Source organism: Copadichromis virginalis, linkage group LG6, assembly GCF_057382275.1.
Source record: "Copadichromis virginalis isolate Kocher_CV1m ecotype Utaka linkage group LG6, C_Virginalis_male_GT1.1, whole genome shotgun sequence".
In the NCBI taxonomy this organism is placed as follows: Eukaryota; Metazoa; Chordata; class Actinopteri; order Cichliformes; family Cichlidae; genus Copadichromis; species Copadichromis virginalis.
Window position 1 is genome coordinate 41,449,903 of NC_140623.1, and position 72,089 is coordinate 41,521,991.

Below are 72,089 nucleotides of genomic sequence, written 5' to 3' on the forward strand. Positions count from 1 at the left end.
ACTTCTCCCGCTTCTTATCTGGCGCGGATGTGGTCAGAAGACGAGGAGCCGCTCGCCACAGAAATCCAAGTTCCGTCCGCGTCCACTTCAAGACGGAAGCGACGTTCACGTCGCCGTCGCTCATCGCTACGGCATGTGTCGCCCTCCACTGAGCTACACGAGGAAGCTGTGGGGGGCATGGACTCCGACCTCGAGGGGCGGCAGCGCGCCGCATGCGCGCAACTGCAGGAGGAGCTACGGGAGGAGCCATGGCTCGCTCCTCACTACGGTGAGATCTTCCGCGGGACATGCCTAGCCCTTGGGGGCCCCCGGAGTTGCCTGGAGCTCCCGCCTGCCGCCCCGCCAACACTCGCCGCCTCAGCCTCTGCGACGCCGCAAGAGGCTCCACTTTCCACGTCAACGGGACCCACGGCCAAGAAGAAACGGCGTTCGCGTCGCCACCGCATCGCCCGACGCTCGGAGGTTAGTGACGATGTTTTGTGTCCACCTAATCGCTCTGGATGTACTGAGAGCGAGGGGCTCGGAGGGACAATAAATGTCTCAGAGATGAAGACCCCGTGTACCGGTACTGTTAACTCTGTCACCCCCCCAGGCACCGTGTCACAGTCTGTTTTCTCGGAGGCCAGTGAAGAAGCTGTCTTTCCCGTGCCTCTGGCTACTGATATTGAAGGTGTTACTCTCGTGCCTACGTTTTGTATTGACAATAAAGCTAAGTTTTCTGGTGTTGGGCATGCTGTTTTTGGGGACGCCACACTGCCCTCACAGTACTGTGAACCTGACACTGCCAAACCGGCCATAGGCACTTCGGTTTTGGGGATCAACCCGTGCGATGTTCTGTTAAACCCTGTTATTATGAGTGTGCAGGCTGAGGGGGAGGTTAGGGAGATAGAGGATAGAGAAGACGCTGCACACCCAGGACATGCGTCTTTCGCTAAGGAGGCTTCTTTTAAGACTGTTACGGCATCTGGAGCCTTTTCGAAGACTGTGTCTCAGCCCCTGCTATCCATTGACTATAAATCACGTGAGAAAACATCTGATCTGACTAGTAATAAGACTGTATTCCCTTTGACTAGCACCCACCTTTTGGGGTCTTTTTTCCCTGTTCCCAAGCCGAATAATGAATGTTCTGCTTATGTAACTAGCCCAGCGCAAGAAGGAACGTCTGGTGTTGATCGGGAAATTGTATGTTATGTTCCGGCGCTAATCGGGCCCCAGGTTCCTCACTCTGCTGATGATTTGACCAGAGTGAGTGCTTTGGGGTCCGACATCAGCAACCGCTCTTCTGCACCAGTCCGCCGGGGCTGGACGAGTATTAAGGGCCTGCCGGGTTTTCCTATGTCTGTGAATGGCATTGTGATTTCTGTTAATGCTAAAGTGAAGGTCTGTTTATGTTGTGCTTTCCCCTTATCTAATGACAAGGCTGTATTTTGTGTTTCCAAGACTGTCGGGGGGGGGGCGCCATGCTAATCATCACAAACCAGCTAGCCCTTTAACCGCACCCCTGGGCCAGGGCCTTTTGACTGCAGTTAATGAACTGGCCGATCTAAGGACAATTCAGCCGGATTGCTCAGAGCCAGTCCACTATGTTTTCTATGCCACGCCAAGTCCATGTGCATCCCACTCACTAGCTTTCTACAGCCGCCTAGTGTGTGGGGCTGAACCCCTCCTTAACTCAGTCTCGCCAACAGGGCTCTTAGACTCCAGTAAGTGTAGTTGTCTCCCATGTGACTGCCAAATTATTGTGTTCAAATCATCTGCACCTAGTCCTGGTTGTGTTATGTGGGTTTATGCATCGAGTCTTGGCCTTAAGAGTCATGCTTCCTGGGACAACATAACTGTCACTTGTGTCACTGAGCCACCTTGCTTCTGGTCTGAAATATTGTTTGAATCGCGCTCCAAGACAGGAGGAGTGTTTAGCTCCCCAAGAAGGGCAACTAAGGACAATTCGGACTGTGTTAAGGACTTAGAGACATCAAGGTCCTTGTCTGTCGTTGCTCCTCTGCTTACATCTGCCAAGGACAGTGTCCGGAGCTTCGTGCTCACTCCCAGGGTGGCTGTGGCGTTACCTGACCTCTCACCTGCGTCTGATCTCCAGGTAGAGGCAGTGGACACCCAGCCAGCACCTGAGCTAGCTCCCACCACCAGGGTCAGGGCAGCCGGAGGTCAGCCATATCCTGCGTTTACACCCCAGGCGGGAATGGCTGCCGTCCGGTTTGTTCCTACACCCAGGTGGGTTCCCAAAGTTATGCCAGCCAGTACACAGCTGAGCTCCGCACCCAGCCTCGGCGCTCAGGTGGGAGCGGTTGTCGCTCTGCAGGCGCCTGCACCGGCTCATGTTTCCATTGGAGGCTCAAGAGAGTCATCGCCACCACGACAGCCTCCTGCTCTGCTCCCTGTCCAGGTGGCAGCCCTGCTCCCGGTCCAGCCAGGGGCCTCCTTAACTGTTCACCCTGCGCCTGCTGCTGGATGCCCGGGTGTGCCTATCCGGCATCCTGCAGCATCCACACCACTTCACGTCATGCCAGCTGGAGGGCCCGAGGAGCCCCTCCGGCCTCATGTCTCGTCAGCTGGAGGGTCCGAGGGGCCCGTTCAGCCTCATGTCTCCGCTGGAGGGTCCGAGGGGCCCGTTCAGCCTCATGTCTCCGCTGGAGGGTCCGAGGGGCCCGTTCAGCCTCATGTCTCAGCTGGAGGGCCCGAGGGGCCCGTCCAGCAACCTGCCACGTCTGCTGGAGGGCCCGAGGAGCCCGTCCAGCACCATGCCACGTCTGCTGGGGGGCCCGAGGAGCCCGTCCAGCACCATGCCACGTCGGCTGGGGGGCCCGAGCCGCCCATCCAGCCACCTTCTGCGTCGTCTGCTGCAGCCTCAGAGTCGTCGTCTGCTGCAGCCTCAGAGTCGTCGTCTGCAGCAGCCTCAGAGTCGTCGTCTGCTGCAGCCTCAGAGTCGTCGTCGGCTGCAGCCTCAGAGCCGGCGTCTTCGTCTGGTCCGGCCTCATCGGAGTCGTCAGCCTCGTCTGGTCCGGCCTCATCGGAGTCTTCAGCCTCGTCTGGTCCTGTGTCCACCGGGCCTCGGCCAGTGCGCCTGACACTGCTCCGTCGCCGCTGCCTTCCGCGCGGCCGGCCCCCTGAACTGCTCCGTCGTCTCCTTCGCCGCCGCCGCTGCCTTCTGCGTGGCCGGCCTCCTGAACTGCTCCGTCGCCTTCATCGCCGCCGCTGCCTTCTGCGCGGCCGGCCTCCGGACCGGCTCTGTCACCTGTGCCGCCCGCCTGGTCGGCCCCCCGACCATGTGACCCGTGTACTCTTGTGCCTGTGGGCTCTGGGTCGGCCCCCTGAACTTTGTTTGGACTTTGGTCTTGTGCTCCTGTGTGTTCTGTTGTTCGTTTTGTTTCCTGTTCTGGTCCCTCCGTCCTGGTCCCCCGCCTCCCGCCCTGGGTGGGGTTTTTCTGTTTTTGTTTGGTTTCTCGGTTTTGGGCTGTCGGGAGCCAGCCCTTGAGGGGGGGGTATTGTCATGGTCCTGGGTCATGCGACCCAGTGTTTTGTGTTTTAGCCTATTTTGATGTTTATTCTTTGTTTAGGGTCACTAAGGCAGTCCAGCCATTTGTACATATTACCCGTGTATTAAGTCTCCCTTGCCCTTCGTGTGTTTATGTCTGCGTGTCTTATATTGTCAAGTCCATGCTGTCGGTTATGTCATCTCCCCTGTACTACGTCTCCCCGGTTCATGTGTCTTGTCTAATCTCCATGTTTCCTGTTTTACTTTGAAAGTCTGTATTCACGGTCAGTGTATTCAGTTTCACTCCTTCTGTCCTGTCGTTAAGTTCATGTGTGTCAGCTGTGTTCCCATGTGTGGCCACTTCCCCTGATCATCCCTCATGTGTATTTAGTCTCTGTGTTTCATACAGTCTGTCTCGCGTCGTCTGTGTTACCACCTCCTGTGTTCTGTACCTCCAGCCATAGTCTTTCCTTAGTTTTGTCCAGTTTAGGTTTTCTGTTGAGTACTACACGTATGCTGCCCTCATTCTGTTTTTGTTCTTTTCATCAGCCATAATAAAAGGCTCGTTTTGTTGGAATCCACTCCTGCATCCTCGTTTGTGTTCGCACCTGGGTCCACCACACACCCTTCCGCACGGTCTGCCTCCGCAGACCGTGACATGCGGTGTACACAGTGATTAATAATAGATGCCAAGGGTACAGTTAGGGGGGGTTGATCCCTCTTTCCTCTCTCCGAGTACACGTGTGCGTGTGTGCGTGTGTGTGTGCGTGTGTGCGCGCAAATCCCATCCTATCTACTTTTCATATCACTAAATAAATGAGAAAACAAAACATTATTTTTCTATGAGTGAGCCCCCTTAAAAAGCAGCATAAAAACAGCACTTTTTTTCCTCCTCATTTCTTTTAATGAATAATTGAAGCAGCTCTCTTCACTCAAACAGAGGATGAATTCGAAATAAAGCCCAAGTACCTTTTTATATTGTTGAAATCTGCTCATAAATGGAGCAATTTCTGCACGCAAACACCGCCATCCTCGGCTCTCTGAGTTGATTATATTTGCCTCTTCCTGCGTTTTGTCATCTTTATTGTTGCTTGTCTCCTTTTGTATCACTTATACTGTAACCATATGTTCACAATGGCAGCTTGAAAGTTAAACATTTAGAGTTTCTCATTTTCAGTGTATTTTCAGTGTCAGTGTGGAAAAAAAAAAACACTATTCAGTGACGCCTTTTATAAAAAAAACAACAACAAAAAAACCCCCAAAGGCATCGAACTTGGCCGTGGTTGGATTAATCTCAGCAAAATTAACTAATCTGATTATTTAACGCAGCTGTCGACGTTAGTGAAGGGCAGGATGTGAGCATCAGCAATATCTGACCTACCAGCAGCTCTAATGCTCATTTTCATTAGATCACACGTGAGCTTGGGACTTAATCAGTTTTAAGTCATAGTCACCTTTATAGCTCTCCTGGTAAAGGTAAATCCAATTTTTGTTCTCAACCCTCTCCTAAGTACCATTCAGACAAAACCACTCCCTTCTTATCGACTGCTTCATCACTGCAACATTTCTGACGAATACAGAGGCCAGTGATTTCAACCACCAGGGAAAGTTATGAAATTCCTGTTTTCTCACAGGCAAAATGAAACAAACAAACAAACTCTATAATAAAATAGCTTAAATAAAGTAGAATAGTTCCACAGTATGACAAGGATTTAGGGAAACACTGAAGGTGAAACTAATTTTTGGAGTCTGCTCTTTTAAATTTTTAATAAGTTGTTTTACAATCAAGACACATGATGAAAAAAATTAAAGCAACAAAAAAACGTAAACAAGAAAAATGAAATTCTAATCAGTTTGAATAAACACCAGCATAATTAAAAGCTTTACACTGTGTAAAAAGCATGAAAATTATTATTTATTTATAGCAACAATGCAAAAAAGGACATAAAATGGTAAAGTTCTTTACAACTTCAGTGATTGTTACATACATCCCCACTAAAATGTCTCGACGTATCCTGGGTTGGGGAAACCTGCAGCTGCTGTCATCTTTGACAGCTTTACAATAGCTTAGTGCAGGGCCGGGGTCCTGCAGGTTTTAGATGTGTCCTTGATCCAACACGGCTGATTCAAATGGCTAAATGACCTCCTCAATGTGTCTTGAAGTTCTCCAGAAGCCTGGTAATGAACTAATCATTTGATTTAGGTGTGTGATATCTAAAACCTGTAGGACACCGATCATGAGGCCTGGAGTTCTACACCTGTGCACTAAGCTATTAACCTAAGATGCTAACATTTGTTTGTTGGTTCAAACTTGGGGAAAATGCAAATGACAGCTAAGAGTTTATTAGATAAACTAAGATATGCGGTGCCAGTAAATGGATCAACCATAATTCAACAGTAGTTTAATCATTGATCAGTATGTTTTCAAATCATGGACTGTACTGAATACAACAAAGCAAAATAACTTCTTCAGATTCTTCTTTTGTTTGAACAGCAGTTAAAAATTTGCGTAGTTCCCTTTAGTGTGAAAGGAAATACTGTGTTGTAGAGATTACTAAACAGAGAGATAGATTTATACTAAAGTAGTTACACAGAAAAGCTTCAATACATCATCTTAGGTCATTTTGTTCATTTTTATTTTATGAAATTTAAAGGGTTAAATTTAGGGTTATACAAAAGAATGCAACAACCCCGGTTTGCTAAGTTCTCAAACAGAACTGACTTTTAACTGATGCAACTGTTTTTAAGTTAGCACATTCCAAAGTTTGCAGTGCTGAAAGCAGTTTAATATCGGCTGCGTAGCAACATTGCTGCTTGAAGTTTAGCAATATTTCTTTTCTTTGCATTTAAAACAAATTGCCTGGGTGGCCTATAAGGTTGCATACTCGCCTTCATCGACCTCTACCTACATCTTTTCACCTTACGTGCAGTATTGTGACTTCCTGGCAGGGAGCAGATGAAATTTACTTCACGGCTCAGTACAGCTTATGACATGCAGCGTTAGAGGGCATTGGTAAGTCTTGTTTTCAACCAGAGTTTGTGCCAAATGCATTCTTTATAATCCCACACAAATATGGGTATGTTTTCCTGGATGTGTTCCTGCAGAAGCCTCATTGTCGGTAGATCTGAAGGCCTCTGGATGGTGCTGGAGGGAAACTGGTGGCGGTGGTGGTGCTGGAGTGGAGGGGTACTGTTTCTTGTTTTGTACACTGCTTATCAGAGTGCTGCACAGTGAGCAGATGCTGAACTGAGATTATTTCTCCAGGCTAGTTTCGTTGAACGCAATTACATGTCAGCATTCCCAAATTAGGTTTTTCAGCAGCACGACATGTTTGGAGGAGAGAGAGTGCAAAACCTGATGCTCATCCTTTTTTCCGTCCTCCGTCCTCGGATGGTCGACCACTGTGGGGAGTTGATTGAAAGTTGGAAAAAACATCTAACTCTGTTCCTGAGATTGCTCATAAAATTCTCCCGAAAATAATGAGGCACAGAGAGAAGAAAGCGTCGTCCTCGGAGACTCTTCTCTGAGTGGTAAAAATCATTTTTATTACTCCTGATAATGGAGAGAATTCAAATGAAGGAAAACTTTTTGATAATTGATTGTGTGGTCATTAGATGAGACATAACATGGGATGAGCCTCCAGCATCCAACTCCAGACAGTTACTGAACACATGGTGTCGGTCCCACGAGAGTCCTCAGATCTGTCTGCTCATTTAAATGGGCCGCTCTGAAAGGAAGCGTTTCATGAATCCTTTACATCTACCTGGGCGTGCTCAGTCCTGCCATCCGTGTGCTGTGTTTGAGTGAAAACGACGACTCCGGCAACCCGACTCCAGACTGCTAATGCTGCCACTGATAATTGGACTTAAGGTTCCTTCTTATTATGTGCTTGTCAAACAGCAATCTAACACTTTGCCATCTGTTTGTGTTAGTGTTAATCATATCTGTTCTCCTCTGTTATTGTTCCAGATGGTTTCTATAATTGCATTGTTCCTTCTGCAGATGTTTTATGGTACGCTTTCGGAGCACAGCCAGCCTCGGGTTGATAAAGCACTGGATCGGTTAATGGGAAAATAACCATTTTTCCAGGCAGGTTCCAAGTTTTCGTCACTAGTCACACAAACAGTGTAATTACCACTAATGGGCTGGGATAACCAGCGGATGAGCATTGCTCCAAGATCTAAATTTAGGCAGTGGCTGAGCTCACCACGGTGTGAAAAAATGAATCACTTGGCACTCACTGGGCAGAATGTGGAAAGAGATCCAAATGTACATTATGCAGGGGCTTCTCATTATTTTGGATGGATGGAGGAATGCATATACTACAGCTGCAGCGGTAGCAGCTGGAACAAAGGAAGCAGAAGTTTCAGTTCCAGGGATTAAGTTCTTGCAGAGGTTCTCTTGCTGCTCTGTTTGTTTTACAATATATCAAGTGGCTGGAAATATCCAGAGCATGCTAAATGAAACCGTTTGCAACCCTATTGTTGCCATACTTTGTAAAAGATTTGCAATTAATTTGAAGAGTCACATAACCTTTAAGGCTTATGAGTAAAGTGCGAGACAGTGGCTGTATAGACTGCCTGTGCCGTGAGATGCTGAACCCATGCCTATTTTCCCTAATCGCCTGTGTGAGCAAAACACTGCTGATTCAATCTGCATTTGACAAATGTTGCTGACTAGAAGAGGACAGCTCTGGCATCCTACATAGCAATTTTGAAAACGGTCCCATTTCCCTCCGCCATTGTCTGCATGGCAATAGTGTCTGCGATGAACTGGAATCACATTATCCTGCTGATACCTGGGCATCAGCTGCGCCGTCGGAGACACCGCCGTTGTGAAATGAGGGTCACAGAGACTCCCCCAGCCTCTGATTCATCTACTCAAATGGGGCAAAGGTCACATTATGATTCGAGCTCATCAGCAGAGCTTCCCCAGCCAGCCAATCAGTAGGGAAATTATGACAGGAAAAGGTGTGGAACAGGTGTAAGGAGATGGGGAAATATCAGTTACCACTTTTAAAGTATAGAGTGTACATATCTCAATTATTATTCATTGTTCATATTGAGTAACTTTTTTCCCAGCTTACTGTGAAAATCCAGTCACTGAGCTCAACTGAGGCCAAACTGTCTGCACTGAAAGTTTGCATTCAGCACATTTCTCATTATTTAATGACAACAGAATTATAGTCATTATTGTCCCACTCACATAGCGGGCCGTGACAAAAGAAAGCAGCAATATAATGCTAATCTTACAGTGAAAAGGCCATCTCGTGTTAGGAATCTCATTTCCTTTGTGCTCCCTGAATCAACTCCTGAGTCTTTTTAATTAAATCATGTATAATTCAGGACCTTACCGCACCTCGTATTTGGCCCAAGTGCTGTAGTCTGCATTACATGACATACAAAGGTGGGTGTAAATGCCTAAGCAGCAAATACAGTTTATAATTCACTTTTGTTCATAGCAAAAGTCATATGCTTTAATATTGTATAGACCCTAAAATATTGGGGCATCAACTAGCAGATTATCTGTGATGGTTGGTGACACTGGGGAGAAAGAACTCCCTTTTTTTTTTTTTTTTAACAGGAAGAGACCTTCGGCAGAACCAGGATCAGCCATCTATCATGACAAGATGGGGGAGAAAACATGAACAACAGATAGGAAAGAGCCGGAGCAGGTAAAGGGGAGTGGATAGAGGGGAGGAGAAGATCTCAATGCATCATGGGAAGTCCTCTAATGCCCACAGCCTACATAGCATGGGTCCCTTATCTTGCCCTAACCATGAATGTTATCAAACAAAGCCAAACTGAGGGCTGGTTCCACAGTAGGAGGCCTGATAGTTGAAGGCTCCGCCCCTATTCTACTTTCAGAAAATCACAAAACCACCAGCAAGCCTGCAGTCTGAGAGCAAAGTGCTCTGATAGGAAGATATGAGGTGTTAAGATATGATGGTGTCTCAGGACTTTGTGAGTGGAAGGATTTTAACTTGAACTCTTGATTGAAGAGAAAGCAAAGTGGGAACAGAATGGTGTCTTTTTCCAGTCCCTGGCTCTCGCTGAAGGCTCGTCTTTTTTTAACAAAAGCCTGAAAATTAGTAAATACAACTGTACAGCCTAGAAATAACACATTTGTGAAGTTGTTTTTCAACAGGATGTTTCTTTTAGCAATTAGGTGGAGGCAGGTCAATACAGTCCTAGAAGCAAGTGAGTTAACTCTGACTCTAAGTCACTACTTAGTGTTAGAATTAGGTCACATTTACCCCTTCATATTGAACTTGGCCAAATGAATGAGGCCAAAATGCAAAACAGAGAGCTTATTTAAAGGGTAACAAGTTCTAGTTTCTGAAAATATACCTGTTTAGGATATGGATACATGCAGCCTGGTTATAACTGACCTCAGTGTTGATCAGAGTAGTACTGGAAGACAAAGTGATGCCATCTAAGAGCAAGAGTGTAGTTAGGCCCCATATTTGCAGCTTGATCTCCAGTTAATGCCCTTTTGTAAAAACCGCTGGTGTTGCTCAGTTAGGCTGACGGTCGTCTTTGGTATCTGTGCTTTGACACACCAAGTCCTTGAAGTAGTGAGAGAGATCTGTCACTCCCAGCTCATCATTTGTTAGCTAAAGGTTGCTGTTAAAACCCCAGATGAGTAGTTTTTGAGTTTTCATCCTGATCAGCGAGTCAAAACTAAACTAAAAAACAAGTGAAAAACGTAACAATCCAACCAGGACCTCACCACATACACCACCACCCCTCCAACCTCCAAATAAAGAGTTTGTAGGTCTCTAAAACGGAACTGTTATAACTCTGTCGAGGACGCTGTCAGAGAGCTGAGGCCACGGGCACCTTCGATGTAATGGTGAGACACAGCAGGCATGGGACATATCACGTTAAGTGCACGTTAGTGTTTCTACAACATGCACGAGCTTTAGTTTTGCTTGAATTTAGAAGTCGAGAAATACATCCAGGCCTTAAAGACATTTCCTTACTAATGAAGACACAAACGTCTCGAGGATGAACAAAGCTGACATTGAGAAGGTAGGCTCAGGCCTTGTTGTAAACTGTCCAGTCACAGGCACAGATGCAACAAAAGGCAGCTTACAACATGCAGGGGGAAAAATACTGTATAATCTCCACCCACATGTGAACACACTGTACTCTTCCAGTGCAGAGGAAGCAGTGTGCTTCCAGCACTTCCATCTCAACTTTTCAGACCTTATAACACAATGTGGTGCAATCTTCCTGCAGGGTAAGAAAAAAAGGAGGCAGTGAATAATAGCCAGGAGAAGCTTACATGAGATACAGTGACACATGGGCTAATCAGAGTGGGCCGAGGAAGGACAGTAAAATGAAGCGATGCAATGAGGAGCTGAATATCCGCAACGGTTCAGGGCACATGGAATGGAAAATAACTAATCACTGGCATCATAATAGCCCCCCTGGAAAGGGTGTTTTGTCTCCATTTTGAGCAAAGTAGGCGATTTAAGGGGAGATTTAAAACTCATGCAATGTGCTGTATTATCTATAAGTTACTGCAAGGAAACGCAGGAGAGAAGAGCAGGGATACAAGCCAAGGACTCCTATCTTTATGGAAACAAAGTGAATCTGTTATAAACGTCATTAGAGACAGTTTGGGAATTTCAGGTTCTCTCTGTGGCCACATTTTCTCAGCTTCTCCTTTAGAGGTGCTTTTTTTTTAACCTCGCTTTATTTTTTACCGACTCAGCTTTTTGGTTTCAACAGCTCAATGACCTGCTGTATTTGCCTTTTTCCACCAATAAGAGCAAAACGTGCTTACAGTACAGTTTTTGAAATCACTTTATCGTGCACTGCTTCAAGAAATGTCGATACAATTGTTGTCAAAGTAATTTTGTAACATGCCTGTTTGGCTCTGGAACAAGCGAGAGCGAACTAACGCGAGGCTATGAAATGAAAGATATTGTTTTCATTTTTTAATAAAGTTTTTCTTATTTCTCTTCTCCTGCTGGGGGAACATCATTCTTAGTGAACATGGCTTAAGAGGTGAATTTGGGGTCAGGTTGGTTTTATTCAATGACAATTTTCAACCACTGCCCCACAATATTTGCCATATTCTTGTACTTAATGAATTATTAGTCACAATTACAAATCAGTCCATATTAGTCTTAAATTCGAGCCATTCTTTCCAGATCAGCCGTTATGAGAAAGCATATTATCCATGTCTGAACCTAGATAAGTGTCAGCCTGAAGGCTTCAGAGGTTAATCCATTGAGCTCTATATTCTTATCTTCATATGAATGACACTTTAAAATAATCCTTATTTATCTCACAATGGCCCTTGGAGATTCCCTCAGTTTTTCCACCAGCATTTAGGCACACCTCCTTCTGATTGGCTGCCCCTCATAAAGCTCTGTTTCAAACAGCAGGTGTGTGTCCTCTATCACTGACATCATACCCAAATGAGTAAAAACAACTGTCTGAACCTGAAAGGACTGTCCAAAGCCACAACACAACTGAATGCAGAAGTGCCAAACCTGTAGTTCTTCTAACGTCCACTGGAGGCTGGCTCCAAAATCGAGTCAATCTTCATAGGCCCCTGTAAGAAAATGCCCAACTTTACAGCAGAAATACACATATTTTTATGTTTCGTTCATCCATTTGCGCATTGGAGTTACGCATGTGGCCACTTTTGGCGGTCTGACACTTGTATAGTTCCTAACTGTGTTCTAACTGGACCTTTTGTTGGTGGCTTTTAGAGGATTTTACTGAGAAATAATATATTATTGTAAGCTATAGATGATCCAAAAATTTGTGCTTCAGTCTTGGTGAGTGAAATTCTAATAGCCCTTTTCCACTAGTACCTACACATGTCTGCTTGAGTCGTCTCAGTTTTTAGGGCTTTCCATTAGCTGGTAGTACCTGCTACCGGGTACTTTTTAGTACCTGCTTGGCTGCGGTTCCAAGCGCTCTGAAACAATGCAAAAATGTGACACCAACAGACTCCATGACACCGATTGGCTTGCCAGTGGCAGCTTGATGAGTTTCTCAAATTTTCTCAAGAAAATCATGAATGCCATTTTTGAGACCCGGCAATGAAGAAAATGGCTACACAAAAAACACCACCGTGGTACCTGTCTACACAGTTCACAGTTCACCTCCAAGCTAACAAGTTAGCTAACAAAGAATAGCACATAAGAATATAATTAGTTTTCTTTTGTTAGTTTGATTTCACACAATATCAGGGATACAGAGAGGCTCCAAAAGAGGTTTGTTACAGTGGCTCAATCTATGGCTATATATATATATATATATAAAATTACTCACAACATGAACATCCTGAACAGTGGGCTGTCGTATTCAGGCTTCTCCCCTGACTTGGTCCAGTAAGACTAGTAAACAAGACCGAAAACAGTAGGGGAGACCGGGGATAGTTGTAACATTTTTGACATTTCTGTCTGTAAATTGAAGCTCTTTTAAGGTAGTGGATTCAAAATGTAATGCAAAGTATCTACATGTCTCAGCTATTAAATAGTGCAGCTATTTTCTCTGCAGCACAATTACCCATTGCATGGTATGGCCTCAAACACAAAGAGTGAAATGTTACAATTAACCCCATAGTCTGGGTTAGTTGTAACATATCCTGGGGTGAAATGTAACACAATGAAATAAGGGTACTAACAAAACATTAACATATAATCTTTGTTTATTCAACACATGAATGCACTTAGAGCCATTTATGTAGCTATTTGTGTGTGTGACAGAATGCAGAAATCTAGCTTTTGAACATATTCCAACCCCCCAAAAAGACAAGTTATGGAATTTTCTGCAACTGAATATTTCATTAATTTTGGTTGGTCTTCCTCGAGGTTGGCCTCATTGGCTCAGTGGGCATTATAACCTACAACTCTTGCACCAATTTTGAACATAACAATGAAGCTGGAAAAATGTAGTTGTTCACCAGCATCGCAATTCCATTACTTTTTATCATGGCTTACCTTGGTGTGGTTTGCTTCAGAAAGATGAGGAAATCTGTTTCTTGCACCCATCCTGATTTATTTCCACTACCAGTACTTCCTACTGGTCCATCTCTGACACAGTGGTCTGCATAATGTATGTGTGGGAACACAAACAGTGGAGGAATTGTGTTGCCAATGGCATTAACCGCATGTACAAATGAAACCAGTGAACCTCTCTCTGCTGATGTCGTTGCCCCAACTTGTTTAATATAAGTTAAAGTAATAGTGCGGTAAGTTGTAACATCTGCATTATTGTTACAACTAACCCAGACTGTTGCAGCCATGAACTAGCTAACATTACAGGCAACGGCTAAAACATTAGCACTAAAGACCTACACAGAATATATCCCCATAGACATACAAATAACACAATTTAAGTTTGATGAGTTTAACTGAAAAGCAAATAATGCTATTAGAAATTGAAATAAAGTAGAAAAACTTACTTTTTGCCATACAAATTACTTTTTTTCGTGTTAAATTGTCTGTGTTTGACAAAATGTGCTGATTTTTCACATGTGATAGCAGAACTGAGTTGGGCATGCACAGGATGAGTCACATCATTTGAAACTTAGCCCTGATTGGAGAAATTAGAAGTGTTACAACTGACTCACGTTACAACTATCCCCGGTCTCCCCTACTGCTGATAACTCCCACTCAGCCTATATTTGATAAACCAGGCTGTGGCAGTGATCACGCAGTACAGCCGGTTCTCATGGTGGTCAGGTATACGTCAGGAGGACCAAGACGCCAGCTGCTTCTCTGGTTCTGTATCATCAGCGAAGAGCGAGACAGAGAACAGGTTTGTAAGGAAAACAAAACAAGACGTGGACTGACATCCTGCAGTCACGCGTGACAAGGTTGAACTGAAAAGAGTTGTGCAGCAACAGCAACAAAGTGATGAAGCCAAGGTCATTTAATCACAGCAGAAAAAAAACCTTCGATGATTCAGATAAATTATAAAATTTATGTGCAGATTTTTACCATGTGGAACAGCTGGCTACATGATCAGAAACTTTTAGTTTTAAATTTCCCACATATCTGAAACATGAAACTTTTGTTTACAAGAAGCCAATCAGCCAAAAGAGACCGCAATATAAACACAAACACTCGTCATCTTTGCTTGTTGAGAGCTTCATGTGAACCAAACTATATGTTAGGCTATATTATATATGTCTCTGATACTGATGTGATTCTCCATCTGTTCATAAAGCCACGTAATTGTTTGAATAAATTCTCCTAAACATGATTTGATTTTGGAGGAATTATGAGACTCATTTTACACTTACATGGACTATTTTCCTACCCTTTATTGATTGTTGCTAAGCAGCTGAAGTACTTCACCTTTGGGATATTGTCAAAAACATGAGTTGTTGACCCTCCATTCATTTGTGGGAGAAGTGGCAATCAGATTAGTACTGACAAGGCGGGAGAGGCTGAATGTTTTAATGACAGAATATGGATTTTTTTTCCAAATGAGTTCACATAAATCAGCACAGTTTGTCAAAGGCTTTCTTGTCCTTACTATGACAATATTTCCGTGTAGGCTAAAAGCACGCAGGTAGAGACAGCTTTGTAGTCTGGACAGCTCAGGAGGCTTTTATTCACATACTGAGAGCTTTCATACCGCGTATGAGTGAGTGGGTTTTATTGCACATTGAAAGAGACTCTGCTATTGAGTGTGCGAGCAGAAATTATAATGGCTTGTTTATACTTCATCATGCATGAAATATTTTTTTTAGATTCTAGCCTCAAATCCTCTGACACCTCAGGTCTTCACTACAGCTTCTTCAGCTTCCCCTATTAGCAGGCCCGGATATAGAGACATTTTCTTAGGGTGGCATGGAAATCAAATGCAAAATCACAGCCATTTTTTTTTTACACATAGGCAGGTGTTACATTCTGTAATATGTATTATATATGGTCAAAATACATCAAATGCAATAAGTATATACGTAGTTTATTTAAACATTGTCTGTATTGCTTTAGCCCAAATAGTTAAACATTTTAGTTAAAATCAAAATTCACATTTTTTAATGTATGTTTTGTATAGCCTATATAATAAATAAGCATGTAGCCCAATAAGTATAAACTCCAGAAAGCTGCACAACATGAAGATGATCAGATAGAAATACAACAAAACATGACTACACTACACAGTAACTACAGACTCCAATATTCAGAAGTAAAGCATAGCATGTGTTTTTTTTAATTATCATAATATCGAGGCGTCCGTCGACTCCAGATGGTTAATAACACTCACCTTCAATCCATTTCCAGAGTGTAACAACCAACCACCTGTGATCAAATCTGAAATGTTCATGGTGTTGATTCAAAATGTGCTCTGGCACAATCATAGGCATCGGTTGCTACTGACAACAAGAATTGAAGCCATTTGTGGGCTGAACCATTTCTTTATATCAACATTGTCATATGCAAAATTAGGGTGGCACATTCCACCACAGTAGATCCGCCCCTGCTCATTAGGGACACCTCACAGCATGACTCAGCTGCTATCAGAGTCGGCAGTTCTACAGATGGAAGGCATCTTTAACTTTTTAACAGCCAGTGGAGTGACATTTATATCAAGGACATGGTTCAGATTTTCCACTAAACAGGTGTGATGCTTTGGCTCACTCTCTAGTGCTCTGCCTCGAAGAATAATGGTTACTAAGCAGTCCACTCACTGCAAACACATTATATTGTGCTCTCTCTGGTTAGCTGTAGCAGCAGCAAACAAAAAGTGGATTTATGAGGTGAAACTTTTGACATAGAAAAAAAGGCCTGCCTTCTGACACATTTCAGTCATGTGATCATGAGAAAATGTCTCTGAGCTCTAATTGCACAGCGATTATTGGTCCAGCACTAATCTGGGAACAGGCCTGTGAGTGCCTTCGACAGGTAGCAGGAGAGAAGTGATCCTCGCAGGTGTTCAAAGGAGGAAAAGGAGGAGATCATCAGGAATCCAGACAGAGAACGACAGAAAGGAATAAGATAACAACAGGTGTGTGTGTCAGCACACGCTCCTTAAACAGACTGCTGTCCTTGTAAAAACATTTAATATCACATACTTTACAGCTGTAAATTAAGCTGGATTTATATCAGATGTCAACCTCAAATATGGCTCATATTTGATATAACAAGTTTACACAAGTGTGCTGATTCTTACCCCAATTGACCCCAAACAGCAGCAGGTTACAAGATCTCTCAGTTATACACGAGAACTGCTCTACTGCTGAAAGAAGTACGAATATTTTACTGTAGATGAATTGATGTAAACTCACCTTTACATGTTTTACGTTAGCAAACAAAAACAAGTGCAACAGATTTGGAGAACAAAACAAATATCACGTACTTACTTCATTTTCTAGTATAATTATAACAACTTTCACTCATTTTCATGATTTTCCTCTAAACTGTTTTAATCCTTTTCTCATACCCAGGCTCTTAGTGAGACTGCTGGCTTGTGGCTGATTATATTTGTTGTTACAAATGTTTTCTCGCTTCTTCCTACTTTGGCAGACCGTCACCAACGTTGAGGAGCTGTGTGGTTTTCATGGATCAAATATGACCCAGAGCTCCCTTTTCTCAGGCTAATATGAATGATGTTGGGTAAATGCCAGCTGTCACACACAGAAAGATGCTGTATGAAGTTGGCTGATCAGCTGTTTGAAAAGCTTGTCATGCGCTGCAAATGCCAAATAAGAGAATTCCTTGAACAGCAACTGGCCACCACCAGGAAAACAAGGTTGGCAGGCTTAAGAAATGTCACAAATATGGGGAAATTTCTTGTTTGCTTTCTACAATAACTGCTAATACAAGGAAGCTTAGCGAGCCAGCTGTGACTTAGATAAGCACCTGACACTCGTAGCTTCATTACGCCCACATCAATTTTGTTCTCATTATGGTGATTATGGTACACAGTATATATATTCACTGGTCTTCCAGTTGTTGGATGGATGACCCTGCCATGCTGCAGTTTGCTTAATGGCCAAGAGTATCAGCAATAGTTTTCAGAGGTTATGCAGAGCTCCTTTAAACTCCCTATTCATAAGGAAGGAGACGGTGATTCAACTACCTGAGAGGATGAAATGTTGTCAGGTTTCTAAATTAGATTATTAGCAGTGTGTATCATTAGCTTACTCAAACATGGAGGCTTATTATAAGGCAGCTGGACCATTCGAAAAGTGTGAGACTCGGTCAGACCTCATTAGTAGGAGCATACGGGAGGCAGACCTGCATATCAGTGCAGTTATTAAGTTTTAGTGTATATGCCCAGCATGATCTCTACACCACAATACAGGCTCAGTGTAATGAATATGCAAGACCAAAAATAAACTGGGTCATTTTTGGCTCATAAACTTTATTTAGTATTTCTTTAATTTGCAAAATAGAAAATGTCCCATCACACCTTTTACTCTATATGGTACATGAATCATTAGGAGTCAAAGTCTAGTACAGTTGTTGAGTCAACACTGTAAATATATCTGCCATCACCATGTGTAAGTCAGTTCAGGAGAGACAGGCTTGGCTCAAGACAATGCAGCAGGAGGAAAAGCTTTATTGCTTCAAGAAGCCTGGAGAACTATTCCTGAAGATTGCTTAAATAAATCATAGAAAGGTTGCCTAAGAACCTTTAGGTTGCTTTTCATGTGTTGAAGAATAGAGGTGGCCATACCAAATATTGACTTTCAAGCTAGTTAGAACTGCACAAACTTTGTTTTTGCCTTCTGCAAAAGTTGATTCTGTTCATCTGGACGTAGCGTTTTCAGTGGGAGAAACGTTTCGTCACTCATCCAGGTGACGTCTTCAGTCTCAGCTGACTGCAGGTTTCCCCAATCGTATAAACAGTACATTTGCATAATGACTGAAACCAGCCCACTGAAGGAACAATGGGCTGGGAGGTCAGGTCCTTCATCATGATTATGCAAATTCTCGGTACACATGAACTTGTAAAATAGCTTGTCAATATTCAAATGATGATTTGCATATTAATGATCAAGAAACTGACATCACATCTACTGTTATACAAATGTACTGTTTATAAGATTGGGGAAACCTGCAGTCAGCTAAGACTGAAGAAGTCACTTGGATGAAGACATTACATCCAGTTGAACAGAATAAACTCTTTTGGTATTTCCTTACCTGGATGATTGAGCATGCATCAAGACAATTCCACGCTTGCTTCTACATGTCTAATCTATTAAACATTAGATTTCTCTCTTCTAAGTCCCAGTTAGTAATTTATTTAATAATTAATGAACATATTTCTTTACTCTGCCTTAAATAGATCATGTTACAGCACATTGTACATTATGTTAGTTTAAATTAATCAACAGCCTCAAGATATACTAACTGAGTTTGAAGCACAGGCTGTGGAGGAGTGGCAGCAACCTTTTACTCTGGCTTATTAATCAAAGATCGAGAAAAAGTTTTAATTTGAAAGCCTAACTCTTAACCTTGTACACCTTAATTGAAATTTGGAAATGCTATCTCACTTATTTAGCAGGCTTTCATTTAGTCTAGAAAAATAATTTTGTTGCTGTATTAAAAACAGATTCTATAAAGCTCGGACATCTTACTATTTATCAGTGATTGAAGACAATGAGAATAACCCTTCAGCACTGCAGCCAAGTATTCCTTTAGCCCTAACGAGTGATGAGGGACTTAATTAATGACTTAATGAATGAAAAAAATATTTCCATCACAGACTCATCATTATGTACTACTACTTACTCCAAACCATCAACATGTCTATGGAACCTCATTCCTACAATCCTGCTCAAAGAGGACCTACCATCTGTGAATTCTTTGATCTTAAATAGGATCAGTCTATTTCTAAAAATGGGTTATGTACCATAGACTTTTTGGTGGCAGTTATTAAACCATTACTTAAAAAGCTGACCCTTGACCCAGTTATCTTTGCTAATTGTAGCAAAGATAACTGTCCATTTCAAAAATTCTTAAAAGATTAGTTGTAAAACAGCCAACTGATCATCTGCAGAGGAACGTTTTATTTGAACAGTTTCAGTCTGCATTCAAAATTCATATCATTTCACGTAATAGACTCTAATTTGTGCATGTAAAGGAGAGTCTTCTTCACACAGGTTAATTGCAGGGTTCCACTGGATTCTACGTTGAGACCACTTCTGTTTATATTACACATGCTTCCCTTAGGCAACATCATTTTCACTGATATGCAGATGACGCTCAGCTTTATCTATCAATGAAGTCCGATAATAAAGTCAGAAAACCACACCAATTATTTAGACTGCAGGAGTGTCTTAAAGACAAAAAGACCTGGGTGGCCTCTAGTTTCCTGCTTCTAAATTCAGATATAGTTGAGGTTATTGTACTCTGCCTTGAAAATCTTACTCTGGATGGCATCACCTTGGCCTCCAGTAGCACTGTGAGGAATGTTGAAGTCATTTTTAACCAGAAAATATCCTTCAGCGTGCATCTTAAATAAATATATAAGGCTGTTTACTTGCACTTATGCAGTATTTCTGAGAAACATCCTGTCTCAGAGTGATGCTGACACATTAACCTACTTTGTCAAATTGTTCCAAAATGCTAAAAGGATCCAAAATGCTGCAGCAAGAGTACTGACAGGGACTAGAAACAGAGAACATACTTCTCCCATATTAGCTCCTTTTACTGGCTCCCTGTTGAATCCAGAAGTGAGCTTTAAGTAGTTCTTCTCTTTAATAATCAGGAACCTTCTGTAGAAGCAGCTTTTGAATCAGGGAGAACAGACACCCTCTTTTTTAAGATTAGTGTCTTTTATCCTGTCTTGCAGCTTGCTGCAGGGGATGGCTGTCCCTCCCTGAGCCTGGTTCTCATTGAGGTTTCTTAGTATTAAAAGGGAGTTTTTCTTTCCCACTGTCACCAAGTACTCAAAATGGGCCATCTGATTGTTGGGATTTTTTTTGACTCTTGTAGAGTCTTTACCTTACAATATAAAGAGAAATGAGGTGACGTGTTTTGACACTATATAAATGAAACTGAACTGGCTCAATACTTTTGCACACTACTTGATGCATACTTTGTTGTATATAACTCGAGATGTATAATTACTCGATATAATTCTGCATATTAATTGCTTTGTAAGTTGAAAGATGAATAATTTAACAATACTTGAACACAAAAAAATAAATAAACAAAAACATTCTCCCCATGTCAAACTCTAGACATGTATTATTACAACGATAAGCAAAACACATTTTGCAGTGTTCGTGGAAGTGGACTAAATCTTTTCATTTAAATCAGTTCTACTGATTTTAGAGTTCAATGTAAGACATTTTGCATCTTTCTTGGCGCAGCAGAGGCAAAAACTGTGAATAACATGATAAAAATAAAGTCATCATCACTTTACAGCAGGTCAAAGAAATCGCACAAAGAATCTCACAAAACAGATAAAAAACGAGAGCCTTCCTGCTCACACTGAAGTGGGAGAAAAGAGAGAGTGCCATACTCTCTGGTCCTGTATAATCCCTGTCCCCTGATCCTCATGGGGTGCTGTTAGTTAGCTGTATTACTGTCAGCTTAACTCTGACAGGAACGAAGAGAATGACATACAGCCTGAGAGTAAAGGCATTTGGGAAGCAAAATGGAACTCCCATTACTACCTGCAGTGCTAAACTGGCAGACATTTCCAGAGCGATCATTGCCGAGGTGCATAGCCTGCAGAATATGGCATGAGGTGCTTCGATGTCAGATATTTTGCAGAAGCGCTTTGATGATGCCCAAGGCTGTGGCGCTGTCAAGAACCCCAGGGGAGCCAGACAGAGGTGGGAAGCTTTCCCGAAAGGTCGGAAATTGAAGGGGAACCACTTTCAAGGTCCCGAAAAAAAAACTGGTATAGAGTGAGGCAGGGTGGAGCACAGGGCATTCATTCTGCAGTGCAACAAATGTGACATGGATAAGTCTTCAGCTTCAGAGCTTTTTTTATAGCAAAATTGATGCTGCTGGGTTTGAATTGTGACATGGATGAAATGGCTGATAGTAAAGTTTAGATTACTTTGCAATCTTATATTAAATGAATTACCCAGAATAACATCTCCATATCCTGAATATCCATCTTCAGGGCATTTTGAGTAGGTGGCACAGGAGCTTGTTTGAGAATCAGAAATGCCTGTCCCCGGATCATTTCTTTCTGCTAAGTATGAGGGGCCTTATGAGGTACGCGAACAAGTAAGAGAAACTGATTATATAATCAGCACGCCGAATCGAAGGCGCAAAACCCGTGTTTGCCATATAAACATGTTAAAGTTATACCACTCCTGACCCCAACCAAAACCCACAGGGAGCTGTGCTCCTGTGGCCGTCTTCAGTCACTCATGTTACGACCCCCTCTGCTAGGCGTCAGGGGAGGAGTAACATACACAAGCCCCCCCCACAAAACTGAGTGAAGTAAAAGGTTTTAATGTCAAACTTTAAACAGAAAACCGACAGGGCTGTTCAACAGACCACTGGACATATAATTATTACATAAAGAACAAACAAAACAGTCAGGCGTAAAAGCTAAGGGTTAACTAAAGCAGGATGGCGGCACACAAAATATAAGCTAAGGGTAACTATGGTAAATGGCCTGTATTTATATAGCGCTTTACTAGTCCCTAAGGACCCCAAAGCGCTTTACATATCCAGTCATCCACCCATTCACGCACACATTCACACACTGGTGATGGCAGCTACATTGTAACCACAGCCACCCTGGGGCGCACTGACAGAGGCGAGGCTGCCGGACACTGGCGCCACCGGGGCCTTTGACCACCACCAGTAGGCAACGGGTGAAGTGTCTTGACCAAGGACACAACGACCGAGACTGTCCAAGCCGGGGCTCGAACCGGCAACCTTCCGATTACAAGGCGACCTCCCAACTCTTGAGCCACGATCGCCCCCGTATGACGATATATGGTTCACTTTCTTTCTTTTAATCCCATTTACCAACACACCTGTTCATTCCTTCTTTGCTTTCTTTGCTTTCATCCACGTTCAGCTGATCATTCCACATGATTTATAGGATGCTTCTACTTGTAAAGACTGAGTAAGAAGGCTATTAATGTCACTCTTTTCTCTCCGCTGGAACAATGAGACTCTCTTGCCAGTGATATTTGAATCCCCAAAGTGGGCATAGCTTGGTGTACAGTTGGTGCAGCACTGCACACATTTTCTTGTTGCAAAACTAAAAAAAAGGACTGCAGAGTTGAGAAAGTGATCTCCTGCTCAATGTTTCGTATTAAAATACAGTTTTACTTTTATTATCTGCTGCTCTCTGTGGTCAGGTTTCCTTTCACAGCAGCAGCCTCACCTTTTAATGCAGGAACAAAGTTCGAGCTTCAGGAATCAATGCACCTGTCATTCACAGCTATGGTCAGATCAGCAGAAAGGTCAAGAAGCCCCAAAACATCGATTCTACCTATAAACCATGCAAGCCTGAGAATACCAGCCAGCCTTCATGAATCCAGAACGTGTCGAGCCCAGTGTGGCATTTCTTTGTGGGGGACAGGGGGCTCGACTATTCATCGCTTGTCATCTTTACGATTCTGTCGGTTAATAATAAAAATGGTTGCTGTGGAAACACAGCCAAACAGTTTTCTGCCATTTACCCACACATAAGATTTATTACTATAATGAACCCTAAATGGCACGAATTCAACATGAGCATCCATCTTTCATTAAGTTATGGCTATGCTAAATGAACTAGCTAGGGGCAGTTCGAATTTTCAACTAGGCCTGCATTGTATTATCGTAATTAAATGTATTTCCATAAGGCACGGAGCTCGTTTCCTCGTGATTGGAAGAAATTAATCATGAGTTTTATTAATGACCTAGCAGCTGGGGTCAAAGCATGTGTGTTTCTCAGTTTTAAAAGCAATGGGAGCATTTCGTTGTCTGGTTTGTGCGTTTCTTCCAATGCGACACGTTTGTTCCCATACATACGGTGAGGACAAGGTAATGCACCAGGCTCATGTTTTATTTCCTTGGTGCCTATGCTGTCAAATACATGCTACACTAAAATACACATCTATTTCCTGCTGTAGATTATAACTGTTGAAGGCTTCCCTGGTGGCCATTATTCATCCAAGAAGATCAACATTACACTGGTGCAATCAAAGATAACAGAACAAAGATTCAGATCTGACTCAGTCGGTGGCCAGATGAGAATGCTTGCAGCTCAGAGGCTTCCTGCTCTGAATCCAATTATATTTGCGTGTGCGCGTGTGTGTGTCTTAGACAAACGAACAGCACACCGGAGAGCAGGACGGTGGAGGAAACATGACTGGAGAGAACAGCAGCATGTAAAGCTGCAGCATCATCTAATTCCTAAAGGTCATGCTGGAGGGAGTCGGTACACAACGTCTCCTCCATCACAGAGATCCTGCGCAGAAACATTCCTCATAACAGAGCAGACATCACACTGTCATACAACATATATAATAAAACCTCTTTGTTTGTTAAACTTATTAACAAGCTCATGTGAGAGTTTAGTTATCAACACATTCTTAGCTGCATGGTGGCGTGGCAAAAGGAAATGGGTGGAGCTAAAAAGAAATATGAGAGATAAAAGAGAGATAAAAGATGCTCCTCCTGCTAATGAAAGTACAGTTTTCGGTGGAGATGGGGTTAACACTTTTGCCTTACATGCGAAAGATTCCCATATTGGGACCGGGGTGAGACACAAACGCAGCCTCACAGGCGAACGTGCTCCATGGATCCAGCTGCTGTAGGGATGCCGTGGAGAATAGCAGACTTTTGCCTTTAATATCGCAGATGGTTTTTTTCCAGTTTTAAAATCTGTTGCATTTTCATGTCCCTTTTTGATGCTTCTTTATAATCAAAACTATTTTGTGCTCTTTTTGTATGTGTCAGAATGCTAAACAGTAATCTAACAGGATGCAGCAGCTAGCAAAAGTGTTTTAGCACTATGAAAGTATCTCAATAATAAATCCAATGATATTTGTGCAACTGAGAAAATCTGGGACATTAAATTCTTCAAATTAGTTGTTTGGTCTGATCAAGAGTACAACAGATAAAGAGAAACACTTTACGGTCTCGTGGTAACAGAAATGTCAACGTGTTTATGAAAGCCTGAACCTAAAACGTGCTTTTGACTTGGCTCTCAAGTTTTCTGCTCTTTTTGAATTTGGTTTCCAAACGTTTATGACAGATAGAGATGCTGCGCGAGCGATGATGGCTGCTGTCCAACTGCTAGAGTTCAAAGAGGGAATTTGGCAAATTATACTAAAGAGCATCATCAGGTAAAATTCAAATTCATACCAAAAAATGCATCTTTCTTTTTTTCTTTTGCACCTTTTTGTCTATGAAAACTTTACAACAATACCGCAAAACCCTCATTTAACTTACACTTACAGCAGTAACAAAACAAAAAGCAGTAATGCCGGGATGACTTTATGCTGAAGACTGCCAACGTCATTGATAAACGCAGGCGTGATCATAAGACAAGGATGAGAAGTATAAAATATAGCTGTAAACATTATTGTTTGGTAACCCCTTTATGGCCACCGTGACCCTATTTTGTGCACATTTGAGCAAATTTCAATTTTTTACAGACACTTCTGACCTGATGTAATTATATTCCTTGGAGGTTAAATTACGTAGTTGTGGTGGAGTGTTAGACAAGCCTGGACATATGAAGCTGTTGTGTTTGTTGTGACTTTTTATTGCGACATCTTAATTAGCCACCACTGTTAGCATTCTTTGATCCTGTACTTGACCTCTTTAACCAACGTGATTCAACATGCTCAATCATGCTAATCAGTTCAAGATGGCGAGTGAATAATATTATGCTCTTCTTCACCTGTGGTTGGTTTTTTGTGTTAATTAATAGTATTAGTCACCAGGTTGTATCTTCTGTTATTGACAGGTTTAAACTAAGATCAATGCTTCAGTGAGTTGAGTTTTTGTGTGTAAGCTTATTTGTGTTCTATCTAACTTAGTACTGTTTTTTTTGGCAGGTGTGAGTCTGCTATGACCAGCACTTAATGGTAGCCAATGCAAGCAAATGTCAGCAAACAGTATTTCTGTGTGACAGCACTGAGTCAGCACTGCACTTCAGGACTTCTGTGACATTTTAGCATGTGACAGTAAAAATATTTTATCGAAAGTAAAACCAGAGGGAAACCAACAGGAGAACCCTTTGTTGTCTTTTAGCTCAAGGATGCTGAATGATGATGTCATAGCGACTGACATGTGGAAATGTGGGTTCACATACTACACAGACTGTTACTAAAAGTTAGTGATGTCAATGTGCTATTTAATTTTGCTCACGCTAGCCATGATTTACTGGCAGGGACTATATTTCCTTGTGGATGCGCACAAGCAAAAAACACAAGGACTAGTTGTTGTTACTACAGAGAGTTTTGGACTATAGAGAGTGCTTTTGTCTGCTTGAAGCATACATGCACAGTTGGTGTCCTTTTAATCTTCTCTCTGTGCAGAGCATGCAGACTTCTGCATAAAGCCTTGTATTCACCCGTGAGGAAACAACTTGCTGAAAGCTGGCACAGTCACATGGCAGTTTATGAAACTGTTACGACTATTAATCTATTGATTTTCTGGACACAAATTATACCATTTTTTTCATGTTCTGGGGAATATTAATCCGACTGTTCTTATAAGTACTGATTTGTGTCCAGGCAGATGTTGTGAATATTTGAGAGGTCGGAGGTATTTGAGAGGCTCTTGTCCAGAGCTGTGAACAAGAACCACGGCTCTGTCACAAACTACAGTCTGAGTCTCTCATAGGAAAAAACTTTGTGTTTTAATCATCAGTCATAACTACTGGATTAGGTTTGGTCAATGAAACCTACTCGGTTAAAGCAATGAAGTCTACTCAGTTTATACTAATGAAATAAACACAAATATACAGACCAGTTCTTCATGACTATGTCGTGTTTTGCTACAGGATCAGTGTTACCAAGTGGAAGTCTGTAGACTTATTGATGTACACTACTGTAGTACAAACATGTAACACTGAAGTTCCTGATGGTACCAGTGTGACTGTGGCAGAATCGTATTATTACCTATAATATAGTGCAGAAGGATTAGAGGTGTCTGAGATAAGTGTGGTCAGACATGCCTTGTTTATCCCAGAGGTCAGAGGAAAATGGCCAGACCGCTTCGAGCTGATAGGTAGGGCTGGGCGATATGGCCTAAAATTCATATCGCGATATAATTTGAAGCATGTGCGGTAACGATATATATTGCGATATATTCTTTTCTTCTGTATAACGTATTTTCCACACTATAAGGCACACTTAAAATCCTTTAATTTTCTCAAAAATCGAGAGTGTGCCTTATGTATGAATTCTGGTTGTTCTTACTGTGGCGACCGTGGCATAGGGGGTTGGGAAGCGTATCTGTAACCGGAAGGTTGCCGGTTCGAGCCCTGGGCTCTCTGTCCTGGTCGTTGTGTCCTTGGGCAAGACACTTTACCCTACCGCCTACTGGTGTTGGCCAGAGGGGCCGATGGCGCGAAATGGCAGCCTCGCTTCTGTCAGTCTGCCCCAGGGCAGCTGTAGCTACAACCGTAGCGCCCAAAAGCACAAGGTGTGCAATACTCAGAGACATGGCCAAGGTAAGAAAGGCTGAAAGACGACCACCACTGAACAAGACACACAAGCTGAAACGTCAAGACTGGGCCAAGAAATATCTCAAGACTGGTTTTTCTAAGGTTTTATGGACTGATGAAATGAGAGTGAGTCTTGATGGGCCAGATGGATGGGCCCGTGGCTGGATTGGTAAAGGGCAGAGAGCTCCAGTCCGACTCAGACGCCAGCAAGGTGGAGGTGGAGTACTGGTTTGGGCTGGTATCATCAAAGATGAGCTTGTGGGGCCTTTTCGGGTTGAGGATGGAGTCAAGCTCAACTCCCAGTCCTACTGCCAGTTTCTGGAAGACACCTTCTTCAAGCAGTGGTACAGGAAGAAGTCTGCATCCTTCAAGAAAAACATGATTATCATGCAGGACATTGCTCCATCACACGCGTCCAAGTACTCCACAGCGTGGCTGGCAAGAAAAGGTATAAAAGAAGAAAAACTAATGACATGGCCTCCTTGTTCACCTGATCTGAACCCCATTCAGAACCTGTGGTCCATCATCAAATGTGAGATTTACAAGGAGGGAAAACAGTACACCTCTCTGAACAGTGTCTGGGAGGCTGTGGTTGCTGCTGCACGCAATGTTGATGGTGAACAGATCAAAACACTGACAGAATCCATGGATGGCAGGCTTTTGAGTGTCCTTGCAAAGAAAGGTGGCTATATTGGTTGCTGATTTGTTTTTGAATGTCAGAAATGTATATTTGTGAATGTGGAGATGCACACACAGATATCCCACTAAAATAGCTAAAACTAAAAACAAACTAAAAACTACTTCCAAAAACATTCAGCTTTGATATTAATGAGTTCTTTGGGTTCATTGAGAACATGGTTGTTGTTCAATAATAAAATTATTCCTCAAAAATACAACTTGCCTAATAATTCTGCACTCCCTGTACTGCAACAACATGGAAATAGAACAGCTACGAGAGAATTCAGCATTAATGAATCAATGTTACGGAAGTGGAGGAAGCGCAGTTTTTGGCTTTCCCCATATGTGGTTCATCTCTTTGCTATGACTGTCGCCCGGCATAATTTGCAGATAGCCGCTGCGATGCTTTCGACCAAAACAGGCGCAGCTTGATGACATCATCAACATGCGCTATCTCGATAGAGCAATATAGTCAAAAATCTCTATCGTTGGCCAAATTTATATCGTTTATATCGCCCACCCCTACTGATAGGTAGGCAACATTAACTCAAATAACTGCTTGATGCTGCCAAAGTATGCAGAAGAGCATCTCTGAAGACATAACATGTAAAACCTTGAAACAGATGAACTAACTGGGCCTACAATTCACACAAGTGTTGCCTGCTCTGATGAGGCTGGATTTTTGCAGCAACATTTGGATGGTAGAATCAGAATGTGTTGTTAACAACATGAATACGTGGATCCATCCTGCCTTGTATCAACAGTTCAGGCTGCTGGGAGTGTAATGATGTACAGTAGGGGATGTTTTCTTGGCACACTTTATTGCCAACTGAGCACCCTTTAAACACTCCAGCCTACCTCAGTATTGTTGCTTCTGATGGCGGCTTCCAGCAGGGTAATGTACCATGACACAAAGCTCGAATCATCTCAAACTGGTTTCTTGAACATAATAGTGACTTTCACTGTACTCAAATGGGCTCCACAGTCACAGTCATTCTCAGTCCAGTAAATTATTATTTGGATGTTTTGGGACCAGGGATTCACATCATGGATGTGCAGTCGACAAACGTGCCGAGGTTGTGTGATATTATTTGTCAATACGGACAAAAATCTTTTTGAAATCTTGCCAAAAAGAATTTTGGCAGCTCTAAAGATAAAAGGGGGTTTGAGACTGTACTGACAATGTGTACCTAAAAAAAGTGGCTGGTGAATATATCAGACTCTTGATTGAAGTCCCTGAATTTTAATAAAAAGTCTACAAAAGATGCTAAAGGATGTGTTATGGAAAATGTATGATCCATGCATACCGATGCATTTTAGTGGAGCTCCATATATGGAAGTATAAGTATAACACTAAATTGTTATCAAGGTAACAGCTGGGAATTCAAATGTTTTACTTGACTAAAAGTCCTAAAAATAAGCTGAATTAGCTTTTTGATGTCATGTTTGATCACAAAGACTAAACCTGGAGTAAAAATTGTTATTAAATGACAGATAATACCAATACTACTGCTACTAATAATACATAATTTTTCCTCACAACAGTTTGAGGGTAAAACGCTTTAAGTCATTCATCAGCTGATTCAATAGTGAAAAATCATAATATGCTTTACTAAGATTGTGGCAGCGTGTGATCCAATTAGTGTGTCAAATATGACGGGGGTATTAAAGAACACTCCTGGCCATATGGAAACTAGATCTGCATCAGTGCCTGATGGAAATGAGCATGTTTAATGCTCCTGCTATGCGATACCATCTGTATATTCTGATTAGACAAACATAATCAGAATTTGATTAGGAACTCTGTCCACAGCCGGGGTCCTTGTTAACCAGGGTGTTAAATAAAGACGAACATTCACGTCCGTCACTCTTTTGAAGCCATCGTGATTCAGAAATGTAGATGTACTTTTCAACTCTGTAAAAACGCTCCGTCCCGTTTCAAAGAGAGAATTACATAACATCCCTCCAGGACGTTACACACTGTGCTATTGTCCAGAACGTTAGCAGACCATGAAATGAATACGCCGTGATAAATTATTCATTATTCCAGCCCCTTTTTATCCATCACATCTCAAAGGAAACCTTGTTGACAATGCAGAACTGGACGGTCCGTGGCTGTGCTCGTTTGTTTTACTTTGAACACCAGCGTTAACAAGCTGAACGTGACATGTTAGATTAATTATGCTGTACAGCAAATGACCCCCAGGGCTGCGGGTGTCATATCATACCTCTCGCTATGTCCCCAGGCCTTGAGATCCAGGCGCTGCTTTACCTGAGAGAGACGAAACCAGATTACTGCCCTCAGGCTGTCTTTGCTTCATCTCTCCACTTTGCAATAACAAAGCCCAAAAGTGTGGGAGGTCACATAACTGATGTCTGTTTTATGGAAGACGGTGCTGCAAAGACTTGTACCTCTAATGCAGAACTAACTCACAATGTCAGTTAAAGTTTAAGTTGTGGGGATTTGTGCTACTTTCCCTTTTTCTCCAAAGGGAGAAAAACTCCTGAATATTTTTTTAAGTAATGCTAGGAGCGTAGCTCAAGGGATAGCAGTGCTGGATGGGTTGGTCCGACGCTCAGGAAGGAGGAATATTTCAGAGTACGACTTGGTGCAGATTTTAATGGTCTACAAAGGATTGATGTTAAATAATGCAGTAATCCAGTGTAGCCTTATTTTTCGGTTAAATAACGAGACTCAACTTAGAAAATGTTTGCCTCTTTGCATAAAGAAAGAAAACTTCTGCATTTTATCTCAAAACAAAATCATAAGTGTTGGATTGAACATATATTTTCATGGTGTTGTTTTTTCTTTAAAAATATATAATGTATTGTAAAAGCTCGACTCATTAGCTTGTTACAGGCAGCACTGTAGCACAATGTCTTAGTTTAAAGATTTATCCTTATTTTCTGTGTATCTTTCATTAGACATGTTTAAATGGACACAAGTAGCCATATTCAAAGCCTGATGAATAAAAATGCTTCATATAAACATAGTAATTGGAAGATTCTCACCCAATCACGCTCCATTATATCAAATTTTCCTTCCATTTTTCTTCCAGTCGTTATACAAACTGTTCACATCTGTATGCATGTATGTTTGCACATATTAGAATTAATTATTCTGTTTAAACGCCTGATGCATGAACGCACATCATAATCGGATTACCTTATTTAGGGTCAATTTCAATTTCAATTTTATTTATACAGCGCCAAATCACAACAACAGTCGCCTCAAGGCACTTTATATTGTAAAGTAGACCCTAAAATAATACATACAGAGAAAAACCCAACAATCATATGACCCCCTATGATCAAGCACTTTGGTGACAGTGGGAAGTCACCACCACTAATTTTAATCACGCTGAAGAGTTTTTACACTACTGCTTTGTTAACATGAAGGAGTGGCATAAATGAACAATTTCGCATTTGGAGGATATCTTGAATGAACAGTCCATGCCTGATGGATTCTTGTCTCTTCATCATCAAAATCATCGGGAAATTTTCTCTGTCTGCATGTCCTGTTCGCAGACATAATACCTCTTGAACTTCCTCAGTTTTAGCAGAACTCACTCAGACTCAACGTTAAACTGGTTCAGTTTTGGAGATCCGGTGTCAACAGTCACCAGTCCACCATGGACCATGGCACCAGTAAGCCATTAAAAGCCATTTTTTAAAAACACACCTTTTTTCCAAGTTGTCTTAAGAGTAGTACCAGAGTCAGCTTGTAGTCAGTTTTAGTTAGTTAGTTATTCTTCTGTACGTTGTTCATTTTATTTATTGTCTATTTTATTCATGTTTAATATTTACTGATTCATTTTTATCTTTTTTCATTTATTTTATTGTTATTTAACTTTCTTTGTCTGTTTAATGTATGTCTTTTAACTTTTATCACTGTTTTTTACTGGAAAGCACTTTGGTCAACCATGTTGTTAAAGTGCTCTATGAATAAAGTTGGATTGGATCAGCATGTGACTCAAACAGCAACTTAACCCTAAGCACACGTTTTATCTTTCCAGTTCTTCTGTTGTAAGATTACACATTCACAAAAACCTCTAACCACAAACCCTACATGGGTTACCAGGGTTACCAGTGACCTGGTGGTTGTTAAGAGGCTAATCTCACATTAGCTCAGTTGGGAAAATAAATATTTTCTGCTTTTAGCTTTCATGTAAATTTCCTAAAATGCTTATGAAATACATTCTGCATGCAAAGAAGGTCTTTGTGTTATGTCTTGAGGTTGTTCTCCCTGTGCAGGGAGAATGAAGAAGATGATCAATTACAGACTCTGTGGAGAATCCGTCCACTGCGCAGCATGAGATCTTATCTCGTGTTGAATCACATGTGCTGGGAAGTGGATGAAGTCTCCGGCTGGAGCAACGATCAAACAGAATAGGCTTTAGACATTACATATAATCATGAAAAGAAATCACAAAGTGAGAAAGCTTCTCCTTCTTTTGCAATTCTGTATCAAACTCTTCTTAACCCTGAAACTGCTTCAAAGGAAATATAATACATGAGAGTGCAAGACATGACTTTTATAATTTTCACTGTCTGAAGTCAATCTGTCCTTTAAACCCAAATAAACTCTTTAGGTGTTACAGTAAACATGAACGAGAACAGTCGGTTATCTTTATTTGATTTGTCGACTGAGCAAATCAAAATGTGAATTTCCCCATCTGCCGTGGAGATAAATGAATTTCAGTGCAGTGCACAACTTCCAACGATGCATTGACTTGTGTGACGTCGGGTTTTAATTTAAAAAAAAAAGAAAAAAAAAAAGGCAATGGTGTCTTCATTCGTCCCTCGCGTAAAAATCAAATTAGGTTTATGACAGACATTGTATGCTTCATCTTTGTCCTCTGCCAAAACACAGCCCTCTTTCGTTACAACAACAGTAGATAATTACAGGTTTGTTCTCCAAATCAAATTTTCTGGGGAGAGTGTATAATAGGATCAGAAAAGGCTGACATAGCAGATCCCTGTGGACTCTCTGATAAGATTTTACACTGTAGTGTGTAGAGGACAAAACCCCCATGTTGTCTTGATTGCACACAGCAGCTTGAGCAGGAGCTTCTTTTTGGTCTTTTTCGTCTGGACAGCACAATGCCCTGGACACTCTTCTTTTAAAATAGTGGCTTTAGCTCTTACCGATCAGCTCGGTTTAGTATTAGAACACAATTAATGTAGCCAAAGATACCTGTGGGAGCGTTCACAGTCTGTCTGACCTTGGCTGAAAAAGTGACCCTAAAAGCACCAACATGAAAGTCCTAACTGTGATCACAGTCAGTATGGCTGTCCACTTAATAGGCTCCTGGGGAGTTGTTAATGTGTTGGCTGGTAAATAACTACTGAAAGGTCCTGGATTTTCGTTCCAGTAGTTCCCTTTCTCTTACCAGCCTCAAGAAAAAAAAAAAACTTCAGAGGATTAAGAGGGCTTTTTATTCACAAATCTTAGATTTTTCTTCTTGCTTATAAACTCTAAAAGGCCCACAACTGGGAATTTGATTGAACTAACAGCTGCTTTTATGCTGCAAATAAAGACGGCGCATACGACGATGGACAAACCGGTGGTCCAGACTCCATTATCATTCAAGGATATCTTACAGAACAGCATTTTTAGCCAAGACAAAGTCATCATAAAGTCCATACCAAGGTTGTCCTAAAGTCACTTTTGCTCAACAGTCACTGCCAGCCTTAGCAAACAAAATGTCTTATCCCAGCCTCATCTGAATGACATGGAGATAATTATCGAGGTGGGCCTCATCGGAATTCATTAGAAGCCCCTTTCTCTATGAGACAATGTGACTATTATGTCAAAATCCCTGTCAGCTATTTTTATCATATCTGCCGCAGATCTAGTTGTCAGTGAATTCATAGGGAGGTAATTACCTCACGCTCAGGAAGAAAGGGTGGAGACGGCCAGACGGAGGGAGGGGAGGCTTGGCGCAAACCAACACCCCAGGGTTGTCTGACTAGGGGAGCAGGAAGACAGTTAAAATGTATGAGATAAAAATCAGGGAGACAAGGAAATTTATGACTGCTGTGTCACCCCAAAGAGAGCTGTTGTGGAAAGCTAAATGTCAGCAGAGGCTATGAGTTTGATTAACCTCATTTCCAAGAACAAAATTGAAGGGAAACTGTGAGCAGTTGCAATTCAGGTGTTACACTTTTTAGCCCTGAATTGCGTATTCACTATATGTTTTTGTCACTTTTGTCACTGGGGATCACACGGCTCAGTCTGTTCCCCAGTTACCACCTCTGATCTACAAGGCAGTGGACTGAATGGTGTTTAGACTTAATGTTAGAGACTGGGTGATAGGGTGGCTCGATCATTCAGATGAGACTTGGAATAAAGCTGGTGTTCTCCCACATTGTTAGAAGCTAATTGAGGGAGCTCAGTCATCTGATTAGGATGCCTCCTGACCTCAGTAATCACTTTGCTGCTGAGTTTGGGCCTCGGTTACTCATTCTGGGTCATGCTGAATAAAACATTACGTTAGCCAATTTCAGTTTCAGAAAGGAAGATTATGCACAGTATCGGCTATAGTGAGTCTTAAATCACAAGTCCTTAGCCAGTGAGTGTGCACTCACAGTTCATCACATTTCCAAACATCAAAATGGTCACAGTCTTGAGCTTGTTTAAGGTTCCAAAATGTTCCAGGTAAAAAAGTAGTTTCATTATTTTGTGCTTTTGCATTGTGAGAAAAAAAAAATCAACCATCTGTTTTTTTTGGGTTTTCTTCTTGGCCTTGTCCACACTTCAGTTGATGTCCCACAGAAAAACTGCTTTTTGGAGTTCTGTGAAAGTTTCACAAACCTTTAAAGTCAGCATAAATACAGTAATTATTTACTCGCACTTCAAGTTGTCAGTAGTTTAACATGTCTCCTCTATAACTGTGCCCTGTGAGGAAAAGGCTTTTTTTTTTCGCAACATGACTTTTAGCTTCGGGTGATCAATGGAAAAAAAACTTGTGAGGAAGGCTGAAAGTGGCACAGTGTGTTTGCATATGATGCTGCAGTCCACGTCCTTATGCACTTATAAAATGCCAGTCAATCAAATCATTTCTCAGTGGCACATACTGATTTTTATTGGCACAAACGCCACTGCTATATTAAATATATTATAGACATATCGCATATGCACTATAAAAGACAGGTGTTGTTATTTTTCCTTACACCACTGTTGGTTTACAGAATCAAAATTAGAAACATCTCATCTCAGACTGGTGCTGAAAAACAAGACTCTAGTTAATGTTGGTCAGACTATTACAGTTCCTTATTGGGTTGTTCCAGTAAGGAGAAGAAGTGTTAGTAGTTTTTATCTGCAGATAAAAAACAAAAACAAAACAAAAACTCAAAGAAATTACATTTCCCACCCAAGCACTGATTTGCACAGTCAAGAACATAAAACATCTGGAAAACAAACTGTGGAAATAAAGAAATTATTTTACTGCTACAATTTATCCTTTATCATTAACATTGCATTAAAACTGTTTATTACAGCTACTGGTATCAGATTAACATTTTATTACAGGTGCAGCTATAATCATTGTACACACACATTGCATGTTGTGCTCATTAAGAATTGATGCTCAGTCTATTGAAGGTTTCAAGCTTCGTTTGGCGTGATGTCCCGACGAGCTATTGTGTAAGTGACTTGGAGCAATGGAAGGCTAAACAGCATTCACGCTTACAGACATATGATTTAAACATAGGCCAGGCCGAAGGCCAGGAATTCATTTAGCTTCTAACTGCATTTGCCTAGTAACAAGTGACAGAAGAAGAGTCAAGAAAGTGTAAAGTCCCCACTAGAATGAGTTTAATTACCATGTATGGAAGAATGTGCTAGAAAGAGGAACGTCTCTGTCTATTTTAGCTATTTTTAATTGATCATTTACTGTAACTGATGCATATTATGTTCATTTGTGATGCACAAGGGGTTGAACCCTGACATGAATAAAATCATTCTGAAATGAGCTGTTTGGCGAAGATCTATGCTGATGTGTTGCAGTGTACAGCTTCCCACACGTGTGCTCAATAAAATCATCGTTTGACTGAACTCTTCTGGGCCAGTGTTGGTTTGTTCAATATTTTGAATCGGAACAAAACTTAGTCTAAATATTAATACAAGACAAACATTTCAAAGAACTATTTGCAGTTCTAATGTCAGGGCTCTGTGTGCGGACAGGCGGAGATGAGGATCCAAATGCAGGACTTGGAGATGGAATTGTAACTGAAAACCTCAGCTTTATTGCGGTCACGAAACAAAAACAGAAACAGATATCAAACCGTGAAAACACAAATTGGAACACAGGCAATTCTGAGGGTACGACGCGACACTAAACAAAGGCAAACACAGGGCTTATGTACACAGGGGAGTAATCAGGGAATGGAAAACAGGAGGGAGACACAGCTGGGAGAGATTAGGGCTAACGAGACAGGGGAGCAGTAAAACTGCATCACACATGAACATAAACCTTCAAAGTAAAACAGGAAACAAGACACACTTTACTAAGACACGGACTTGACAGAGAGAGACAGACTTGACGCTGAACTAAACCTACAATAATAATAATAATAATAATAATAATAATAATAATAATAATAATAATAATCAAACCAGTATCACTAAATAATCAGAATAGAAATCATAATCTAGAGAAATACCAAAAACATAAGAAACTGAAAATGCTGGGTCAGAATGACCCAGAACCGTGACATCGAATTTATCCTGAATGAACTGACATGAACAAGCAAACAGAGTTACAGTTTTAGTTGTTTTGGTCAGAAAAAAACTAAACAAAACAGATTTCACTGTTCTCTAGTGTGTCCCTATGTTGGAAAGCAAAGAAATGTAACTTTACAACCTAAAAAGCATGTTGGGCAATGCAGTCTCCATTCTTACCACTTGCTCCACACTGCCTGTTATGCATACCTCCTCCTTCCCATTTCCACCTAATTTAGCTTGCCTAGGGCGTTTCTATTGAAGTCTCCATCAGCCATCAGCTCATTCTGCTTAACCACGGTCAGTGTACAGACTCCAGGGGGGTCCTGTCACTATCTTTCTCCACCATGCCTCTCATCAGAGTCTAACTGCCAAAGTTCTTCAGTTTTGCAAAAAACAGATAGATAATATAGATAGATGGATAATTTCAGATTTGACTACTGTTCTGACTTAATGAATGTATAAATACAGCAGTAAAATATGTGTTTTTCATTAATTTCTGAATAGCCCAGCTTATAAGTTGACATCGAGTGACTGACATTAAAGGAAGAAAATGCTTGATTTCGAGCATCCATAGATCTTTTGACCATCTTGTGCTCAGCGCAAAAGCAGTGGATTGGACACATAAATGGGTGATAAGACGTCATAATGCTCTTATATTAGTGACTTCACTAAATGTAAACAAATTGCTGTTAATCTTATACCAGGTGATTTTATTCAGACACTCACTGTATTTTAAGAATCCAAAATCAGCTTAACTCTCAAGTTAATTGGGGAATAATATTATGTAAGTATTAGATATTAAGCGTCTTTTGGGTCCAAATGTTCCTTCAAGTCCCTACTGAACACCCACACTGAAACCTTAATCAGTTGGAGACTGTCAAACTATGAGGTTTTTAAAAATTTGCTTAAAGAGGTGCAAAAAAAAAAAAAAAAGAGGAAAAACGATCAGACCTGAGTTAAAATAAACTGTACAAAGAACTGTGACCAATAACTTCTCATTTGTTTTTAGCTTCTTCCAGTATAAACATTCTGCAGCCACAGTCGTGTTGTACAGATTTTTTAAGGCTTTCATTACAGGGCACAGCAACGGATGGAGCAGAAATAATGGTCTTTACACCAGCCAAGCAGCAGCCTGCTGCAGATCTGCTCATTTTCATAACGTGGAAGAGAAAGAATTGGTTATCCTGGCTTATTTCATCACATCCCCTCCATCACCAGTCAGGTGAGACAGCATTTTAATTAACCTGAGTGACATCAAATGATCACATTTATCATGTAGACATTCACCATGCGCCCAAGGGCTGTTTGAGACAGAACGGGGGGGCTCTTTACTGTTGTGTCTTAATGTGGAGGGAAAATAAGCTGATGTTTATTACTTAGCATTTATTTTAATACATAAAACAAGCCTGTGGAGTATTTTGCCCGACCAGACTTTTTAGCTGATTGCACTGGCACATCCATATCATTAAGATGCACATAATTATGATCACATGGTCCCCTTGGGATCATGTAATATTTACACAGGCTACCCACATGTAGCAATCTCATTCACAAGAGTGCCGTGACCTCTGATATATTGCACCACAGCACATGAAAAAGCTTAATCGATAGGATTATAGATTATATTTTAAGTCCCAATGCATGTGTTTATTTCATTAACCCTTTTCAGAATAATCATAAAAAGCCTGAGCTGCATGTTCCCCGCGATATCTCACGCACATTCAAAGCGTCTCTCTCTGGCTCAGTGCCAGGTAAAATACTACCCGGACCAGGAGAAGGCCACCCGATGTTAATTTAGTGCAGAGACCGGCCTGGCAGGCGCACTGTTGGGGAGATTGATGATGTTGCTGTGTTTAATTACTTTTATTTGTGTTTTTGGCACGAGGATGTCTTTGAAGAGTTTTTTTCCTCCCCCTTTCAGCTCATCAGAGAAAACCAATCACGATGACAATAATTTACAGACCCAAGTTTCATCTTGTCTCCATCTTTTAACTACTTTTCATCTGAGAGTTAAGAAATGCAAAAGTCTTTGGAGTATGCAGTAGAGCCAGAACAATAGCTCGAGTGACCTTCTGATACAGACAGAGGATACAGTTTTTAGGGATGGGAATTACATTATCGATATCGCTTATCGATTGTTTTAGGTTTTCGTTGGCTCACGTTCATGCAAATGTATGCTGCAGGTCAAATGTTTGTGCATGTTTGTTGAGGTAGTTCCTTCTTTGTTGTGATCAGCATTGGAGCTATTACTCAAAAAAGTAATTATTAAATATATTACATAGAACACTTTATGCAGTACGTTAGTTAAATACTCTGTAGAAGAGCCGAAACACAGTTTAACAATATAAACCTAAGGCTACAGCCACACACCCCACAAAACAAATCCCTAATCAGGACACACATCTCTAAGATCTTTCTCTTAGTACAGGGTGGGCCATTTATATGGATACACCGTAATAACATGGGAATGGTTAGTGATATTAAGGTCCTGTTTGTGGCACATTAGTATATGTGAAGGGACAAACTCCTCAAGATGGGTGGTGACCATGGTGACCATTTAGAAGTCGGCCATCTTGGATACAACTTTTGTTTTTTCAATAGGAAGAGGGCCATGTGACACATCAAACTTATTGGTAATGTCACAAGAAAAACAATGGTGTGCTTGGTTTCAACGTAACTTTATTCGTTCATGAGTTACTCACAAGTTTCTGACCACTTATAAAATGTGTTCAATGTGCTGCCCATTGTGTTGGATTGTCAATGCAAACCTCTTCTCCCACTCTTCACACACTGATAGCAACACCGCAGGAGAAATGCCAGCACAGGCATCCAGTATCCGTAGTTTCAGGTGCCGCACATCTCGTATCTTCACACCATAGGCAATTGCCTTCAGATGACCCCAAAGATAAAAGTCTAAGGGGGTCAGATCGGGAGACCTTGGGGGCCATTCAACTGGCCCACGATGATCAATCCACTTTCCAGGAAACTGTTCATCTAGGAATGCTCGGACCTGGCACCCATAATGTGGTGGTGCACCATCTTGCTGGAAAAACTCAGGGAACATGCCAGCTTCAGTGCATAAAGAGGGAAACACATCATCATGTAGCAATTTCAAATATCCAGTGGCCTTGAGGTTTCCATTGATGAAGAATGGACCCACTATCGTTGTACCCCATATACCACACCAAACCATCACTTTTGTTGTTCCAACAGTCTTGGAGGGATCCATCCAATGAGGGTTAGTGTCAGACCAATAGCGGTGGTTTTGTTTGTTAACTTCACCATTCACATAAAAGTTTGCCTCATCACTGAACAAAATCTTCTGCGTGAACTGAGGGTCCTGTTACAATTTTTGTTTTGCCCATTCTGCAAATTCTGTGCGCGGATCTGGGTCATCCTCATTGAGATGCTGCAGTAGCTGGAGTTTGTAAGGGTGCCATTTGTGAGTAGCTAATATTGCTCCTGACTGCTTTAGGAACTCGAACAGGCAGAAAGGGAGGCTGCAGCCTGACTGCTCATCTGTTTGTTACCTGTTGAAGTTCACAGTCCGGCTGCTGGTCTCAGCATTAACTCAGCTTTAACTCTGGGTTCTTAGCTAGCTTAGCGTTAGAATGCTGTCTTGTCTTATGTTAGCAGCATAATGTGGCTGTTTCTGTCTTGGATGCAGTTTTCCACATTACCTCATCCAATTTATAAATATTAATGTCCATATCCATGTTCTAGACTGAGGCGCTTTTCTCCCTTTCTGACAGGCGAACTGAATTTACGTGATTGTAGTGTGAGTGCAAGAACCGATAAGCAGGATCGATAGGCAGGCTGTCATGATCCTGGGTCTGCTGACCCAGCGTTTTGTGTTTAGTTTATGTAGCCTTCAGGTTTCCTAAGTTCATCATAATCATGCCTAGGTGTTTCTAGTTATTTTCCCCTCGTGTTTCCACTATGTTAAGTCTCCCCTGCTTTTCATGTATTTCATGTCTGTGGCTTATGTTGTCAGTTCAGGTTGTCATGTCTATATCTCACTGTGTTTCCTGTTTTATTGTGAAGAGGTCTGGTGTGTCTGTGTTCATCATGTTCAGTTACTCTCCCCCTGTGACGTAATTATGTTCATGTGTCAGCTGGGTTCCCCAGGTGCTGCCACTTCCCTCATTATCCTCCTGTGTCCATTTAGTCTGTGTGCTCTCAGCCATTCTTTGTCAGGTCGTCCGTTGTATTCACCCGTTGTATTCGTCCGTTGTTTCCTATGTCTCCGCTCCAAGTATCCCTGTCAGTTTGTTATGTTTAGAGTTTTCTATGTTTTGTTTTAGTTCACCCAGTTTAGGTCATTGTTTAGTTTTCATCGATTCCCTATTATTTTGTACCCTCGTTTCTTGCCTTAATAAACGGCTTGTTTTGTTATTCACATCTCATTTCGGTCTGCGCTTGAGTCCTTCCCTGCAACATACGGTCTGCCCTAGCCAGACCGTGACACAGGCAGACTAAAAACAGTAGGAACTGGACTACTGGGAACTGGTTTTCTACAAGAACTGGTTTTCTATTCTTATCTCTAACAGTTTTTGTACCATTTGGAGAGCTGGTGAAGAAAAGCTCAGCAGCTAATGAGCTCAGTGCTCACAACACTAAAGACACCTTTAAACCTTTGGGGAATTGCCTGGAGGTCTATAAAGTCGACACTTTTGAGCATCTATTATCAGCAACTTTATTTAACTACATAGTTTGCATTTATAAGCAAAATGTAAACCCTTAATAAACAGTTTATAACACACTATAAAACAGATATGAAGGTGTTAATATCTTAGCCATCATAAAATCTAAGACACCAATGGCAGATGTGCAGTCATTTGTGGCAATATGATTTTAAACACAAACATTTGCAGTATACAGAACAAAAGACACTGTAGAACACAGGTGTCGAACTCCAGGCCTGGAGGGCCGGTGTCCTGCAGGTTTTAGATGTGTCCTTGAGCCAACACAGCTGATTTAAATGGCTAAATTACCTCCTCAACATGTCTTGAAGTTCTCCAGAGGCCAAACTAATCATTTGAGTCAGGTGTGTTGACCCAGGGTGAGATCTAAAACCTGCAGGACACCGGCCCTCGAGGCCTGGAGTTGAACACTCGTGCTGTAGAATAAATGATTTTCATGTATATGTGAAAATTTAGGATGCCCACTTTGTATTTAAAACTAAATAGAAACATATGCACATGGTATGTCTCACAGTATCATTGGCAGGTGACTCTGGGCTTCAGATAGAAGCCGTAAAATGTATATTATAATAAAGTAACTATTTTGGCATTAATCTCGTCTGATGGCCTGCTTTGATTCCTGCAACTGTGACATGCACTTTGAAAGGGCCACAAATTTTGTTGCAGTAAAGCTGGTGGTGATGTAAATGAGCCAGGACTGTTACTCAGGAGACCTGGGTTCATATCCTCTGTGCGGCACATCCTGTACTGGTCCCACTCTGTCACAGGACTAACACAGACAGACAGAGACAGACAACCATTTGCACAAACAGTCTATTTAGAGTCACCTGTTAACCTAACCTAGCTAACTGCATGGCTTTGGACTGCGGGAAGAAGCCGTAGTGCAAGGAGAGAAACCACACAGACATGAGGAGAATATTCAAAGTCCACATAGAAATGTGTGGAAATGTGTTCTGCCCTGCAGTCAGGAGCAGCCCAGTGTTCCAAGTCACACTGAGAGAGACCTTAACACTGTGATTAGTGTTCGTGCAGATATATCATGAGGCATAAACTCAGGCTTCAGGTGAAACATTTTAACAATGTGTGCAGTTTTGCACACATTGCACGGCCCTGTTCAGTGTTTTTGTCTGCCTATTAGTGTTACTACTAACTCAATTAGTGATTGTACATGTGCTGTTTATGCAACCCACAGTAAAGTACTTAAAGCAGTGCAGGATGATTAAACAATACTGGGGAAGCAGCCTCCCAGTGGAATAGGTTAACAGTGGTGGTACGACTGCTGTAAACACACATAAAGGTCCAGCTCGTCGCCTAGATTTGCAGTACCATCATTTATCCACAGCTATTATATTTAGCAACATGGTTTGAGTCTTTGTCACAGAGAAGAGAGGCAGAAGCACAAGAAGCATTCGTGGAGTCAGAAATATGCACAAAGCAAAGAGAATATAAAAGACATGAGAGTTTAAAAAATGTTAAAAGATACAGAAGCTGATTCAGAAGCAGCCGAGGAGTCTGCTGATAGGAAGACATGTCGATAAAATTTTGAGATATTTAAAGATAATATAAGCTCAGCTTTTCATACAGTTTAATTTTTCAGATATTTATGATAATTTTGTTTCTTAAAAAGGGTTTTAAATTAGTAAATAATTTAATAACTGAGCTCAAGTGTGTGTTAGAGAGTTCATTTCAAAGGTAGCCTCTTATAGTTTCTAAATAGGAACTTGCTTAGCATGTGGCCAGAAAGCAGCCTAACTCTGACCCTGAGTGATTTGTCAGAAAACCATCCATGGTCAGGTTTGGGTTTTGTTTTGCACACTTGCTAAAGAAGAAGCATCATGAAGAAACTGGAAGATGTTTCCTTTACAAATCACATCTTTTGTTCTTAGTTTCTCTTTTTAAATGGTTTCTATTTGGGTCTTAAGACAATCTGATAGGGAATAAAAATGGTCGAATAGTCAGAAAAAAAACCCTCCTGCCTCCTTTTCCTAATTACTTTTCCTTAACCTTTATTGTAAAACATCACAAAGTGAGAGATGGAAAATGGATCTGCATTTATATCTAAGTAAAACTGGCTGCTCCAGCTTTGAAAATAAAGGAAAAAAACAACCAAAGATAAATACTAAACAGAGACTAGAAACAGACACTAAACATGATACGAAAGATATGGAAACAGGCAGAAAGGCAGAGGAGGAAAAGCAGCAAAATAAACTAAAATCACAGTGAACTAAAGAAACGAAGACTCAGACTCTATAACAAAAAACTAAATCTCAGAATGACAATGGAATAGAATTGCTAACCAACAAATGCAGAAGAGCCAAAACTCAATAAAACTGCTACATCCTGGGACTTTGACTGTCATACAGCAGAGCAGCTGAGGTAAAGCAGGGTTTAGACACACTTTATTTTACTGGCACCAACCATAATCCCCATTTAACAGGAAGTCTTTGACGTGATATGCACCAACCTGCTGACTGACACCCAGCAGTATTATCAAAAGTCAGTCATGACATCACGCCTCGCATAGGTGCCAGCCTAGAAGTTGGACCGATGCCTAAACAATCATCTTCAGTCATTGCAATCTGAATATGTTGTCATCCTGTGAATTTGATGGAAGTGTAAGAGAGCCTCCACCCTTTGAGTCTGATGCAGTTTGACATGCGAGTTCAGTCAGGGCGAGTAATGCAGGACTTCACTGAGTCACTGTTGTGTTCTGTCATCAGTTCTGAAGACAACAAGCAGAAACAAAGGCATTGTGCACTTACATATGGAGATAAATAAGATATTGCCCCTCTCTTTGGAGCTTATTTTTAGATCGGAGGAGTCGACAGATTGCTTACTTCACATGAGAATATCAGCGCCCCCGGGGGTACTTTGCTTCCCTTTTTCCCTCACAGAGCTGCGGTTTTAAGACAAAAGCACTCCCTGTCAGATTCCACTGCAGTCCGCCACTACTCATGTAGCTGGACTGGCACAGGACGATAAGAATCTAAAGCTCAGGACTTGGACGTGAATTAATAATAATAATAATAATAATAATAATAATACATTTTATTTAAAAATAGCGCCTTTCAAAGCACCCAAGGACACTGTACAACAAATAAAAACACAAAAACTGGAAATATACACAATAATAAGAATAACAGATAAAAGTTAAGAGCATACAGAGGTTTGAGTTTTGAGGGTGGACTTAAAAAGAAGGAATGAACTAATATTTCTGAGGTCAGGGGGTAAGAAATTCCAAAGTCGAGGGGCAGAGCAACTAAAAGCCCCGCCCCCCATTGTAATCAGATGAGCGGAAGGAACAGAGAGAGAAAGAGAAGATGAAGATCTGAGGCACCGGGATGGGAAGTTCATCTGTACTAAATCAGAGAGGTATGGTGGAGAGAGAGAATGAATAGCCTTAAATGTATAAAGGATTACTTTAAAATGGATGCAAAATTTAACCGGGAGCCAGTGTAGCTGCTTCAGGATTGGGGAGATGTGGTGGGTAGAGGAAGTCCTAGTAATAATACGGGCAGCAGAGTTCTGGACACGTTGGAGCTTGGATTTTTGTGGAAGGCCAAATAATAGTGAATTACAGTAATCAATTCGAGAGATAACAAGATTATGGACGAGAATGGCAGTGGCATGAGGAGTGAGGAAAGGGGGGAGGCGATTGATGTTACGGAGTTGAAAATATGCTGCACGTGTGACATTACTGATATGTGAATTAAAGGATAATGTGCTATCGAGAATGACACCCAAGCTTTTCACAGAGGGAACCACAGATAGGGACCAACGAATTATTGATAGTGAGAGAGTAATTGTTAATTCTGGATAGCAATCATTTAGTGCCGATCAGAAGAAGTTCTGATTTATTGCTGTTGAGTTTAAGGAAGTTGGAGGAGAACCAGGAATTGAGTTCAGCTAAGCAGAGGGTGAGGGAGGGTGGAGGAAGAGTAGAAGAGGGTTTGGTAGAGAGGTAAAGCTGGGTGTCATCGGCATAGCAGTGGAACTGAATGTTACATTTACGAAAAATGTGTCCGAGTGGAAGAAGGTAAATGATGAAAAGGAGGGGCCCGAGGACAGATCCCTGGGGCACCCCAGTAGATAGAGGAGAAGGCTGAGAAGTGAAGGATTTAAATTGAATGAACTGAGTGCGGTCAGACAGGTATGATTTAAACCAGGCTAATGGAGTATGAGAGAGACCAATAGAAGCTAATCTGCTAAGAATAATGGGATGAGAGATGGTGTCAAAGGCTTCACTCAGATCAAGAAGAATAAGGATGGAGAGGAGACCAGAATCAGCTGTCGTAAGAAGATTGTTTGTTATTTTTATAAGAGCAGTTTCGGTGCTATGCAGGCGACGGAAACCAGACTGGAACTGTTCGTAAAGGTTATTATCAGTGAGGTGGACTTGTGAAGCAACTATTTTTTCAAGAATTTTTGAGAGGAATGGTAGATAGGACGAAAATTGTTAAAGTTGTTGGGATCTAGACCTGTTTTTTTCAGGATTGGGGTGATGGCGGCAACTTTGAAAGAAGCAGGAACAGTTCCAGTGGTGAGTGAAGAGTGAATAATAGCAGATATGAGAGGAAGGAGAGGGGGTAGACAGGCTTTGACAAGGACAGTGGGGATAGGATCAAGCTGGCAGGTAGAAGGCTTTGATTTGTGGATAAGATCAGCAATATCAGTTAAAGACGGAAGTTGAAAAACAGAGAGGAAGTGAGAAGGGGGTGGAGTTAAGACAGAGGAGCTACATTGAGCATGCGGTACCAAGTCTAGGTGTATTTTATGAATTTTTTCAGTGAAGAATAGCATTAGAGAGTCGCAGAAGTTAGATGAATAGAGATGAGTGGGCAGAAAGAAATAATACGAGGATTGTTAATTATAGAGAAAGTCATGTGAACATTAAAGGAGAGAAGTAGATGATCCGAAATTAGCAGCTCGTCAGCTGTGCAGTTGGAGGGGGTAAGTCCAGAACAACAGACTAGGTCCAAAGTATGTATTGTTTAAGGCTGAAGCTATCAAAGCAGGATAAAAGGTCCTTGGTAAGAGGATGATAGCAGTTATCTACGTGGACGGTGAAGTCACCCAGCAATATTATATTAGGGGAAACAGTAGCTAGGTTGGTCAGCAGATCAGCAAAGTCACTTATAAAAACAGAATTAAATTTTGGGGGGCGGTAAATGACAGCTATGACAGTTGGAGCAAGTCCTGAAAGTTGACAAACAACAGATTCAAAGGAGCTGTAGGTAGCGAAAAGTCATTGGGCTGTTGCCATGTCTCAGTCAAGCAGAAAAAGTCAAACTTACGGTCTGTTAGGAGATCCTGGGTGAGATGTCCTTTGTTCGTAAGCGAACGGATATTAAGCAGGCCGAAATTGACGGAAGTACTGTCGGACTGGATGAGAGTGTTGGCCGACCTAGGCAGGTTAGCCAAAACATTGTGGTTAATGGACCTGCCGGGGTTCTGTTGAGAACGACCAGAGGTGGACCAGAAGGACTGAATTGGCTTGGAATTATCCTGATGGAAATACCGACGGGAGCCCCGATGTACGTACTTTCGGCGAGGGAGGAAGGCAATGTCCATGTGGAGATGAAGAACAGCCAGCGGTGGAGCAGCCAGGGAGAAGCGGAGCCGGAGGAGCTCATCAGCTGTATACTGATGGAGCCCAGTGCCGAGTCGGTAGATCGATGACATAAAGATCCAGACCCACACAGACAGTGCATAGATCCTGAGAGGCCACATCACGGACAGGAACAACCGGACAGAGACACCGGTGGGCCGTAGAGACAGGACCAGGACAGGAATCCGGTAGCGACAGAGATAGCGGTGAGTAGCGGCAGCAAGTCGTGCCAGCGTTCACTCAACCTTCAAGTTGAGTGAATTATACATTCTGATTCCCTCTTGAGATTAGATGAGGGCCTGGTGATTGAGTGCCACTGTCTTTTAATGAATGACTGACTTCATGAATCAGGACATGGAGGAAAAAGTAGCTGGTAGCCAGGGAATGGATAAAAAAATGTTTGTTATGCTTTCTCTACTGATTTAAAGGTGCAAGGATACCTTTCTCTATAAGAGCTTGTTCTTGTTTTACATTATCGTGCAGTGGCTGCTCTAAATTATTTTGTTTTGCAGATCCTTGTAGCAGCTGGTGTTCATGTCTGCTGTTGTCAGACAATATAAAGGAAAAGTTACCTGACAACCAGCTTTCATGATCGTCAAAGACGCGTGGGTGCAAGAAGAGTTGCTAGGCTACAAGCATACCCACAGACTATATATAAAAGATACACATATCAACAACAACATACCGCATGCATCTTCCACTTTGGATGGCTTACATTTTGTATATATATCTACTTTTACTTTTTACATCACAAGCCGGGGGGTTTAGGCGTGTGTGTCTGTGTGTGTGGTGGCTCTGATTGAGAAGCAAGGAGACCGTCCACTTGTATGATAAAGACCGTGCTTACTGAAGTCAAAAATCTAATGCAGACCAGAGTCATTTTCCTTATAAGTTCTATGCTCTTGAACTTCTTTTTGCAAGCAGAGGAATCGCTCAGTGCTGTTCATTAGCTGTCCAAATTTATGTAAATAAATTAGAATGATTTAAAACATTCAAATTTATTTATATAGCACAAAATCAAAACAACAGTTGCCTCAAGGTGCTCTATATTGTAAGGTAGACCATACGATAATACAGAGAAAACAGAGAAAACCCCAACAATCAGACGAGCCCCATGAACAAGTATTTTGGGGATGGTGGGAAAGAAAAAACTTCCTTTTAACAGGAAGAAACCTCCGGCAGAAGTATCTGCTACGACCAGTTAGGGGTGAGGGGAGGAAGATAGTACAAAGATGTGCTGTGGAAGAGAGACAGATATTGATAATAACTAATAATTAACTGCAGAGAGCATTAGTGAGTGAAAAATGGTGAGTGCAGAATAAATGCTCAGTGCATCATGGGAATTGCACTATTACTATTGCAGCACAACTAAGAGAGGATTCAGGGTCACCTGATCCAGTCCTAACTATATGGTTTACCAAAAAGGAAAGTTTGAAGCCTAATCTTAAAAGTAGAGATAGTGTCTGTCTCACAAATCTAAACTGGAAGCTGGTTCCACAGAAGATCTGCCTGAAAACTGAAGGCTCTGCCTCTCATTGTACTTTCAAATACTCAAGGAACAACAAGTAAGTCTGCAGTGTGAGAGCGACGTGCTCTATTTGGGTGAAATGGTCCTTAAGATCAGATGGGTCCTGATTATTCAAGACCTTGTATGTGATAAAACACATTACTTTAACGATCCTTTCATCTTTTATACAAACTCTAACAAACCTTTAGCCTGACGGTTATACTGTTCAGTGGTAGCTTGTCAAGAGTTTCACCCACTTTTGAATTTCTTCATTTCCCTCAGCATCACTTACAAGCAGTCTTGATACATGCTCAATCATCCAGGTAAGCAAATCCCAAAAGGCTGATTCTGTTCATCTGGACTCAACCTTTTGGGAATCACTCACAAGCAGTTAGACTTGCAGAGTGTATAAAAAACAAACAAACAAAAAGAATATCTAGGCATCGTCTTCATCATTTTATCATTTTGGGCTATGGCAGAAAGGATGCTGAACAGAACATGTTCCATCTTCAGCTTCAAAGTGATTATAATAGATGCGATATATGGGTGCTATTTGGTTAGCATGCTAACTTCAGTATCTGCATCACAATAAAAAAGTATTTCATATACAAGTTAATTCACATTCTATTGTTTTAGTTGGTAATTTTAAAGGTATTAATATTTCTGTGTGTCGCATCAGTGCACTGTATGGTTAAAGAAGCTAACTAGCATTAGCACGCCACACTTGTGGTTCAAACAAACCAACATGGCGGGGGGCAAAATGCTGATTTTGAGGCTTCAGTCTAGATGCAATGCAAATTCTGTTATTTACAGTCTGTTGGCCTAATTCTATCTTTATCTACTCATTTAAAAACTCAAACTGTTTAAATGTCTTAACCATTTAACAAGCTGTCAAGTGACAGGACTGGAGTTCATTATGTTACACAGTGCGCTACAACATAAGCAGCTTTTTTGTTGCTGATTTTTTTGTAATCTCAAATTAGTTTTTGTTTTTCGAATAGAAGCACATTAACAAAGCAGCTGTTATGCTGTAGGCTCTTAAAAGCATGATGGTTTTGGGGAAAGTTCTGAATTATTCCTTTTTCCTGTGTCAGTAATTGTTGCACCCTGTTATACATTATCTCATAATTATTGGAGATTTTCACATAATTATAGTGAGTTATAAATGTGCCTTTGCAATCTTCTTCCTTTGCTTCGTTCCTTTATTAAATCTGAGTGAGTGTTCGGCTGTGATTAATTTCAGCCCTGTGAGGTGGCGTGTGCGTTCCTGTGACGGGAGGCTTCACCGTCGCTCCCTCTCAGGAATTAACTCTTACACCTGACAAATGGAGGGAAAAAAAGGATGCCGTAGGATGCCTACATCTTACACCGAGATGGTGACAGACTCCGAGACAGTCGCAGCAAACAACCACCCACACAAACCTTCATGCCTGCAAGCATCCATCCTGCACATGCCCAAAGCAAACACAACCGCAAAGCCCAAACTTTTCTCTGCTTAAAAGCAGAAAGCTAATCCTCCTGTGAAAAGTCCTTCAGGGAAAGGATGACTAATGTATTCAGGTAGCTGCACTCATTATCGTTCACTAATTGTCTGACTGGACAAATCATATCTCCCCTGCAGTAACTGTTTACAGTGCATTTCAAGTGATCACAGTGTCACACTGCGAACTATTTCTCTGTCTTCTTTGTGAACATCATCTCGCAGTCTCCCGCTAGTAATGAAATGCGGCACAAGAGACAATCTGCAACAGATTCGTGCCTCGAGGGCACAGCCACAGCCAGCCAATTTCAACTCTTTATTGTTTTGTGCCTGAAATCTAGCCACTTTTTCCTTAGCTACCTAGCTTGACACTGTTGAAGGGCTGAGGAGCTCAGAGGCTGATTGTAAAAGAGTGCAGGTCTGCTCTGGGAATGTGCTGCCCCTCCCCTCTGCCAGTGATTGCCTGGCACAACCCAAAAGAAGTGAGAAACACAAGATGAAGTGTAATTCCAGTTGATGACTTCTGGTGCTTCACGCTGTTCTTTTTCAAAAGACCGCTGCTGTCCTCTCGTCTCTTCTTTATCTCTCTCCAATGGGAGAAGTCATCATTATCTCAACTTGTTTGTCTGCTGAAACACAAGGACACAAGGGCTGCTTGTTCTTCAAACGATCCTGTGGTCCAGCTTACATATGCAGTGACAAATCCTCGCATTTCCAACAGAAAACACCATATCTCCTGCAGCTGAGTACAAAAATGGGGAGCCAAATCAACAAAGAGGGCATTTGATTTACAGGGGCGGTGCTTACAAAAGCAGCACGGTAGATGCTCACATAATAGACAGCATCAGCATGTGCCATGCAACTGTGCGCATGCAGCTACAAGGCGCACAAATAAAACAATGCTGTGAGCACCACTATTGTCCGGAGACACAAATGCGAACAGATAAACAATAAGCACGGACAAAAGCGTAGCTAAAGCCAGCACGCGCTCCACCACGCTGACCGTCCGCACAAATGTTGACAAGGAATACTGAGGCACGGTGACATTAAGAACAGCACTGAGCTGCAGGCAAAAGACACATGAAAATGTTCCGCAGGCACCGAGAGATGCCAGCACCTGCAGCAGCACTTCGGCGAGGAGCTGACTTATTCATTTTTAAACAACTCCTGATGTCAACTTTGAATTAAGTAGTTACATCACTGGATTACTTCATCACAGGACTCGCTGCCTGTTGAATCTGGCAGCAACACTTTTAAAACTACAGTTTAGGGTTGAGAGGAAGTGAAGCATCCAGTCTGGCCTGAGTAGAAATATGAGGGGATGAGTGGCGCTGCTCACCGAGTGTATTTTTCCATCATACAGTGTCATTTGGAAGCCTTTCCATTCATGCTGGAGGAGTTAATGAATGAAACAGCAGGCAGTTTTTATCCCGAAGACTACACCTGACACGCTGCTCACCCTTCACTTGGCTATGAGCTTCAGGTTATGATGGGTCGAGTCCTCTGTATGGTCAGGTCCCTGTTTGGGGAGGCCTGTAAAAGGTTATGATGATGGCACTGGTGTTTGGTTGTACATTGGGCCCAGCTAAAAAGGCATACTGTTTTCTTTTATGAGGAGCTGATGGAGGAAGGGGTTCCTGAAGCTTTGTGGCAGTGTGTCACAGTTGTGTCTATCAGTCGTTCCATGTAGCTGTCGCGGTCCGGAGTCTGGTGATCTCGTGTTTGTGTTTTTTGATTATTTAATATGCTTTGATTTGGTGGTTCCTCATGGTTTAGTCTGTATTTCTGGCTTCCTAAGTTTAGTATTTCCTCATTTCTAGCCTTTAGGTTTTGTTAATGTGCCTCCCCTGTGTTCCCTGTTATGTCTGGTTATCCTGGTTTCTATGTTCGTGTATTTCCAGTGTCTACTCTGTGCCTTTCCTGTGTCCCACGTTTCATGTCTCTATGTTCTCTGTGTCTTCCCTGTCAGCCATGCCTCCTTGTCAAGTCTGCGTCTCCGTGCCTGTCTTGCGTTTCCTGTTTTACTTTGATAGTGTCGTGTTCTGTGTTCTGTGTTCAGTGTTTTGAGATTTGCTTCCCCTTTGTCTCGTCATGTGTGATTAGCTGTGTTTCCTTCCTGTTTCCATTCCCTCGTTACTCCCGTCTGTATTTAAGCCCTGTGTTTTACTCTGTCCGTTGTCATGTCATACACCCTCATTGCTGTGTGTGTCCTGTGTGCTCCTGACTGTTCCTGGTGTCTCGTATCCTGGTTTGTTTCCCAGTTCCCAGTTTAGTTTTTGCATCCTATGTCTGTTTTCTCGAGCAAATAAAGCTGCTGTTTTAAGTTCTACCTTTTGTTTGAGTCCAGTGTTTGGGTCCTCATCCTGCCTGCCACACAGGAAAACATGATAGTAGCAGAAATTGAAGTTTACCTAGTAACCCAAGCCTGTCTTGATACAGGCAGTAAGAAATTATTCTATGATGTGCACCTTAAGGCTTTTGGGATGATACTCTTGATTTTATTTAGATTGAAAAATGGGACCCAAATTTAAAATACTGTATCTTTTGTTTAATCTCTTTGGATTTTTCTGCTATTATCAATTACTCTTCCTTCATAAAATTAGCTGCTTGGTTGCTGGCAGATCAGTCTACGTTTTTGATTGGTCACATGCTAGACTGGGAAACCCTGCGGTGACTTATCAAGTTCATAAACATATTCCCAGTCCCTGTGACTTAGCGTGATATCCAGTGTTATGGAAAGTGGAGCCAGATAACAAAACATATCCTGGCCATCTAGAACTTGCTTTGTTGGCCAGGCCCTAGGAGGCCACGGCTCACAAGCTTTGGAAACAGTGAGTGAAAACCAATTTAAACACTCTGTCTTACTTTCATTCTCAGGCTTTTCAGGCTCATACTGCCTGGACCTGATTCTGATTCAGTCTGATGACACAGAAGCACAGACGTGAACAAGACTAAAAAAAACACAGGAGAAGGGAAACATAAACAGGCAAGAAGGGATTTTCAGAAAGATGGCATCTACATCTCAGGGGTGTAATTCTGTGGATGTGTGCAGGTGTGATGCTGCACATATCTAAAAACCAGCAATGGACTTTTCTTTCTCCAACGACTAAGGTTAAAGAGGAAAGTGAGAGTCTAACTGCCTCACACCACAAATGACCGTCTGTGGGAGGTTGATAGCGCTTTCTGATCAATACCAGTGACTCAATGAGCTACTTTGTCAGGTGCTGAGATTTGAGGCTTTCAAAGCTTACTTTCATGCTCCTGAGCTGTTTTAAACACACACTCATTTTGGCACTTTGAGTTGCTCATCTGTGCAGAGTGCCACTATCAGTGTCAGAACAGACATTAGAGTTACACGGCGTAATGAGTTCTCAAGCAACAGAGAGCAGATGGTCAGGTAGCATTTCTGCAATGATGTTCATGTAGATAACATTATGCTAGCGCTTTCAGGAGACACTGCAAACACCTTTGTGTCATTTAAGATACATAAATATTAAACAAAAGAATCCTCTGCTGGGTCTTTTATCTGCAAAATGTCAGATCTTATTTTACCTGGATCATGATGCAATGTGATGAAACTGAACTGAAGCATAAAACATGATCATTTAGTTTTGTTAAAAAATAGAGAGCATGTAACAAAAAATCATATTTATATTACTTGTTCATTAGCTTTCTATAATAGTACTGGTATAAAAATATGTCTGACTAAAGCATGTTTGTCACATGAGATGAGCTGACACAAACTGGAATGGACACTTGGAAGGACCGAGGACATTTTTAAATAGATGAATTTCCATTTCTCTCATCTCCCAGTTTCTTTTGTGCAGCTTTTTCCCTCCTTTCTGCTAATTGTGAATTCTTTTATTAAGGTAGACATCTGCAACACTATATTTCAACTGTACATAACAAATAAACAGATGCATGTTGCATTTAATGTCTTTAGCATAATGTCTTTTGTAAGCTTGATTATTATCATGAACTAAAATAAATTTGATTTGTATAGCACCAAATCACAACAACAGTCGCCTCAAGCCGCTTTATTGTAAGGTAGAGCCTAAAGTAAAACATACAGAGGAAAAACCCAACAATCATATGACCCCCTATGAGCAGCACTTTGGCGACAGTGGGAAGGAAAAACTCCCTTTTAACAGGAAGAAACCTCCAGCAGAACCAGGCTCAAGGAGGGGCGGGGCCATCTGCCGCGACCGGTTGGGGTGAGAGAAGGAAGACAGGATAAAGACATGCTGTGGAAAAAAATGAAACTATAGTAGATATATAAACAAAATGAAAAAGAATTAAAACTAGACTTTAAAAAAGACAAATTGTAACTCCATTCTGGAAACTAACTGACTCAAATAAATTAGAAACAGCTGGGTTAAACCAACATGTCTGCAAGATGGTTTGAGTTCCATCTGCCAGAAAGGAAATAATACTCCTTGTGGAAACGTCACTTGTTGTCTACCGCAGGGCTCTGTTTTAGGTCTGTTACTTTTCCCATCTGTGCCAACGACATGTCTTTGGCTACTTCTTGTAAATGTCTCTTTAAACTAGTGAGCCTGGTCTTGGAATCAGTGGAGAAGTTACTGAATGGAAACTTTCTCAGTAATTATAATCTGCTGACATGTTATTTCCATTTTAAATAGCATTTAATAAAAACATTTCACTTCATTTAGGAAAGACTGAAAGCATCCTTTTTAGCAATCAAGGTTAGAAACCTTGTAATCTAACAACCAGGAGTATAAAGTAGCCAACATGTATTAAGTACAAGCACAACTATTAAGTCCATCTGTCATCAAAATGTTACAATGCCAAGGTTGTATGGTTACAAAAAAATCTTTATTTAACTCCAGAAAGAACTCAAAAGCCAATAACAGTCAAACGAGCTTGTATTACATATCTTTAACCATCCACATCAACAAACTTTAATATCCGCAGATTAAAACAGTTACATTTTTCAGTGAAGGTGGATTTCTTACCTTTAACTCTCATCTATCACATTTTTGTAACTTTTACCCGGTGTCTCAAGGATAGAGTCCCCAAAAATGTTATTTATAAGTTACTGTGAATATCAAAACACGGGTACAAAATAGATTTTTAAAAAAAGTTCATCAGATTGTGTCATAAAACTTTGGAATGATGAAGTGTTCTTTGTTAAAATGCTGAATCCATTTAGACAAAGGCTAATCTCCACAGTGGTGTGGTGATTAGCACTAAGGAGCTTGGAAAAAAAGCAACTGGACTGCTTTAAGTTTCTTAAGACATTTAATCTCTTCTTCAGTTCTGATGTCTTCAAGAACCTTAAAGAAGTCCAGTTGCTTTCTTTCCACACTCCTTAGACCATGACCTGGATGAAACTTATACAGGTTAGTACTCTTGCCTCACAACAAGGTGGTCCTGGGCTTGAATCTGCTGGTTGGCTGGAGCTTATCTGTTTGCATGTTCGCTGCATGCAGAGTACTCACAGCTTCCACCCAAAATGCAAAGACAAACACAATAGTTAACAAGTGATTCTAGATCGGTCGTAGTTGTGAGTAATGTGATTACACTGATTACTTTCTCTGCATCTCAGTTTTATTTTCTGCAGTGAATGTGTCCTTAGTGGTTCTGAGTGAAGGTAAAAGTAGGATAACCCAGCACTCGGCTGTCCCTGAATACCTCGTGCACAGACAGATGGAGAACTGAAGCTCAGTGCTAACACGATGCTTGCACTATGCCCCACGTGTACACACCAGGGAAGTCCAAAGGCCTGATCTGAGCAGAAACAGTGATGACATGAAATGAAGCCAAGTGTAAAAACAAAGCTCTCACACAGGACAGAAACACGGTCTCCTGGTTGACAGTCTTGTGATTTATGCCCCCATCGCCTGTCCTGCCTCCTTACATCGACTTTCTTCCTGTTTTATTAACGGGATATTCAGCTGTCTGCAAGGAGATGCCAGAGGACACCTTGTCTATGTCTCTGACACCAGCAGCTTTGACAACGTGGCAGTGTTTGACATCCAGGAAATAGGAACAGGTCAGCCTGCTGGTGTTGGCCTGTGAGCATTTATATGTAGGTGAAAATTAGTGAGTAAATATGAAAAATGATCTTGTTGGTCTGCTGTGTTTGGACACCTGAGGGGTGTACTTCAAAACGAGATTCATGGAGGTTTGTTAAGCCTAAAGCCATTGCTGAGTTTTCAGTGTCATGGCTCTCTTTTTACCCAGTTGGCCCAAAACAGCAACTCATGCTGAATGCTCATCCGGAGCAGGTTATGTTCAGAGTTTTGCTGTAAGTGACACATTCTCACTGATACATTTATACTCTGCTGAAGCAATGCGATTATGAATACATATGCAACCTGTTGATCCATCCTGCACTGATATTAATAATGCAGGAATGTTGCCTTGGTGAAAAATGCATCACCATGCATTCAGCAGTGTTTTATTTTTTTATGCTAAATCTTAATTTCCTTCCAAGTCTGTTTTACACTGTTGGTGGAATTGCAGCTATAGTTAGATCGATTTTGTAAACAGTGTTTTATTCATCACTAAGAAAATTAAATCACTTTCATTCTGATTAAGAGCAATTTCCACATCCACGTGACTTGGCCATATTATTGTATTGCCCATAGAATATGGGACAGTGTCAGACCTGAATATTTGTTAGAGCTTATTCTTTGTAGATGCCTAGATTGTCCATTCCTCTGATTATGTCTCTGATTGCAGTAGGTAGGTAACAATAAAAATAGTCAAATACCCCGTTTTATGAGACCACACAAAGCCTGAAGCTCAAACCGTGGATTAACAATAAAAAAGTTGATAACCACCATTGTGATACGGCTAAAGCAAAGAAAGGCCGCTTGTGCTGAGCTTGTTTCCTAGCACACCCCTCTGGGCTGACCAAATGCCACAATTTTCTCTACCTGTCACAAAGCTGTTAGCTTTCCTTTCAGCTTCTCTTTGTCGCCTGGATTTCACTGGTGAAACTACCGGTTGTGCATTTTGCCTTTTAAATGAACAGTCGGTGCAGAGAGCAACCGGAAGTGCTGGGAGGTGGATGCAGATGGATACAGGAGCCAAGCGGAACAAAAAGACAATACTTTGACACATTTAACAAGTGTGGAAATATATAACCTGGTGAGCTACTGAGGAATAATCCCGCTGATATCCATCTGGAGCATATCCCAGCTACCACAGGGCAAGAGGCGGGTGAGGCAGTGGATCTAAAATTGCAAAATCAATGAGAAATAACTCAGGAACAGGAGCAACCAACAAGTAAAGGGTGCACTGACAGACTGACAACCAACATGGAAGACACAGGCCTTTAATACAGATAAGAAACTAATAGGAAACAATCAGGTGGGAAGAAGGTAAAGACAGAAAGTTGGGAGTGTCAACGTGTTTGCTGTAATTAAACATCTACAAATACAGCTAAATGTTGCATCAGAGCTTTTCAATCTGCCAACTTTAATTTTATTAACAGCTCATCAACTTCAAGGTTTGGCTTAAGTAGCTTACCAAACATAAGGTGTTGTTTTACAGCCATTCAAAGGAAGGACCCAAATGTAAGACGTGATGGAGGCAGAGGGGCAGGCTGCAAAAAATAAAGTTTCTTTATTGAACTGACTGGGAAAACAGCAATGGAGCTGCTGAGGAAGAGGAGGAGGCAGACAGCTGGTGAGTAAACAGACGAAGCAACAAAGACAGGAGTAGATGCACTCTGAGGGCTGATAGAAAAGGAGACACAGGTGGAAACGGAGCGGATAATAATGAAGGTGAGAAAGATAACGGACAGATGAAATTATTACCAAAATGAAACAGAAAGTCGCTGCGAAACAGACAAAACAGGAGGGCAAAAATGAGAAAACACAAACTGTGAAACACAAAAAGAGGAAACAAAGAAAACATGACTCAAAACCCAAATGCAATTGGCATTTATTTCATGTGAGTTATGACGTTATCAGCACTTTGCAGAAACCCAGAAACCAAGTTTGATGTTAGTCTGTTAGTTTAACACTTCACCGTCCTCCTTTGTTGCCATTGTAGGAGCCCAGTATGCTAATGCTAAAGTCCAAATCAATAAACAGTGGTACAGTGGCTATGTCCATCTTTTATATGCAGTCTGTGAGGTGGAAAAATTCAACAAACATTGTATTAAGATGCTACTAGCTTATGCTAAAGGCTTTTGCAGCATTTAGCCCACAGATCTGGTATATACCTAAACTGTATGTCGTAGGATACTTGTGTTAATACAAGGCTTCTTTGTCTTGGATGAAGCTAATCTACTCAATCTAATAAAGGTAGAATCTTGAAAGTTTTCATAATGCCACTGATATCTGATAAAGAACAGCCTACTGGGCAAATGATTTAAGCTTTGCTCATTCTCAGAAAGAATGAGGGTGAATCAAACTAAAACCAAACCACTAAGTCCCACTTGGAGTTATTAAACACTTCATGCTGTACAAACATAGTTAAACAAACTTGAGTGCGGTTGAAACTTTCCAGGATATCACCGACGGATCTGTTAGCCCTTCTGAGGAAACGTCAGCTTGTTGAGAATATATTTACCCGGTGGGTTTGCCCGTTACAAGCTGATTAATTAAAAGCATGTTTCTAAATCCCGGAGACGAATTTGTGATCGGTCAACAGGACTGTTTAAGAGAATTTGAGGGAAGAGGTCTTAAATTGTCAACGTGTCCTTGTCCCAGCCAATGGGGGGATTAAGCAGAGGGATCAGCGAGTGTGTCTGTGCATGAATCAAAGCCTTGTTCAAATACAGACGCACTGTTCTGATTTCAAATGAGACAAGAAAGCACCAACTACTTTGATAGTATAATGCACATCTCCCTTTTGTAGTTTTCCAAAGACCTTGCGGAAAACTAGCTGTCACCAAGCAACAGCTGGTGCAAATGGAATATCATGTCTTGTTTGAAAATGTGACTTCACAGATGATGAAGGAAATAAAAGATTCTGCCTCATCTAAATAAAAGATCGCTTTGATTCAGACAAGCCTGACAGGAGCCAGGTACGACAGCGTGCCGGTCTGAATGCATATCTAATGTCCCACAGGGCGATCGGCGAAGACTCCTCTTACACGTTTTTCCATCTGAAGCTTTTACTCCTACGCGCTGAAATATCATTGCTGCTTCTGTGGCACCGCAGCCAGGGTCAACAATAAATCAGTGAACACTATACAAAGATAGAGTAGTTTGTTCGGGTTTTTTTTCATGCTGTTTCTCCACAGAGCTACATTAGATCAGCTTAAACCCTCTGTGCTAATTATCTCACTACAGCACACTTGATGTCTCTGTAGCATACTCCTACTCACCTACAACTCAAGCGGAGAGGAGCTCTTCTGTGAACACTGGACTGCATAATGAAACTTTGGCTGCAGGCTGATAATTGGAGCTGTAACCATAAAGCTATGTACATCTGCTGTGAAGTGGAGCTTTGCAAAAAAAAATCCAATGAGGGGAGAAAAAGATCCCTCAGTTCAGAGTGACGTTGCCTTCACATTTGTGTGTTTTGTTACGATTCGTCTTGACAATTTGTATTTGATATATGCTTTACTTGCCTGATTGCTTATTGACGTCCGGGGATTAAAACGTCTGGTTCAAGTCGTGTCTTCCTTTCTCGAGCTGTCACAGCAGTTACTGCCCGATTGGTGCCTCATTCCTTTACACAGAATGGACTGTGGCTTTTCGATGAATTAACAACCGCTTTTTTTTTGCCTTAAAACACCCTGCAGGTCACTACTGACCCCTCTAGAGTTGGGGTTGGGTGTTCTTTTAGCTACATGCTAAATAAGCACGTTTCTAGAGGTTAATTTTAAATTTGGTCTTGGCATGAAAGTTTTTTTGTTGTTTGTGTCAGGGTCCTGGGTCTCCTGACCCAGCGTTTTAGTTCTTTGTGATTTTTTTGTATTATTGTACTTGTGTGTGATTTATTCTATGGTTTCTAGTTTTGATCCCTTGCCCTTCATGTCTCTCTGTGTCCCCTCTGTTCTGTGTAAGTTTGTGTCTGCATGTTTGAGTTTCCCTCTGTGTCTTTTGGTTCATCGAGTCTTCTGCCTTACTGGTTATGTCTCTGTGTGTCTTAGTTGCTGTCTCCACCGTGTCAAGTTCGCGTCTGTGTCATACTTCCTGTTTTACCTTGAAGGTCCATGTCTTATGTGAATGTGTCCTGCTTTGCTTGTCTCGTCAGTCCTGATTTCTCCCAGCTGTGCTCTCCTTCTGTGTCTCATTCTCCTCGTTACTTCCCAGTGTATTTAGACCCTGTGTTTCTCTGAGTCAGTGTTGCGTCGTACCCTCAACAAGCTGTGTGTGTTTTGCCTCCGTGTTACCAGTGTTTTGTTTCCAGCTCCAGTTCAGTGTTTCTGCTTCAGTGTTTTAGTCCACCAGCGTTTTTGTTTGTCTTTTGGTGAGTTTAGTTAGTACGAGGTTTTCCAGCAATAAAGCTGCGCTTTAAGTTTTACTTCTGTGTCTGAGTCCTGCATATTGGATCCACCACTCCTGCTTGCCTGCCTGCCACACAGCCAACCATGACAGTTTGTTTGTTCCACCATTTCATGCAACCTGCTGAATGCTAAGGGATTGTAGTTTTTTTGCACATAAATAATATCAGGCTAGTTTTCTGACTATGACTAATGCTAGCAGCTCCCTTTTCTTGTAGGTAATATCCTCATACCTGAACAGAAGGTTCACTCATGGCTTCAGCCGAGCGGTTATGTGACAAAATGTTTCCCTTTTATCTTTCACACTTCTAGATTAACATGTGGAAAATGGATTTATTTTTTCTGTCTTTGCAAATGTCAAACTCAGTTTTTTGTTTCGTAGCCATACAAATACGTACTCACTTGTAGCCTGTTCATAAGTGATAACTTCTGATAAATGGACACAGGCTAAAGATGATAAAAATTGCCGCCACCACCACCACCAGGTGGCGCTATGCTGAGTGTGGGGGTTTCCCCTGACAGCTGAGAGAATTTTGGCAAAAGTTTGCATTAGAAACTATTCATAAAGTGCAGTTAAGAAAACAAGACTGAAAATATTGAATAGTTGGATCTTAATTGCTTCATTGTAACAACTTTTAAGAAAGTAGCTGTTTGTTCTGCATTAAATACTCCAACACGGCCGACCGACGGTGCTGGTTCATGCAGCTGTCACCTGGACTGCTAAGACTTCCCACCTCTCTCGTTTATAACCTCTTGGCTCAGGTAGAGTGATGTAGCTATCTGTCAGGACTGCAGTGCTGATTAGTGGCAGCATGCTTGAACCATTAACTGGTGTTAATAAAGTAAAAAGATAAAAAATGATCTAGCAAATTAATTTTGCACATCCCTGCATAATACACCACCATTCTGGAACAATCCCTTTAAGCTTACAGTCCCAAATATTACAAGGAGGATGTAACTGAATATCTTGGTTTGGCAGTAAGCAAACACTGTCCCTCGCCTTGATAAGGCGTCATTGGCCTGGTAGATGTTGAGGGATTTAAACGTAACTGCATGTAAACTACACTTAGTCGTTTTGATGGACATCCCGTGCACTTCTGTTGTGAACAAATCACTATCCAGCTTAACAACCTTTCCTGCACATCATGGATTTCCCACAGAGGGGCATCCACATGCATGTTTTATTTAACAGTATCATTTTATTGATGCTTCACCACATAACAGCAGAATCACCATTAAACCCGAGTGTTAGTGCTCCCTCTGTATTGATCCTGGGCGATGTAACCTCACTAAATGTCTTACTTGGACATCTTGAAATGTTGAATCAGCAGGAAAATAAAGGTGTTGTGGGGCAAAGTAATTGTACAGAGACGGCAGCTCGCCTACTGCTTCGCCGTGATTCTCACTCATTTATGAATCCTCACCGGTTTAAAGGTTAAGAACTATCATCAGATTAGCCATTGATTTCAATTAGTGTTGCCTGCTACTAAACAACCTTTGTCTGTCTGCGATCACTGACTTGTATTGATCCCCAGGCTTGTTCCATTACATTTGATTGCCACTGGCCCACTGTCAGTTCTGGAACGAGATTACCAGTCGTTCTGCATTGTTCTGTGCATGAAGCCCAACTCTGCACCGCATCCAGCCAGATTCTTCAGAAAAGCATGTTTATCCAATTAAATGATGCTAAAAAGGTAAAGCCGTGCATGCTTTTATACAGGCATCAGAGGGGACAAAAAGCTGCTTCAGAAAAGGGTCGAGGAGCGTTTCAGTGCTTCATATCTAGAGATATGTTAAAAATAAAAACAAATAAAATATATTGTTATAAAACAAATAAAAATATGTTTAGGCAAACTCTGCACCAAAGGTCTGTAGTTTTGAGTAGACAGATCTTTTAACTGCTTTTATTGTGAAGCATTTCACTGACTGTGAAGAAAAACGGTGCACAGGCATATCTATGGCTGTGACTTGGTTCATGTGTTACTCCTGTACTTGAACACACAGCATTACATCTCTGATAGAGAGGGAATATCAACAACCAATAAAAAGAATATGAATCACATAAAATGTTACATTAATTGTGGTGATAATGTGATTATAATAAGTTGTTAACACTGGTCTCCAGAAAAGTTTGACTCTGCTTTCATACAAAATGATTTCTTGTATGTACTCCCCAGCCCTCCATTAAATAAATCCTTGGTGCAGCAGTATCCTGCTGAAAGGTTCACTTTAGGTTCATCTTCATCTTTTGGACAGATGGCTTTACATTATTGTCAAGCACACTTTGATATATGAAGAATTCATGCAGGCTGCCTGTCCCCGAGGCAGACAAGGAACTCCAAACCTAACATTACTGCCACATCGGTTAACTGTTTGTGTGAGGGTCTTATCCTGAAAGGCTGCCTTTGGTCTGTGCTAACCATGTTTTGCTGGTACTACCGCAGGTCCTGTGATGAATTTCATGGTTCTTTGATTTTCTTTGGTTTCTAAACCACCTGGGTGGCCAGTTCTGGGCAGATATAGTGGTATAATGTCATGCCCACCATGTTATAGTGTAATGGCGGTCTGGTGTGGAAGGAGCGGCTAGCAGGTCCATTGGGCATGTGACGTGGAGGTTAGCTGGACAACTCAGAGGCCAGTCAGTTATATAGAATAACAGACCTTTATTCAGCATTAACAGAACAATAACATACAAGCCAGTTCTCCACGTCTCTACGGTATCCATACGTATATGTGCCGGGGTTAGGTAGTTGCCGGCAGCAGCCCATTACAATGGTATGGTCTCTCTAAACAGACGTACGGAGAGCAACGTGCTCGACTGTAATGGCTGCCGCTGCACTCTCCAACTACAATAATAGGACGCCACCTCCTAACAAGGGTTGTTACATCAGCTGACCCCCGAAGGGAAAGTTTTATCTTAGCCATTTGCTAAATAGACCAATTTTTACAATCTAGAAGATGTGTCCTGTTTCAATTTTTAATCCTTCCTCAGCCTAACCGGCTCGCCATCTGTTTTGTTTTTTTCTTCTTAAATAAAACCTTTTACAAAGTTCTTCTGAAGAACTCCAGAGACCCAAAATTTAAATAGGCCTCATTCCACCTGTCACTTCTGGACCTACACACAGTGACTTTAGGTTTAGGGATTTAAAATGTAGGGGTGCACCTATACTGTGACTGATGTATCAACGACTTTATCTGATATTATACAGTTGGGTTTTTTATGTGAGAACAGCATTGCTCATCTTATCAGATCACAGGGTTGTAATTTGGATCACAGTCTTGACTCAGAAGCGCTGCTCTCCCAGTCCATTGTGTGTTTGATGAAACAAAAAAGAGGAACTGAATACCTTAAAAATGCCTTTGTCTGTAGACGCTCGAGGAGCTCTTAGGAGGCGGTTTATTGATTCATTCAGAGTGACACACACAAGTATTTTTCTTTGACGAAGGCAGATTGTTGCTCTTCAGCTGTGAGGGACCTCTTTGGGCTTTTTGCCCGTCTCTTGGTGGATGGCTACTGGGCTACTTCAATGGCTGTCACATTATCAATCATGTACGAAGATCATGAATCATTCAGTTCATCTTGATTGAATTTAAGAAATGTCTAGTAGGGTTATATTGAGTGCCACTCAGGGACATTTCCAGGGTTTCAATCTCGCTGTCTGGCACTGAGCCCTCCCTCTTCCCACAGAGGAAGAGGGACATTATGGAAAGACACCATAATGTCACGAGTTCCAAGGAGCAGCTCTTTTCCTGTGAAAAGATTTTCTTTAAAACCTGAAAGCATGTTTATTCTTTCTGAGGTTTAAATAAAGGCAAATATGCTGCATTTGAAGGCCAAAGTAAACATGTGAAAACATGTAGTTTGTTACTAATTTATTTAAGGTGGAATAAAGAAGCGTATCCCACCAATATATCCACAGCGTGTTGAGAGATGTCTGTGTATTCATTAGAAAACAAAACTTGAGCCTCTATAAGTCACCTGATGTTCAAAACTTGTGTATGTTATTATTTGACTTGTTTCAACAGAATAATGTAATATGTACATTACTCGTATTAATCCTGTAATATGAATTATGGAGCTCTGAATGTGAATAACATTTTAGGATTAGTTGATTTCTCCAGGTAAGCGATGAGAGTGACACTGTTTGACTCGTTGTTATTCAAATTTAGGCCCAGTTTCAATAAGATCAGAGACAGATTTATTATATAAAACAAACACAGGTTTCCTCTCCTGGAGGAGCTCGTTTGTGGTTAGACATATTTACATCAAACAGAAGAAGAAGAAAAGGAAAAAGACACCCGTATGTGTGAGGTTTTTATTCATTTAGATTTCATTTATAACAGTTCTTCTCAATAACTGATGCAGCTGATCAACACATACTCTTAAGTTATCCAGCCGAAGTCTGTATATAAAAGATGGACATACCTGCTGGTTGTTGACATGTTAAACAGGTGGCTTGTGTGATGAGTTCCTCGCCAGCATCCCTCAACTGCATGGGAGTGGCTGATGTCCAGACTGCTCCCATGCCGGCCCCCAGGGTGAGGCCAGCCAGGGAACAGCCTACCTCCGCACCTTTAACCATGGGTGAAGGCACCCGGAAGGGGGCAGCTGAGCAACCTCCATTCCCACCTGCTCAACCCGAACTGGTGAACAGAGTGCCAGAGGGAGCTGCTCTGCCAGAGCCGAGGGTCGAAGCGGCGGACGGATGTTCTCAGCCTGAGCTGATGGACAGTGTGCGGGGAGTCCTACGCAGCTGGAGCAGGAGGTCGGTGCGAGGGAGGGACCTGTGCAACTGGAGCTGTTGGACAGCGTGAGGGAGAGACCTGTCCTGGCTAAGTTGGGGGTTGGCGCACCAGTGGAACCCGCCTCGCTTCCACCAGAGGTCAGTGTGCGATGGGGTCCTGTGCACCCTTACCTTTTTTATTATGTTGCTCTTTGTTGTTTGCTTTCTCTTCTGTTTTTTTTCTCCATACAGGTGATCCAGGTGTTTTTTTTTTTTTTTTTTTTTTTTTTTTTTTTTCTTTCTTTCTTCCCCCCCCTTCTCACAGTCTCTTCTCCCCTCTGGTTTTCTCTCTCTCCCTCTCTTTCTTTCATTCTTTCTCCCTGTCCTATCCCCCAGTCATGTCTGTCCCGTTTGTAGCAACTGAAAATAAAATAAATTCATAATTATAATAAAGGTCAATCAAATGGACCAATATGGCAAGGCCATGATGATCCACTTGGTAAAATAAATCCGCTTGGTATCTTTCTTGGCCTTAAGACAACAATTCTGATGGCTAAAGATCCAAACAGGACATTAAAAAAAAAAAAGAGAAAAGGGTGTCAATAGCATTCAGAGACCAGTTGATCAAATCCATAATACCTCTTTAGGTTTCAGAGAACAGACTGTGAGAGAGTGTTCCAGGGAAAAGTAATACAAAAAACACGAGACTAGACAAGGACACAAGAGTAGTAAAACTTCATTTCTTTTTTTTTTTTTTCTTTTTTTTTTTACTGAGGAAAAATTGGGATTTCTTGTGTATCAGTTTTAGTCTTAGCATGAAATTCGTCCTATTAGCATGAGCTACAGACATATTTTAAATTATTATTAAACTGATTATTATTTATTGTGTAATATAACATAAGAAAGTGCACGAGGGTCAGGCGGGAGTGTAAAGAACATCATATAAATGAAAAGCAGGCGGTATTAAACCACTTATCCATGGTTTTCAGACGGAACAGAAGAAAAATTATAATCAAAGATAATTATGTCTGATTTTATACTTAAAGACATAAAAGCTTAAATCTGCATGTATAAAATCGGACACCATGGTCTGTCCTGCAGCTATTTTTACAAGGCTGATGAAAAACATCTAACAGTGGCCCCGCCGCAGAATAATAAAAAAGGAACCTCTGCGTGTTTTGCATACTTACAGTTGGTTGGCTTAAAAAAAAATAAGCTTCCAGGCTTTTCCATTGGCACAGGCAGAAAAACTTGACACGACAGTGCAAAAGCAATATAGTGATGAACAAGTATCTGAGGCTTTGTCCATCTCCGAGCAGAGAGAGTGATCAATGCACAGCCACTAATTGGCTTGTATTTTTTGATGTCTTCCTCTGACATTTCGCTCCAGCACGTCCCGTGTGCTCTGTTGATTGGCTCTGCAGCGGTACATGTATCTGAGTCGCTTATTTAGCCGCATCGTCAGCGGACACACGAGCAAAAAAAGCGATAAATGGCTTGTGCATATAAAAATAGCCACTGTGCCTTTTTCAGAGCCAGTGCGTTGCTGAGTGCTCATTTAAAGTAATTATTAATTAAAAGAAGGGCGAGTGAGGCAGTGTGGAAATCAATTACAATAATTTTTTGCCTCTGCTTTTGTTCGGGAATACTTCTAATGTGCTGCATGGATTCCTTCTTACTCTCGTCTAGGCCTGGGCTTAGAGCGTGTGCTCTCACTCCGGCTTTTTCCTTTTCTAGTTTCCTCTTTGCTCCGTGCATTTTCATGCAGCTGCCAGGACTCAAAGCCATTTAGCAGCAGGAAAGGAAGAAAGAGAAAAAAAACCCTCCGTTATTAAAAGCAGTATTTCTAATCAGGGTTTTTGACTTTGGACATGAAAACACAGATGGTGTAAGTCATACTGTACCACCCCACTCCACCGTGTTAGGAAAACGCAGGGGGGGTTTCACTTATCTGCATTCTCGTTAATAAGGACTAATCATCAATGCCAGGCTTTAATTAACCCTGCTTTGTTGGGGAAAAAGACATGCTCAATATTCTGTGAAACCCTCCCTGCTGGCGCCACAGCCCGAACCGACAGAAAACGTCTGCAGCTTTAGAGGACATCCTCTGCACGACTGTCCGCTCACTTCCTCCGAATCGATATCCTCCATATCCACATGCAACACAAAAAAAGATGAATGTTTTCATCTATATTAAAGTCTCTGAAAAGATCCCTTTGGGGGGAAATAGTTCACCTCTTCAACTCTGCTGGGGGAAAGTGGTTAGTATTCTCTGTGATAGATTATAGGCTCTATCATCTTCCCCTTGAAATGCAGGCACACAGCGTGGTAGGGATGCCACAGCATTAGATAAAGGCTTCTTGCTGTCTGGAGTGGTAGCTCTAATTTGAATACGACTTTACACTTAAAAAGTGAGAGCGAGGGGAGTCTGTGAGCTGGCTAATGAGCAGATTGGTAATGCAATTATTGCTGCTTGCTGAATATGGAACATGCGGGCCTATTATTATGCATCAGGACAAACGGGGCAGGGTTGTTATTCTATTAGTAATTCATTATAAACTTCCAGTGACATCACCGTCTAATTAAAAGCGTTACCTTGTATGACATATATTAAACACTGCTACCTGCACCGCTCACGACTAATACTGCCTCCTATAACACTAACACATGTTTGTGTTATAGGAGGTGTGATCAAAAAAATTAAAAACCAAAAGCCTGATTTAAATCTGGCCGTTCTCCCATTGAAGGTCATCTTATCGGGGGCGCCCAGTCAGCTTTCAGAGCGGCTTCTCTATCACTGCACGACCTCACCACAGACCTCGAACCCGTGCTACGAACAAACATCAACATCTGTTTTTTAAACTGACCAGAGTTTGTATCAAGGAGCATCACTGGTGATGAGGGCTGAGTCTGGAGTTGAACAGTCCACACTTCCCCACTCTGAAAGCAGAACATCAGGTGAGGAGTAACTGTACTGTAACCTCCCGGGACATCAGAGGGAAAATATAAAGCACAAATGAACTGTGGCATTGTGTGCCAACACAAAGTCTGTTCAGTACAGTTGCTGTTCCTTGTGTTTGCTTCCTACTTTTTCTCTGCTGTTCTGGTGCACCGGGTGGAGTGATTGATGATTGCCTTCCTTCTATTTAAAAGAGGTTGGGAGTACGCCTCACTTTCCATTTTTGTAGGGATTTATGGGGATTGTTTGGGGAGACAGGATGGTGATTGTGGGAAAGAAAAACTCCCTTTTAACAGGAATAAACCTCTGGCAGACCCAGGCTCAGGGAGGGACAGTCATTTGCCATGGCTGGTTGGGTGCGAGGGGAGGAAGACAATAACCCCCTGATCTGCATGCCAGACTGGACTTCCTGTGATCTACTTCCCAAAAACAGTACAGAGGTCTACGAAAGGAGATTACTTTAAAGGGGAAATTCGCCAAATTCCTTATTTCTCCTTGTTTCAGTATCAAGTGCGTGTCTTTGTGCCTATCTCATGTTTCCTGCTTTACTTTGACAGTCTTGTGTGCTATGTTAGTGTTTTCAGTTTTGCTTCCTCCCGGTCTCGTGTGTGTGATTTCTTCCAGCTGTGCTCTCCTCCTGTGTCTCATTCTCTCGTTATCCCTCTTAATATTTAGGGCCTTTGTCTTCCTCTGTTTGTTGCCAGATTGTCTGCGTATCACCCATTGAGTTTCCATCTTAGGTTCTCGGGTCTTTAGTTTCTTTGTGCTTGTTTTTTACGTTCTTCCCAGTTTCGGTTTTGCTCTGCCGTTCATCAGTGTCTGCATTTGGGTCCACACTCTCTTTCCACTCCACTTGTCTGCAGAGGTGACATAGTAATAGCTCAAAATCTCCGTTGAACTTGGTGTGCATTAGTTTTACCTCAGTTCTAATAATGAGATTGTGATAAACCATAGTCCTGCTCTAAACAGCTCACTTTAACCAGGACTACATTGACAGGTGCACATTGTAACAAAACCAGTTAAAATCTCTTTCCAAAAAAGACAAAAATCACACTAAACAGCTGCTTATTTGAGCAATTATCCATTCAACCAATCACGTGGCAGCAGTGCAATGCATGAAATTGTGCAGAGACAGGCACCTTTGAATGCATTTGCCTTTTGATGTTTTATAGCATCCATGTTAGCTGCTTATCTCTGCTGGCTGGCTAACAAACCTGTTTTTGTCTCCTAGCATGAACCAGGTGAAACAAATTTTATTAAGAAAGCCTCTGTTTCATAAGTGCCCCAGTAAATCATGACAGCGAGCCAGCATGCACAACACGGAGACTGCAACAAGCTTAACATAACACAGTTGTCCTTACTGTTGGCATGCATACCTGTGCTTTTTTAAAGGGAAACGTAAAAGTGTCTCCCTAGAAGGTCACTGTAGAAGAAGAATTCAATACTGCATATAAACATAATGCACAGGTAACATGTTTAGCATGCAAACAAACCAAAAGCAAGAGACCCTGTTCCAATGTCAAACAACACATGTCACTCTTTAGATGTAGAAAGTGAGCTTGCATGTTTTTTTTGTTCTGTTCGAAGTCACAAGTATTCAGAGCACCTCTGAAAAGAACAGAAACAACAATATATGAAGAAACTTAAGGATTTTGATGTTTTTGATTCAAAAACAGTACCTACTGCAGTGTTTGAATCCCCCCAAATCCCCCAAAATGGCAAAGTCCCAGCATGAGCTCGACTTTGGTGATGTTGACACGTGGAAAATCCCTCCTCCTACACTTAAGATGAAAGCATACAAAGTACAGACAGTTTAACATTTGCTTTCAGAACAAAGATTTTATTTTTATTCACTTCCCAAATGCAGCCTTTTCTAATCATTAAGATGGAAAATGCATAGAGCTAATTAGTAAATATTAGCTACTAAACTGCAACAACTGCAAACAAGGTCATTCTTTCCCGTGTTTATATGAACTTGGTGAGATCTTTGAGTCTTGTATCTAGTTATTACACAGCTTTTGAGTATTGACCAACATTCTTTGACTCCTTTTCTAGTCTGTTTGTATTTTATCTGTATTTCAACGTAATGCCCCAGTCGATCAAAGCGTTTGCATCACAGATTTTTAAATATACTCTTTAAAAATACTTTGAAATCTTCTTGAGTTAATTAAAGATAAAAACAGAACATGAAGAAACAACTGCTATGATTTTATGTCGAAAGCATTTATGAAGAGATATCGAGTAAAGTTTAATTATCATCAGACTGTATCAGTGTGTACCACGAGTCAGTGTGCAGCAAGTCAGTGTAAACTTTGTTTAACTGGGAAACTCAATAAGAACCAATAAGCATCTTGAAGTAATGCTGGTCACAAGAAAGAAGATCACGATTTAACCCACTATTAAAATGTTGCCCCCTGGTGATAAAAGTGAAAGTTAGGTAATAGATATTGCAGGTTTATTATAGAGTTGTGTGATAAAGATATCTGCCTATGAATCAGTAGCTTGTAGAACCACCTTTAGCAGCAGTACCTTGAAGTAATAATTTTCTGTGCAACTTTATTAGTCTCTTACATGCTGTGAATCTGTGTAGTTTGTAATCTCAGTGGACAATCATGCCTGGTTTTTCATTCATACCTGAATAGTGCACAGTATTACAGATACAACATTTGATCAGCTAACGTACCAGTGTGGCTCAATAATATAGAGGCTCACACATTTACATAATAAGCAAAAGATCCTTGGTTTGATACATTCAGTATAAAGATTTTCAGAATCAAACCTTGGCTTTTATCAGCTAATGTCAATGTCTGATACCACTCACTATCAGTTTTATAAGTTGTGAGGACTGTAACCAGTAGGGATGGGTATTGATACGATTTTCACGATTCCATTTTCGATTCTGTTTAACGATTCGATTCTCTTATCGATTCTTTTTTAAAAAAAGGAGAACACTAAGGTCGATTAGCTTAGAACTTTGTTTTATATCTTCTCTTTGAACAAGATAGAAACTTAGGAGTAACATGGCCTTACAAACCCAACAGTGAGATCTTAAGAGATCCAGCCTACAGCTCTTCAATGGGGCGTCACAGGGTCCCCAGGAAAAAAATGTAAAATAATAAAATAAATATTCTTCTGTAGCAATAACAAAGTATAACATAAATTATTCTGTAGCAATTACACAAGAATATCCAGTAATGTCCCTGCCTACAATTAAACACATTCACTTACTGAAAATCATCTGCTGTGGCAAACGGGTGCAAGCCTTTGACCACAAACTCAGTCACTGCTCGGTGACATTCGTCTATCCTGGCCTGAAAGGAGACGCTACCGGTAGACTGCAGTGAGAACTGCCAGCATCTGAGCCAGACTCTGTCTGTCTCATCATGGTCACTAAATGCACAGTAATGGCAGGTTTTGGAATAAGGCAGATCGCGCTAACATAATATGCACTGTTAGTTGATTATTTACCTGCCGCATTAACGGGAGAGGACGTGCAAACGTTACCGCTGCTGCTGGGTTGAGATTCACGAGTCCGGAGCGAATTAAAAACACGACATTCATTTAAGGTCATCGCGTGTTTTGTGAGCAAATGCTTTTGCATATTCGTAGTGTTTCCTCCCTTAAATGAAATATCTACTTTGCAAGTATTGCAAGTTGCCCTGTTGTCATCGTTCTCGAAAAGTATAACCAAACTTTTGAGCGTTCAAGCCGCTTAGGCGCTGTGTTTCCTGTCAGGTAAATGACGCTCCGCAACGTGGTGACGTCATTCGGGGCGACTGGAATCGATAAGGGAATCGTTTGCAAAAATGGCAAACAATCCCAAGGAATTGAAACAGTGGGAACCGGTTCTCATCAAGAACCAGTTTTTGATTCCCATCCCTAGTAACCAGTCCTCACTAGGGATGGGTATCGTTTAGGTTTTATCTGATACCGGTGCCAAATCGGTACTTTTGAAACGGTGCCGGTGCTCAAACCGGTGCTTAAAGAATGGAGAACACAAAATTGGTCCAAAAACCTCTCATGTTTAGCTGTTTTTTTTTGTAAAAAGATAACAATGTTAGCCTTTTCTACAGCTATGGGGCATATATGGTATCACTCTTGGCTGGAAGCAGTGCTTAAACAATGGAAAAAAACACAAACTTTGTCCAAAAACCTCTCATGTTTAACTGTTTTCCACTTTTTCTTTGGTCA